The 69,287-nt window shown below is 46.1% G+C and overlaps 1 long non-coding RNA gene across 1 annotated transcript; it reads left to right on the plus strand.

Moving 5' to 3' along the window:
* Nucleotides 1-40,778: 40,778 nt before the first annotated feature.
* LOC130295577 (uncharacterized) lies at nt 40,779-60,742 on the plus strand. Its single transcript, XR_008848918.1, has 3 exons — nt 40,779-41,536; nt 54,482-54,630; nt 59,625-60,742. It is a non-coding gene; the product is annotated as an uncharacterized LOC130295577 (long non-coding RNA).
* Nucleotides 60,743-69,287: the final 8,545 nt, after the last annotated feature.

Genomic DNA, 69,287 nt, shown 5'->3' on the forward strand with positions numbered 1-69,287 from the left:
CCCTCCGTGCTTAGGAGGTGTTCTCTCTTTTTTTCACTGCCAGTTACTGGCTCCCCTTGAACAGCCTTCTGCGGCTGTGGGGAATAAATCTATAGTTAGCTCTGCTCACCTTCGGGCAGGCTCTCTCCTTGGCTATCCCTCTGATGCCGACCTGGCTCTGAGGTTCCGCCCACCGGCCCGGCTCTCTATGTGCGGCTAAGCCCCGCATCTCGGGCCGGCGGAAGTGACGTCAGCGGCGTCTTACATCACTTCCCCTCCTTTTTTCTTTTCAAAAAAAAAAAAAAGGGGGGCATGAGAGGAAAGAACAACTTTTCCTATGTAGAGATTGTTTCCCCAGGCGGGGGGTTTTCTCTCTTCCAGTCACTTTTTAGATAATTACATTTTCTTATTAGAATAAACTATTTTCAGGTTGCTCCGCCCTTGTGGGCGGAGCTTCCTTTAGGCGCCAATTTTGAAGGGTATTTAATCCCTTCCAGAGTGCAGCTCAGTCTCTTTGAGTCCAGATGCTTTGGCTTGTCCACGTATCTGTCTTTGAGATTGTGACCTTAGGCCTGTACTGTCCCTGCGGAAAGTACTGTGACTTATTTTTCACTCGCGCTTTTGCTGCTTTTTGGTAGTCTTCTTTGCTTTAGATTTTATGAGTCTTTTTTTCTCTGAGCTTGCTTAATAGTAATATCAATATCTTCCTCAGATTATGTCTACGGAAGGCTCCGCTGACCGTGAAGGTCCTGGAAAAAGGACCTCCAAGCGGAAACACCTCGCTTGCCATGATTGTAGTGTTCCGCTAGAAGATTCTTATGAATTTTCTAGATGTCCACCTTGTAGGGCCAAGACTCTACCCTCCCATCTGGCGGAACCTACTGTGCAAGATATGTATGTGTGGGTTTCCACGAATATGTCTGCTATGCATGCATCCATTGAGGAATTAAAGAAAGCTGTTGCTCAGAAACGTCCCAGACCAGCCTCTCCTCCTAGAATGGATGTATCTATGGGACCGGATAAAGAAGATCCTACATCATCCTCTTCCGATGAGGAAGAGACCATCCCTTATTTTTTTTCCGCTGGAAAAAACCCAGCGACTTTTGAGATCCATCAGGTCGGGGGACCAGGATGTTGATCCCGGGGAAGCTTCCTCCTCCGCCTCTAAGGGGCCTAGGGCCTTTAAAGCGGACGAGACCCTATTGTCTGTACTTAAGACAGAATGGAAAAAGCCTGAAAAAGGCCCGGTCTTGTCCAAACGTTTCAAGACCATGTTTCCCATTAGGGAAGATCAGCTGGCCTCATGGGGCTCTGTTCCCAAAGTGGACATTGCTGTTGCTAAAATGTCCAAGAGAACCTTGGTTCCTTCAGAGGATGGGTCTTCCCTCCAGGATCCAATGGACAGAAAAGCTGATTGCGCTTTTAGGCGCTCGTACTCGACAGCAGCTGCCTCAGCTTCAGTCTCTATTGCCAGTTCAGAAGTGGCAAACTTCCTGAAGACTCGCCTCTCCTCCATTCAGGCGGATTTAGACCAGGGGGTCCCTAGAGACGAAATTTTGGCCTCCTTCAAAACGGCCAATCTGGCCATGGATTTTCTTTGCGATGCTGCTATACAGCAGCTAAAACTGGCTTCTAAAACTATGGCCTTGTCTTCCGCCGGACGTCGTCCTCTCTGGTTAAAGCCGTGGAAGGCTGACAACTCCTCCAAGCATACTCTTTGTAGTATGCCCTATGAACCCGGCATTTTGTTTGGTAAAGAGTTGGACCGCATAATGGAGGGCCTGTCTGACAAAAAGGGAAAGTCCCTTCCTCAGCAGTCCTTTCGCGGTCGGGGCAGGCGTTTTGGGGACAGATCAACTGCCCAACCTAGACCCCAGAAGGAGTGGGGTAATCAACGCCGGGGCGGTAAGCGCTCCCGTGGTCCCAAGGAGAGAAGACTCTGACTATGGGCTTCTAGGAAGCTCTGGGTTCCCTGCCGGGTTGACCTCTCCAGTTTCCCATCCTGCCCCCCATATTCCTGTAGGCGGCCGCCTACATCATTTTTTAGATGCTTGGACTCTACTTATTCAGGATCCTTGGGTCCTGAGAATAATTTCAGTTGGTTATTCAATAGATCTTGTATCAATTCCTCCTTCCCGGTATGTGCAAACAAGAGTTCTTCCCCCAGTCAAGCAGTTGGTTCTAGAGTCTTACATTCTGGAGTATATCCAGAAAGGTGCCCTGGAGGAAGTTCCTACACCGGATTTGGGGGCAGGGATCTATTCCCCAGTCTTCCTTGTTCCCAAGCTAACGGGAGACTGGCGGATGATTATAGATCTAAGATTTTTCAATCAGTTTGTAAAGCACAAACGCTTTCGCATGGAAACCATTCAGTCTGTGGTCAACCTTATCTTGCCAGGAGATTACCTGGCCACCCTGGACTTAAAGGATGCTTACCTCCATATCCCTATTCATCCTGCATCCAGGAAGTATTTAAGGATCGCTGTTCAGGTAGGGGGAGTTCTAAAACACCTCCAGTTTGTAGCCCTCCCGTTTGGGATCTCTTCTGCCCCTCACACATTTACCAAGGTGGTGGTGGCTGTGGTAGCTGCTCTAAGGCTCCAGGGGCTCAGCATTGTTCCCTACCTAGACGATTGGCTCCTCAGAGCTCCATCTCAAACGATCCTGTCCCAACATCTCCAGCTAGCCGTATCCTTCCTTCATCAGTTGGGTTGGATAGTCAATTGGGCCAAGTCCAATTTCCTCCCGACAACATCAGTGAGGTTCCTTGGTTTCATAGTCGATACAATCTCAATGACACTCTACCTCACTCCCGAGAGAAAACTCCGGGTTCAAGAATCGGCTCAACATCTTTTAATATCCCGGAAAGTGTCTATTCGCACTCTCATGCGGATGTTGGGACTTATGTCCGCTACCGCAGACGCGGTACCTTGGGCTCTTTGGCACCTTCGCCCTCTCCAAGCAGAGGTTCTTGCCATTTGGAATCACCGGCCATCTGGTCTGAACAGGTGTCTCTCCCTGTCTTGCGCAACCCGTTCTTCTCTGAGGTGGTGGTCTCACCTAGAGGACGGCCGGTCCCTGATCCAACCCTCTTGGATCATACTTACTACCGACGCATCCCTTGTAGGTTGGGGAGCGCATCTTCAGGATCTGACAGTGCAAGGTGCATGGTCTCCTCAGGACAAACTATTAAGCTCCAATCTCCTGGAGATTCGTGCAATCAGGCTAGCATTGCTGCACTTTGCTTCTGTCCTCCAAGGGAAAGCTGTCAAGATCCAATCCGACAGCATGACGGCTGTGATGTACATCAACAAGCAGGGAGGCACTCGGTCACAAAACCTCCTCAGAGAGGTGGGTCTGATCTTGGATTGGGCAGAAAGGAACCTCACCCACCTGTCCGCGGTTCATATTCGAGGTTCCCTCAATATGATAGCCGACCGCCTGAGCAGAGGACTCCTAACCGCAGAATGGTCTCTCCACCCAGTCATATTCAGAGAGATAACGCTCAGGTGGGGTGTGCCAGAGATAGACCTCATGGCAACGAGGTTCAACTCCAAGTTGGAGAGGTTCTGTTCCCTTTACAGGGAAGACAACCCGGTGGCAATAGATGCTTTCTCAATCCCGTGGAGGTTCAGGCTGGCCTACATCTACCCTCCAATTTCCTTGATCCCAAGGGTATTGATGAAGATCAGGCAAGACCAAGCATCCGTCATAGCCATAATCCCATTTTGGCCCAAGAGAGCTTGGTTCACCCAACTCTTTCAGATGAGTCGGGGACAATTTTGGAGGCTTCCCCCAGAGCAAGCATTAGTGTCGGGGGACACGCACAGCTGCTCGAATCTTCAGATGTTCAACCTGACAGCCTGGAGGTTGATCAGTCCCTTCCACATTTAGAAGGGCTTTCCAGTGCGGTCTTGAAAACACTCTCACACTCCAGAGCGGAGTCAACCAATAAGACATACAAAAGAATCTGGACAATTTTCCAATCTTGGTGCTCCAAGAAGCAAGTTGGAAGAGATATAGCTGCTCCTACCATTCTCAGCTTTCTCCAGGATGGACTAGACAAGAATTTGTCTCCTTCTACTCTCAAGGTCCAAGTTTCGGCCATTTCGGCTTACATTAATAAGCCTTTATTTCAAGACCCACTGATCAAAACATTCTTGAGAGGGGTCTCAAGGTTGAAACCTACAATTATACAACCAGTTCCCACTTGGGATTTATCAGTCGTACTCAAGGGACTGTCATCTCCTCCCTTTGAGCCTATGGAGGACGTGGACATAAAGTTTGTTACCATTAAAACAACATTTTTACTGGCTATAACATCTGCCAAGAGAATTGGTGAATTACAAGCACTCTCTGCGTTTGAACCCTATACAAGATTCTTGCCAGATAGGGTACTATTGAGATTTATTCCATCTTTTATCCCTAAAGTACCATCCTTCCAGAACATAAATCAAATAATTTCTCTTCCAGTCCTAGCTCCACGTCCATCCACTGACGAAGAAAGAGGCCTGCATTGCCTCGATATTTCTAGTTGTCTCCGGATCTACTTAGAAAGATCTAAGCTGTTTAGGAAGGATGAAAATCTACTAATCCTTTTTGCAGGGGCCCGGAAGGGTCACAAAGCCTCTAAACCTTCCATCAGTAGATGGGTAAAAAATGCCATTTGTGAAGCAATGGTATCTCAGAACATGGAGCCTCCTGAGTTCGTAAGAGCTCATTCTACCAGGTCTGTATCTACTTCCTTTGCGGAAAGGAATTTAGTTCCCTTAAAACACATATGCAAGGCTGCATCCTGGAGTTCACTCTCCACCTTTATCACCCACTACAGGCTTGATAGTAGAGTTGCCGATTACTCTTCCTTTGGACGGTCAGTATTATCTGCCGCCAGGCATGGGAGCCCTCCCTCATAGGGTATTCTGCTTGCCATATCCCCATCTGTGCTACTGGTTAGGACGTAAGGGAATCGTTAATTTCTAACGATAATTTGTTTTCCCTTAGTCCTAACAGTAGCACAACTTTCCCTCCCTAGTATTATTATTATTATTATTATTATTAGTTCTTCTTGTTACAACACAAGGGGACAGAGGGTGACCCCTCCTTTATACAGGGTATTGTGGGTGTGGTTTGCTAATTAGTTTATTAATCAATAAAAATTCCATCTGTCCTACCAGTTCGCGGGGGGTAGAATACCCCATCTGTGCTACTGTTAGGACTAAGGGAAAACAAATTATCGTTAGAAATTAACGAATCTTTGCCTTTCTTATAATCAGGCAACAAAGAAGACAAGACATTTCAAGGATCAGAGGGAGGATGGCCAGGAGCAGCCGAATACAACCAACAAACCAAGAAGATTGGTTCCTAGCATGCCTTCAAAATGCCTAGGACAGGATAAAGAAAACATTCAGCAAAGAGAAGTTGAAAGGGGTAATCCAGGATGAGAAAATCAGAGCTGATTTCTTCTGAAAACTGCACCACCTCTGTCCTAATGTTGTGTGTGATATCGCTGCTCAATTCTTCAAAAGTGAATGGAGAAAACTTGTAATATTACATACAACATGAGGACAGGTATGGTGCTGTTTTTGGAAACAAATAGCTCTGTTTTCTATTCCCTTTTAACAAACTCCTAGGATGCAGCAACATTCATCTGATGGACGGCACAGGTAGGACACTACATGTTTTTCTATACATTTCTCACTATTAACACCAGATTCATGTAACTAACACAATCATTTCAATGGCCTCAGTGCTGAACTTCTAGACACATGGGATATTTATCAAAACCTATGTACAGGAAGAGTATCATCTTTCATCCTTTAGAGATTTTTGGTGAGATTTATCAAAATCTGTGCAAAGGAAAAGTTGACCAGTTGCCAATAGCAACCAATCAGATTAATTTTCATTGTCAGATTCAAATTAATTTTGCAGAGGCCTTGTTAAAAATAAGATAAGCAAGCTGATTGGTTGCTATGGGCAACTGGGCAACATTTCCTCTGCACAGGTTTTGATAAATTGTGAGCTCCTGGAGGGGACTTTTTTTGTGCGAACTTGGCGAGTAGTACTGGTTGCCTAGTTTTGGTCACCCCAATGTGAAATCAGTCAAATGCATTCTACACCTCCCCCTTTTTTCTTTATACACTTTCCCTACAATATCTTTCACCCCCCTGCTATTTGGGGAAATTGGAGAAGGGAGTGCTTACACACATTGTGTTTAATTTTTTGCGTTTTTGCGCAAAGTTTTGCGCAAGCTGTTTTTTTTTGCGTCTTTTTTTGCGCACATTTCCTCCAGATGTGTAAGTTTTGGTGTACCTTGGAGTGACATATTTAGTACACACAAATTTATTAACTGCGTACATTTCATTTACCGACAGAAATCTTGCGGGATGACCATATTTTTAAAGCCATCTTGGACTGCACTTAGCAAGATGCTCTAAATCATGCATTTAATTTTCCATTTGGATTGCGGAGATTACTATGCTTTTGTCGCCAGTCAGATTATCTCTGTGATACTTAAAATCTTTTTCATGTACCTTTTAAAAAAAATGAAATGATTATAGACCACTTATGATCACCCCTTCACCCGCAGTCTAACCTGATTCAACTGGAAAATACATCAGGTTATAGTGCAGGTGAAATACTTCCGGCACTGTTCAGACTTCAAACTGTGTAAAATTCAAACTCCCCAGCTGCTCTTGATGAGTGCAGGAGATTGCACCTGTGTAGTGTAACCATGGTGACCACAGCTAAGAATATACCACTGTATGTGCAGGGAGAGACAAGAAGATATCGCTGTTAGGTCTATGTATATGTGTTAGTATGTGTATGTAGCAGAGGCAGGTGTGTGAGTGTGTGTATGTAGCAGAGCTAGGGGGTTAGAGTTAATTTCCCCCGCCCTGGCCACCGATCGGAAGTCGGTACAGAGCGGGGGAACACGAGCGGAGAGGGGGGAGCATGGCCCGGCTTACCCGGACCTTCGGAGGCGGCATCCCGTAGCAGTGGCGCAAGCAGGAAGAACGGCGGCCGGAAAGTGCGGCGGAGAAGGCTGCAGTGAAGATTGCTATAAGTGATCTTCACTGTGGCCTTCTATAAGCTGCAAAACTACAACTCCCAGCAAGCCCACACAGCCAAAGGTTGTCTGGGCATGCTGGGAGTTGTAGTTTTGCAGCATCTGGAGGGTCACAGTTTGGAGACCACTGTGTAGTGGTCTCTAAACTGTGGTCCTCCAGATGTTTCAAAACTACAAATTTCAGCATTCACTGACTGTCTGGGCATGCTGGGAGTTGTAGTTTTGCAACATCTGAAGTGACACAGTTTGGAGACCACTATATGGTGGTCTCCAAACTGTAGCCCTCCAGATGTTGCAAAAATACAACTCCCAGCATGCCCAGACAGTCAGGGATGCTGGGCGTGTAGTTCTGCAATATCTGGCCCTTCAGATGTTGCAGAACTACAACTCCCAACATGCCTGGACAGTCTGGGCATGCTTGGAGTTGTAGTTTTGCAACATCTGGAGGGCTACAGTTTGGAGGCCACTACTTAGCGGTCTCCAAACTGTTCTTCCCCAGTTGTTGCAGAACTACAACTCCTAGCATGCCCAGACTGTCCAGGCATGCTGGGAGTTGTAGTTCTGCAACATCTGAAGGGCCAGATATTGCAGAACTACATGCCCAGCATCCCTGACTGTCTGGCCACGCTGGGAATTGTAGTTTTGCAACAGCTGTAGGCACACTGGTTGGGAAACACTGAGCAAGAGTCTGTTTCCTAACTCAGTGATTCCAACCCGTGTGCATCCAGCTGTTGCAAAACTACAACTCCCAGAGTGCACTGACAGACCGTAAATGCTGGGAGTTGTAGTCTTGCAACAGCTGGAGGCACATGGGTTGGAATCACTGAGCTAGAGTCTGTTTTCTAACTCAGTGATTCCCCACCAGTGTGCCTACAGCTGTTGTAAAACTACAACTCCCAGCATGTACGGTCTGTCAGTGCATTCTGGGAGTTGTCATTTTGCCACCGCTGAAGGTTTGGGGCGCCCCCCCCCCCATGTGAATGTACAGGATACATTCACACAGGCGGATCTACAGTGGGTTTCCTTCAAGGAAACTTATTGTGAACCCCTGCCTGTGTGAATGTACCCTAAAAACACTACACTAACAAATAATAAAAAATAAAACGCTACATATACACTCCCTTGCACGTCGCCCCCCCCCCCCCCCATAAAAATGAAAAACGTCTCATACGGCAGTGTTTCCTAAACGGCGCCACCAGCTGTTGCAAAACCACAACTCCCAGTGTTGCCGGACAGCCATAGACTGTCCTGACAGGCTGTGAGTCTTGCAACAGCTGGAGGCACCCTGTTTGGGAAACACTGCTGTAGGGTTTTGGTGGAGACAAGCCCCGTCCTTGTAACCGGGTCCGCCCCTATTGAAAATTCCTTATTCAGGCCTCAAATGCGCACTTCAGAGCCCTGTCGTATTTCAAGGCAACAGTTTAGGGCCACATATGGGGTATCTCCATACTCGGGAGAAATTGTGTTTCAAATTTTGGGGGGATTTTTCTCCCATTACCCTTTGTAGAAATGGTACATTTGGGGAAAAAAACTGCACTTTAGTGAATTTTTTTTTTTTCATTTACACATCCGAATTTAACAAAAAAGTCGTCAAACACCTGTGGGGTGTTAAGGCTCACCGGACCCCTTGTTACGTGCCTTGAGGTGTGTAGTTTACTAAATAGTATGCCATGTGTTTTTTTTTTTTGCTGTTCTGGCACCATAGGGGCTTCCTAAATGTGACATGCCCCCAAAAACAATTTCAGCAAAATTCACTCTCCAAAATCCCATTGTCGCTCCTTCCATTCTGAGCCCTCTACTGCGCCCGCCGAACACTTGACATACACATATGAGACATTTCCATACTTGAGAGAAATTGGGTTACACATTTTGGGGGGCTTTTTCTCCTATTCTCCCTTGTAAAATTTCAAAAACTGGGTCTACAAGAGCATGCGAGTGTAAAAAATGAAGATTTTGAATTTTCTCCTTCACTTTGCTGCTATTCCGGTGAAACACCTAAAGGGTTAACAAACTTACTGAATGTCATTTTGAATACTTTGAGTGGTGCAGTTTTTATAATGGGGTAATTTATGGGGTATTTCTAATATGAGGGCCCTTCAAATCCACTTCAAAACTGAACTGGCCCCTGAAAAATTGCTTCTGAACTTTTAAGCCCTCTGATTTTTTCCAAAAGTAAAAACATGTCAACTTTATGATGCAAACATAAAGTAGACATATTGTATTTGTAAATCAATATATAATTTATTTGGAATGTCTGTTTTCCTTACAAGCAGAGAGCTTCAAAGTTAGAAAAATGCAACATTTTCAATTTTTTCATCAAATTTTTGAATTTTTCACCAAGAAATGATGCAAGAATCGACAAAAAATTACCACTAACATAAAGTAGAATATGTCCCGAAAAACAATCTCAGAATCAGAAAGAAAAGTAAAGGCATCCCAGAGTTATTAATGCTTAAAGTAACAGTGGTCAGAATTGCAAAAAATGCTCCCGTCCTTAGGGTTATAATGGGCTCCGTCCCCAAGGAGTTTAAGGGGTACTCCGGTGAAAAACTTTTTTCTGCTGAATACTACAGTGGAAATTCTGCTGACAACTGCTGAATACTACAGTGGAAATTCTGCTGACATCATGAGCACAGTGGTCTCTGCTGACATCTCTTTCCATTTTAGGAACTGTCCAGGGTAAAAGGAAATCCCCATAGCAAACATATGCTGTTCTGGACAGTTCATAAAATGGACAGAGATGTCAGCAGAGAGCACTGTGCTCGTGATGTCAGCAGACAGTTCTGTGTTTCAAAAAGAAAATAATTTTTGCTGTAGTATTCAGCAGCTAATAAGTACAGGAAGGATTAATATTTTTTAATAGAAGTCATTTACAAATCTGTTTAACATTCTGGCACCAGTTGATTTAAAAAAAAAAAGTTTTTAACCGGAGTACCCCTTTAAAGATGGACAGGCAGGGTGAAGGGGAGTAGCTAGGCCTGTATTTTGAATTTCAAAACTCAAATGGGTTTTTGGGTTCAAAATGTGTATTTTTCCCTTATGCTGCTATCCTTTTATAATCCATAATTTTGGGGCCAGGTTGTCCGATAATTTGGCAAAGTGAAAACAGTATGAGTGTATGATGGTTACCCCTGCTATCGGCGCTGCTGCCCCTTCTCTCCCCCTGGCTATCAGTGCCGCTGCCCCATTGCCGGCGCCGATAGCCAGGGGGAGAGAAACGGCGCCGGCAATGGGGCAGCGGTGTCGACAGACAGGGGAAAAGAAGGGGCAGCGGCACCCATTGCCGGCGCCGCTGCCCCGTTGCCTCCCCCATCCCCGGTTGTATAATTACCTGTTGCTGGGGTCGGGTCAGCGCTGCTTCAGGCCTCCGGTGTGCATTCCCTGCGTCGTTGCTATGCTTTGCATGGCGCGGCGCAATAACGGAAGACGTCATTGCGTCTCGCAACGCATAGCAATGATGCAGGGGACGCACACCGGAGGCCTGAAGCAGCGGCAACGACCCCGGCAACAGGTAATTATACAACTAGGGATGGGGGAGGCAACGGGGCAGCGGCGCCGGCAATGGGTGCCGCTGCCCCTTATCCCCCCCTGGCTATCGGTGCTGGCAATGGGACAGCGGCACCAATAGCCAGGGGGAGAGAAGGGGCAGTGGCGCCGATAGCAGGGGGAGAGAAGCGGCGGTAGCAGGGCTCTAGACCCCAGGAAAGGCAGGGGGAGAGAATCAGGCAGCGACGGCCTCTCTCCCCCTGCCTTTCCTGGGGGCTCTGTGGGGTGAGAAGCAGTGTATCGGGGTATACACATGCACACACATGCACCCTCATTTTATGAAGGATATTTGGGTAAAAAACTTTTTTTACCCAAATATCCTTGGTAAAATGAGGGTGCGTGTTATAGGCCGTTGCGTGGTACACCCCGATAAATACGGTAATTTTCCCTTATGCTGCTACCCTTTTATAATCCATAATTTTTGGGCCAGGTAGTCTAATTACTTGGCGACATAATAACAGTATGAGTGCATGGTTTGGGAAAATAGATGCAGAAGGACAAATGGATGAAAGGATGCCCGCATCTGGCAACTTTACTGTTTGCTTTTTTTCAATGCAAAGGAGGAGCGTATAATTATTAAAAAAGAGTATTTTTGGAGATGGACAGGCAGGCTGTAGGGGAGGAGGTAGGCCTGTATTTTGAACTTAAAAACTCAAATGGGTTTTTGGGTTCAAAATGTGTATTTTTCCCTTATGCTGCTATCCTTTTAGAATCCATAATTTTGGGGCCAGGTAGTCCAATTACTTGGCGACATAATAACAGTATGAGTGCATGGTTTGGGAAAATAGATGCAGAAGGACAAATGGATGAAAGGATGGCCGCATCTGGCAACTTTACTGTTTGCTTTTTTTTAATGCAAAGGAGGAGCGTATAATTATTAAAAAGGGTATTTTTGGAGATGGACAGGCAGGATGTAGGGGAGGAGGTAGGCCTGTATTTTGAACTTAAAAACTCAAATGGGTTTTTGGGTTCAAAATGTGTATTTTTCCCTTATGCTGCTATCCTTTTATAATCCATAATTTTGGGGTCAGGTTGTCTGATAACTTGACAAAGTGAAAACAGTATGAGTGTATGATGGTTTGGGAACATAGGTGTAGAGGCACAAATCGATGAAAGGATAGCAGCATATGGCAACTTAACTGTTTGTTTTTCCAAAGCAAATGAAGAGTGCACAATTATTAAAAAAGGGTATTTTTGGAGATGGACAGGCAGGCTGATGGGGAGGAGGTAGGCCTATATTTTGAACTTAAAAACTCAAATGGGTTTTTGGGTTCAAAATGTGTATTTTTCACTAATGCTGCTATCCTTTTATAATCCATAATTTTTGGGCCAGGTAGTCTAATTACTTGGCGACATAATAACAGTATGAGTGCATGGTTTGGGAAAATAGATGCAGAAGGACAAATGGATGAAAGGATGGCCGCATCTGGCAACTTTACTGTTTGCTTTTTTTCAATGCAAAGGAGGAGCGTATAATTATTAAAAAGGGTATTTTTTGGAGATGGACAGGCAGGCTGTAGGGGAGGAGGTAGAAAGAAAGAAAGAAGGGGCAGCGGCACCCATTGCCGGCGCCGCTGCCCCGTTGCCTCCCCCATCCCCGGTTGTATAATTACCTGTTGCTGGGGTCGGGTCAGCGCTGCTTCAGGCCTCCGGTGTGCATCCCCTGCGTTGTTGCTATGTGCTGCATGGCGCGGTGCAATGACGAGTGACGTCACTCGTCATTGCGTCTCGCAACGCATAGCAATGATGCAGGGGACGCACACCGGAGGCCTGAAGCAGCACGGACCCGACCCCGGCAACAGGTAATTATACAACTAGGGATGTGGGAGGCAACAGGGCAGCGGCGACGGCAATGGGTGCCGCTGCCCCTTATCTCCCCCTGGCTATCGGTGCCGCTGCCCCATTGCCGGCGCCGCTTCTCTCCCCCTGGCTATCGGCGCTGGCAATGGGACAGTGGCACTGATAGCCAGGGGGAGAGAAGGGGCAGCGGCGCCGATAGCAGGGGGAGAGAAGCAGCGGTAGCAGGGCTCTAGACCCCAGGAAAGGCAGGGGGAGAGAAGCAGGCAGCGACGGCCTCTCTCCCCCTGCCTTTCCTGGGGGCTCTGTGGTGTGAGAAGCAGTGTATAGGGGTATACACATGCACACACACGCACCCTCATTTTATGAAGGATATTTGGGTAAAAACTTTTTTTACCCAAATATCCTTGGTAAAATGAGGGTGCGTGTTATAGGCCGGTGCGTTGTACACGCCGATAAATACGGTAATGTTCCCTTATGCTGCTACCCTTTTATAATCCATAATTTTTGGGCCAGGTAGTCTAATTACTTGGCGACATAATAACAGTAACAGGAAAATAGATGCAGAAGGACAAATGGATGAAAGGATGGCCGCATCTGGGAACTTTACTGTTTGCTTTTTTTCAATGCAAAGGAGGAGCGTATAATTATTAAAAAGGGTATTTTTGGAGATGGACAGGCAGGCTGTAGGGGAGGAGGTAGGCCTGTATTTTGAACTTAAAAACTCAAATGGGTTTTTGGGTTCAAAATGTGTATTTTTCCCTTATGCTGCTATCCTTTTATAATCCATAATTTTGGGGCCAGGTTGTCCGATAACTTGGCAAAGTGAAAACAGTATGAGTGTATGATGGTTTGAGAACATAGGTGTAGAAGCACAAATCGAGGAAAGGATAGCAGCATATGGCAACTTAACTGTTTGTTTTTCCAAAGCAAATGAAGAGTGCATAATTATTAAAAAAAGGGTATTTTTGGAGATGGACAGGCAGGCTGATGGGGAGGAGGTAGGCCTGTATTTTGAACTTAAAAACTCAAATGGGTTTTTGGGTTCAAAATATGTATTTTTCCCTTATGCTGCTATCCTTTTATAATCCATAATTTTTGGGCCAGGTAGTCTAATTACTTGGCGACATAATAACAGTATGAGTGCATGGTTTGGGAAAATAGATGCAGAAGGACAAATGGATGAAAGGATGGCCGCATCTGGCAACTTTACTGTTTGCTTTTTTTCAATGCAAAGGAGGAGCGTATAATTATTAAAAAGGGTATTTTTGGAGATGGACAGGCAGGCTGTAGGGGAGGAGGTAGGCCTGTATTTTGAACTTAAAAACTCAAATGGGTTTTTGGGTTCAAAATGTGTATTTTTCACTAATGCTGCTATCCTTTTATAATCCATAATTTTTGGGCAAGGTAGTCTAATTACTTGGCGACATAATAACAGTATGAGTGCATGGTTTGGGAAAATAGATGCAGAAGGACAAATGGATGAAAGGATGGCCGCATCTGGCAACTTTACTGTTTGCTTTTTTTCAATGCAAAGGAGGAGTGTTTAATTATTAAAAGGCTATTTTTGGAGATGGACAGGCAGGCTGTAGGGGAGGAGGTAGGCCTGTATTTTGAACTTAAAAACTCAAATGGGTTTTTGGGTTCAAAATGTGTATTTTTCACTAATGCTGCTATCCTTTTATAATCCATCATTTTTGGGCCAGGTAGTCTAATTACTTGGCGACATAATAACAGTATGAGTGCGTGGTTTGGGAAAATAGATGCAGAAGGACAAATGGATGAAAGGATGGCCGCATCTGGCAACTTTACTGTTTGCTTTTTTTCAATGCAAAGGAGGAGCGTATAATTATTAAAAGGCTATTTTTGGAGATGGACAGGCAGGCTGTTGGGGAGGAGGTAGAAAGAAAGAAAGAAGGGGCAGCGGCACCCATTGCCGGCGCCGCTTCCCTGTTGCCTTCCCATCCCCGGTTGTATAATTACCTGTTGCTGGGGTCGGGTCAGCGCTGCTTCAGGCCTCCGGGGTGCATTCCCTGCGTCGTTGCTATGCGCTGCATGGCGCGGCGCAATGACGAGTGACATCACTCGTCATTGCGTCTCGCAACGCATAGCAATGATGTAGGGGACGCACACCGGAGGCCTGAAGCAGCGCGGACCCGACCCCGGCAACAGGTAATTATACAACTAGGGATGGGGGAGGCAACGGGGCAGCGGCGACGGCAATGGGTGCCGCTGCCCCTTAAGCCCCCCTGGCTATCGGTGCCGTTGCCCCATTACCGGCGCCGCTTCTCTCCCCCTGGCTATCGGCGCTGGCAATGGGACAGCGGCACCGATAGCCAGGGGGAGAGAAGGGGCAGCGGCGCCGATAGCAGGGGGATAGAAGCGGCGGTAGCAGGGCTCTAGACCCCAGAAAAGGCAGGGGGAGAGAAGCAGGCAGCGACGGCCTCTCTCCCCCTGCCTTTCCTGGGGGCTCTGTGGGTTGAGAAGCAGTGTATCGGGGTACACACATGCACACACACGCACCCTCATTTTATGAAGGATATTTGGGTAAAAACTTTTTTTACCCAAATATCCTTGGTAAAATGAGGGTGCGTGTTACAGGCCGGTGCGATGTACACCCCGATAAATACGGTAATGTTCCCTTATGCTGCTACCCTTTTATAATCCATAATTTTTGGGCCAGGTAGTCTAATTACTTGGCGACATAATAACAGTAACAGGAAAATAGATGCAGAAGGACAAATGGATGAAAGGATGGCCGCATCTGGGAACTTTACTGTTTGCTTTTTTTCAATGCAAAGGAGGAGCGTATAATTATTAAAAAGGGTATTTTTGGAGATGGACAGGCAGGCTGTAGGGGAGGAGGTAGGCCTGTATTTTGAACTTAAAAACTCAAATGGGTTTTTGGGTTCAAAATGTGTATTTTTCACTAATGCTGCTATCCTTTTATAATCCATAATTTTTGGGCATGGTAGTCTAATTACTTGGCGACATAATAACAAAATGAGTGCATGGTTTGGGAAAATAGATGCAGAAGGACAAATGGATGAAAGGATGGCCGCATCTTGCAACTTTACTGTTTGCTTTTTTTCAATGCAAAGGAGGAGCGTATAATTATTAAAAAGAGTATTTTTGGAGATGGACAGGCAGGCTGTAGGGGAGGAGGTAGGCCTGTATTTTGAACTTAAAAACTCAAATGGGTTTTTGGGTTCAAAATGTGTATTTTTCCCTTATGCTGCTATCCTTTTATAATCCATAATTTTGGGGTCAGGTTGTCCGATAACTTGGCAAAGTGAAAACAGTATGAGTGTATGATGGTTTGAGAACATAGGTGTAGAAGCACAAATCGAGGAAAGGATAGCAGCATATGGCAACTTAACTGTTTGTTTTTCCAAAGCAAATGAAGAGTGCATAATTATTAAAAAAAGGGTATTTTTGGAGATGGACAGGCAGGCTGATGGGGAGGAGGTAGGCCTGTATTTTGAACTTAAAAACTCAAATGGGTTTTTGGGTTCAAAATATGTATTTTTCCCTTATGCTGCTATCCTTTTATAATCGATAATTTTTGGGCAGGTAGTCTAATTACTTGGCGACATAATAACAGTATGAGTGCATGGTTTGGGAAAATAGATGCAGAAGGACAAATGGATGAAAGGATGGCCGCATCTGGCAACTTAACTGTTTGCTTTTTTTCAATGCAAAGGAGGAGCGTATAATTATTAAAAGGGTATTTTTGGAGATGGACAGGCAGGCTGTAGGGGAGGAGGTAGGCCTGTATTTTGAACTTAAAAACTCAAATGGGTTTTTGGGTTCAAAATGTGTATTCTTCCCTTATGCTGCTATCCTTTTTATAATCCATAATTTTGGGGCCAGGTTGTCCGATAACTCGGCAAAGTGAAAACAGTATGAGTGTATGATGGTTACCCCTGCTATCGGCGCTGCTGCCCCTTCTCTCCCCCTGGCTATCAGTGCCGCTGCCCCATTGCCGGCGCCGATAGCCAGGGGGAGAGAAACGGCGCCGGCAATGGGGCAGCGATGTCGACAGACAGGGGGAAAGAAGGGGCAGCAGCACCCATTGCCGGCGCCGCTGCCCCGTTGCCTCCCCCATCCCCGGTTGTATAATTACCTGTTGCTGGGGTCGGGTCAGCGCTGCTTCAGGCCTCCGGTGTGCATTCCCTGCATCGTTGCTATGCTTTGCATGGCGCGGCGCAATGATGAGAGACGTCACTCGTCATTGCGTCTCGCAACGCATAGCAATGATGCAGGGGACGCACAACAGAGGCCTGAAGCAGCTCGGACCCGACCTCGGCAACAGGTAATTATACAACTAGGGATGGGGGAGGCAACGGGGCAGCGGCACCGGCAATGAGTGCCGCTGCCCCCTGGCTATCGGTGCCGTTGCCCCATTACCGGCGCCGCTTCTCTCCCCCTGGCTATCGGCGCTGGCAATGGGACAGCGGCACCGATAGCCAGGGGGAGAGAAGGGGCAGCGGCGCCGATAGCAGGGGGATAGAAGCGGCGGTAGCAGGGCTCTAGACCCCAGGAAAGGCAGGGGGAGAGAAGCAGGCAGCGACGGCCTCTCTCCCCCTGCCTTTCCTGGGGGCTCTGTGGGTTGAGAAGCAGTGTATCGGGGTACACACATGCACACACACGCACCCTCATTTTATGAAGGATATTTGGGTAAAAACTTTTTTTACCCAAATATCCTTGGTAAAATGAGGGTGCGTGTTACAGGCAGGTGCGATGTACACCCCGATAAATACGGTAATGTTCCCTTATGCTGCTACCCTTTTATAATCCATAATTTTTGGGCCAGGTAGTCTAATTACTTGGCGACATAATAACAGTATGAGTGCATGGTTTGGGAAAATAGATGCAGAAGGACAAATGGATGAAAGGATGGCCGCATCTGGCAACTTTACTGTTTGCTTTTTTTCAATGCAAAGGAGGAGCGTATAATTATTAAAAAGGGTATTTTTGGAGATGGACAGGCAGGCTGTAGGGGAGGAGGTAGGCCTGTATTTTGAACTTAAAAACTCAAATGGGTTTTTGGGTTCAAAATGTGTATCTTTCACTAATCCTGCTATCCTTTTATTAACCATAATTTTTGGGCCAGGTAGTCTAATTACTTGGCGACATAATAACAGTATGAGTGCATGGTTTGGGAAAATAGATGCAGAAGGACAAATGGATGAAAGGATGGCCGCATCTGGCAACTTTACTGTTTGCTTTTTTTCAATGCAAAGGAGAGGCGTATCATTATTAAAAAGGGTATTTTTGGAGATGGACAGGCAGGCTGTAGGGGAGGAGGTAGGCCTGTATTTTGAACTTAAAAACTCAAATGGGTTTTTGGGTTCAAAATGTGTATTTTTCACTAATGCTGCTATCCTTTTATAATCCATAATTTTTGGGCATGGTAGTCTAATTACTTGGCGACATAATAACAGTAACAGGAAAATAGATGCAGAAGGACAAATGGATGAAAGGATGGCCGCATCTGGGAACTTTACTGTTTGCTTTTTTTCAATGCAAAGGAGGAGCGTATAATTATTAAAAAGGGTATTTTTGGAGATGGACAGGCAGGCTGTAGGGGAGGAGGTAGGCCTGTATTTTGAACTTAAAAACTCAAATGGGTTTTTGGGTTCAAAATGTGTATTTTTCACTAATGCTGCTATCCTTTTATAATCCATAATTTTTGGGCATGGTAGTCTAATTACTTGGCGACATAATAACAGTAACAGGAAAATAGATGCAGAAGGACAAATGGATGAAAGGATGGCCGCATCTTGCAACTTTACTGTTTGCTTTTTTTCAATGCAAAGGAGGAGCGTATAATTATTAAAAAGAGTATTTTTGGAGATGGACAGGCAGGCTGTAGGGGAGGAGGTAGGCCTGTATTTTGAACTTAAAAACTCAAATGGGTTTTTGGGTTCAAAATGTGTATTTTTCCCTTATGCTGCTATCCTTTTATAATCCATAATTTTGGGGCCAGGTTGTCCGATAACTTGGCAAAGTGAAAACAGTATGAGTGTATGATGGTTTGAGAACATAGGTGTAGAAGCACAAATCGAGGAAAGGATAGCAGCATATGGCAACTTAACTGTTTGTTTTTCCAAAGCAAATGAAGAGTGCATAATTATTAAAAAAAGGGTATTTTTGGAGATGGACAGGCAGGCTGATGGGGAGGAGGTAGGCCTGTATTTTGAACTTAAAAACTCAAATGGGTTTTTGGGTTCAAAATATGTATTTTTCCCTTATGCTGCTATCCTTTTATAATCGATAATTTTTGGGCAGGTAGTCTAATTACTTGGCGACATAATAACAGTATGAGTGCATGGTTTGGGAAAATAGATGCAGAAGGACAAATGGATGAAAGGATGGCCGCATCTGGCAACGTTACTGTTTGCTTTTTTTCAATGCAAAGGAGGAGCGTATAATTATTAAAAAGGGTATTTTTGGAGATGGACATCACTCGTCATTGCGTCTCGCAACGCATAGCAATGATGTAGGGGACGCACACCGGAGGCCTGAAGCAGCGCGGACCCGACCCCGGCAACAGGTAATTATACATCTAGGGATGGGGGAGGCAACGGGGCAGAGGCGACGGCAATGGGTGCCGCTGCCCCTTAAGCCCCCCTGGCTATCGGTGCCGTTGCCCCATTACCGGCGCCGCTTCTCTCCCCCTGGCTATCGGCGCTGGCAATGGGACAGCGGCACCGATAGCCAGGGGGAGAGAAGGGGCAGCGGCGCCGATAGCAGGGGGAGAGAAGCGGCGGTAGCAGGGCTCTAGACCCCAGGAAAGGCAGGGGGAGAGAAGCAGGCAGCGATGGCCTCTCTCCCCCTGCCTTTCCTGGGGGCTCTGTGGGTTGAGAAGCAGTGTATCGGGGTACACACATGCACACACACGCACCCTCATTTTATGAAGGATATTTGGGTAAAAACTTTTTTTACCCAAATATCCTTGGTAAAATGAGGGTGCGTGTTACAGGCCGGTGCGATGTACACCCCGATAAATACGGTAATGTTCCCTTATGCTGCTACCCTTTTATAATCCATAATTTTTGGGCCAGGTAGTCTAATTACTTGGCGACATAACAGTATGAGTGCATGGTTTGGGAAAATAGATGCAGAAGGACAAATGGATGAAAGGATGGCCGCATCTGGCAACTTTACTGTTTGCTTTTTTTCAATGCAAAGGAGGAGCGTATAATTATTAAAAAGGGTATTTTTGGAGATGGACAGGCAGGCTGTAGGGGAGGAGGTAGGCCTGTATTTTGAACTTAAAAACTCAAATGGGTTTTTGGGTTCAAAATGTGTATTTTTCCCTTATGCTGCTATCCTTTTATAATCCATAATTTTTGGGCCAGGTAGTCTAATTACTTGGCGACATAATAACAGTATGAGTGCATGGTTTGGGAAAATAGATGCAGAAGGACAAATGGATGAAAGGATGGCCGCATCTGGCAACTTTACTGTTTGCTTTTTTTCAATGCAAAGGAGAGGCGTATAATTATTAAAAAGGGTATTTTTGGAGATGGACAGGCAGGCTGTAGGGGAGGAGGTAGGCCTGTATTTTGAACTTAAAAACTCAAATGGGTTTTTGGGTTCAAAATGTGTTTTTTTCACTAATGCTGCTATCCTTTTATAATTCATAATGTTTGGGCCAGGTAGTCTAATTACTTGGCGACATAATAACAGTATGAGTGCATGGTTTGGGAAAATAGATGCAGAAGGACAAATGGATGAAAGGATGGCCGCATCTGGCAACTTTACTGTTTGCTTTTTTTCAATGCAAAGGAGGAGCGTATAATTATTAAAAAGGGTATTTTTGGAGATGGACAGGCAGGCTGTAGGGGAGGAGGTAGGCCTGTATTTTGAACTTAAAAACTCAAATGGGTTTTTGGGTTCAAAATGTGTATTTTTCACTAAAGCTGCTATCCTTTTATAATCCATAATTTTTGGGCAAGGTAGTCTAATTACTTGGCGACATAATAACAGTATGAGTGCATGGTTTGGGAAAATAGATGCAGAAGGACAAATGGATGAAAGGATGGCCGCATCTGGCAACGTTACTGTTTGCTTTTTTTCAATGCAAAGGAGGAGCGTATAATTATTAAAAAGGGTATTTTTGGAGATGGACAGGCAGGCTGTAGGGGAGGAGGTAGGCCTGTATTTTGAACTTAAAAACTCAAATGGGTTTTTGGGTTCAAAATGTGTATTTTTCACTAATGCTGCTCTCCTTTTATAAACCATAATTTTTGGGCCAGGTAGTCTAATTACTTGGCGACATAATAACAGTATGAGTGCATGGTTTGGGAAAATAGATGCAGAAGGACAAATGGATGAAAGGATGGCCGCATCTGGCAACTTTACTGTTTGCTTTTTTTCAATGCAAAGGAGGAGCGTATAATTATTAAAAAGGGTATTTTTGGAGATGGACAGGCAGGCTGTAGGGGAGGAGGTAGGCCTGTATTTTGAACTTAAAAACTCAAATGGGTTTTTGGGTTCAAAATGTGTATCTTTCACTAATCCTGCTATCCTTTTATTAACCATAATTTTTGGGCCAGGTAGTCTAATTACTTGGCGACATAATAACAGTATGAGTGCATGGTTTGGGAAAATAGATGCAGAAGGACAAATGGATGAAAGGATGGCCGCATCTGGCAACTTTACTGTTTGCTTTTTTTCAATGCAAAGGAGAGGCGTATCATTATTAAAAAGGGTATTTTTGGAGATGGACAGGCAGGCTGTAGGGGAGGAGGTAGGCCTGTATTTTGAACTTAAAAACTCAAATGGGTTTTTGGGTTCAAAATGTGTATTTTTCACTAATGCTGCTATCCTTTTATAATCCATAATTTTTGGGCATGGTAGTCTAATTACTTGGCGACATAATAACAGTAACAGGAAAATAGATGCAGAAGGACAAATGGATGAAAGGATGGCCGCATCTTGCAACTTTACTGTTTGCTTTTTTTCAATGCAAAGGAGGAGCGTATAATTATTAAAAAGAGTATTTTTGGAGATGGACAGGCAGGCTGTAGGGGAGGAGGTAGGCCTGTATTTTGAACTTAAAAACTCAAATGGGTTTTTGGGTTCAAAATGTGTATCTTTCACTAATCCTGCTATCCTTTTATTAACCATAATTTTTGGGCCAGGTAGTCTAATTACTTGGCGACATAATAACAGTATGAGTGCATGGTTTGGGAAAATAGATGCAGAAGGACAAATGGATGAAAGGATGGCCGCATCTGGCAACTTTACTGTTTGCTTTTTTTCAATGCAAAGGAGGAGCGTATAATTATTAAAAAGGGTATTTTTGGAGATGGACAGGCAGGCTGTAGGGGAGGAGGTAGGCCTGTATTTTGAACTTAAAAACTCAAATGGGTTTTTGGGTTCAAAATGTGTATCTTTCACTAATCCTGCTATCCTTTTATTAACCATAATTTTTGGGCCAGGTAGTCTAATTACTTGGCGACATAATAACAGTATGAGTGCATGGTTTGGGAAAATAGATGCAGAAGGACAAATGGATGAAAGGATGGCCGCATCTGGCAACTTTACTGTTTGCTTTTTTTCAATGCAAAGGAGAGGCGTATCATTATTAAAAAGGGTATTTTTGGAGATGGACAGGCAGGCTGTAGGGGAGGAGGTAGGCCTGTATTTTGAACTTAAAAACTCAAATGGGTTTTTGGGTTCAAAATGTGTATTTTTCACTAATGCTGCTATCCTTTTATAATCCATAATTTTTGGGCATGGTAGTCTAATTACTTGGCGACATAATAACAGTAACAGGAAAATAGATGCAGAAGGACAAATGGATGAAAGGATGGCCGCATCTGGGAACTTTACTGTTTGCTTTTTTTCAATGCAAAGGAGGAGCGTATAATTATTAAAAAGGGTATTTTTGGAGATGGACAGGCAGGCTGTAGGGGAGGAGGTAGGCCTGTATTTTGAACTTAAAAACTCAAATGGGTTTTTGGGTTCAAAATGTGTATTTTTCACTAATGCTGCTATCCTTTTATAATCCATAATTTTTGGGCATGGTAGTCTAATTACTTGGCGACATAATAACAGTAACAGGAAAATAGATGCAGAAGGACAAATGGATGAAAGGATGGCCGCATCTTGCAACTTTACTGTTTGCTTTTTTTCAATGCAAAGGAGGAGCGTATAATTATTAAAAAGAGTATTTTTGGAGATGGACAGGCAGGCTGTAGGGGAGGAGGTAGGCCTGTATTTTGAACTTAAAAACTCAAATGGGTTTTTGGGTTCAAAATGTGTATTTTTCCCTTATGCTGCTATCCTTTTATAATCCATAATTTTGGGGCCAGGTTGTCCGATAACTTGGCAAAGTGAAAACAGTATGAGTGTATGATGGTTTGAGAACATAGGTGTAGAAGCACAAATCGAGGAAAGGATAGCAGCATATGGCAACTTAACTGTTTGTTTTTCCAAAGCAAATGAAGAGTGCATAATTATTAAAAAAAGGGTATTTTTGGAGATGGACAGGCAGGCTGATGGGGAGGAGGTAGGCCTGTATTTTGAACTTAAAAACTCAAATGGGTTTTTGGGTTCAAAATATGTATTTTTCCCTTATGCTGCTATCCTTTTATAATCGATAATTTTTGGGCAGGTAGTCTAATTACTTGGCGACATAATAACAGTATGAGTGCATGGTTTGGGAAAATAGATGCAGAAGGACAAATGGATGAAAGGATGGCCGCATCTGGCAACGTTACTGTTTGCTTTTTTTCAATGCAAAGGAGGAGCGTATAATTATTAAAAAGGGTATTTTTGGAGATGGACATCACTCGTCATTGCGTCTCGCAACGCATAGCAATGATGTAGGGGACGCACACCGGAGGCCTGAAGCAGCGCGGACCCGACCCCGGCAACAGGTAATTATACATCTAGGGATGGGGGAGGCAACGGGGCAGAGGCGACGGCAATGGGTGCCGCTGCCCCTTAAGCCCCCCTGGCTATCGGTGCCGTTGCCCCATTACCGGCGCCGCTTCTCTCCCCCTGGCTATCGGCGCTGGCAATGGGACAGCGGCACCGATAGCCAGGGGGAGAGAAGGGGCAGCGGCGCCGATAGCAGGGGGAGAGAAGCGGCGGTAGCAGGGCTCTAGACCCCAGGAAAGGCAGGGGGAGAGAAGCAGGCAGCGATGGCCTCTCTCCCCCTGCCTTTCCTGGGGGCTCTGTGGGTTGAGAAGCAGTGTATCGGGGTACACACATGCACACACACGCACCCTCATTTTATGAAGGATATTTGGGTAAAAACTTTTTTTACCCAAATATCCTTGGTAAAATGAGGGTGCGTGTTACAGGCCGGTGCGATGTACACCCCGATAAATACGGTAATGTTCCCTTATGCTGCTACCCTTTTATAATCCATAATTTTTGGGCCAGGTAGTCTAATTACTTGGCGACATAACAGTATGAGTGCATGGTTTGGGAAAATAGATGCAGAAGGACAAATGGATGAAAGGATGGCCGCATCTGGCAACTTTACTGTTTGCTTTTTTTCCAATGCAAAGGAGGAGCGTATAATTATTAAAAAGGGTATTTTTGGAGATGGACAGGCAGGCTGTAGGGGAGGAGGTAGGCCTGTATTTTGAACTTAAAAACTCAAATGGGTTTTTGGGTTCAAAATGTGTATTTTTCCCTTATGCTGCTATCCTTTTATAATCCATAATTTTTGGGCCAGGTAGTCTAATTACTTGGCGACATAATAACAGTATGAGTGCATGGTTTGGGAAAATAGATGCAGAAGGACAAATGGATGAAAGGATGGCCGCATCTGGCAACTTTACTGTTTGCTTTTTTTCAATGCAAAGGAGAGGCGTATAATTATTAAAAAGGGTATTTTTGGAGATGGACAGGCAGGCTGTAGGGGAGGAGGTAGGCCTGTATTTTGAACTTAAAAACTCAAATGGGTTTTTGGGTTCAAAATGTGTTTTTTTCACTAATGCTGCTATCCTTTTATAATTCATAATGTTTGGGCCAGGTAGTCTAATTACTTGGCGACATAATAACAGTATGAGTGCATGGTTTGGGAAAATAGATGCAGAAGGACAAATGGATGAAAGGATGGCCGCATCTGGCAACTTTACTGTTTGCTTTTTTTCAATGCAAAGGAGGAGCGTATAATTATTAAAAAGGGTATTTTTGGAGATGGACAGGCAGGCTGTAGGGGAGGAGGTAGGCCTGTATTTTGAACTTAAAAACTCAAATGGGTTTTTGGGTTCAAAATGTGTATTTTTCACTAAAGCTGCTATCCTTTTATAATCCATAATTTTTGGGCAAGGTAGTCTAATTACTTGGCGACATAATAACAGTATGAGTGCATGGTTTGGGAAAATAGATGCAGAAGGACAAATGGATGAAAGGATGGCCGCATCTGGCAACGTTACTGTTTGCTTTTTTTCAATGCAAAGGAGGAGCGTATAATTATTAAAAAGGGTATTTTTGGAGATGGACAGGCAGGCTGTAGGGGAGGAGGTAGGCCTGTATTTTGAACTTAAAAACTCAAATGGGTTTTTGGGTTCAAAATGTGTATTTTTCACTAATGCTGCTCTCCTTTTATAAACCATAATTTTTGGGCCAGGTAGTCTAATTACTTGGCGACATAATAACAGTATGAGTGCATGGTTTGGGAAAATAGATGCAGAAGGACAAATGGATGAAAGGATGGCCGCATCTGGCAACTTTACTGTTTGCTTTTTTTCAATGCAAAGGAGGAGCGTATAATTATTAAAAAGGGTATTTTTGGAGATGGACAGGCAGGCTGTAGGGGAGGAGGTAGGCCTGTATTTTGAACTTAAAAACTCAAATGGGTTTTTGGGTTCAAAATGTGTATTTTTCCCTTATGCTGCTATCCTTTTATAATCCATCATTTTTGGGCCAGGTAGTCTAATTACTTGGCGACATAATAACAGTATGAGTGCGTGGTTTGGGAAAATAGATGCAGAAGGACAAATGGATGAAAGGATGGCCGCATCTGGCAACTTTACTGTTTGCTTTTTTTCAATGCAAAGGAGGAGCGTATAATTATTAAAAAGGGTATTTTTGGAGATGGACAGGCAGGCTGTAGGGGAGGAGGTAGGCCTGTATTTTGAACTTAAAAACTCAAATGGGTTTTTGGGTTCAAAATGTGTATTTTTCACTAATGCTGCTATCCTTTTATAATCCATAATTTTTGGGCCAGGTAGTCTAATTACTTGGCGACATAATAACAGTATGAGTGCATGGTTTGGGAAAATAGATGCAGAAGGACAAATGGATGAAAGGATGGCCGCATCTGGCAACTTTACTGTTTGCTTTTTTTCAATGCAAAGGAGGAGCGTATAATTATTAAAAGGCTATTTTTGGAGATGGACAGGCAGGCTGTAGGGGAGGAGGTAGAAAGAAAGAAAGAAGGGGCAGCGGCACCCATTGCCGGCGCCGCTTCCCTGTTGCCTCCCCCATCCCCGGTTGTATAATTACCTGTTGCTGGGGTCGGGTCAGCGCTGCTTCAGGCCTCCGGGGTGCATTCCCTGCGTCGTTGCTATGCGCTGCATGGCGCGGCGCAATGACGAGTGACATCACTCGTCATTGCGTCTCGCAACGCATAGCAATGATGTAGGGGACACACACCGGAGGCCTGAAGCAGCGCGGACCCGACCCCGGCAACAGGTAATTATACAACTAGGGATGGGGGAGGCAACGGGGCAGCGGCGACGGCAATGGGTGCCGCTGCCCCTTAAGCCCCCCTGGCTATCGGTGCCGTTGCCCCATTACCGGCGCCGCTTCTCTCCCCCTGGCTATCGGCGCTGGCAATGGGACAGCGGCACCGATAGCCAGGGGGAGAGAAGGGGCAGCGGCGCCGATAACAGGGGGAGAGAAGCGGCGGTAGCAGGGCTCTAGACCCCAGGAAAGGCAGGGGGAGAGAAGCAGGCAGCGATGGCCTCTCTCCCCCTGCCTTTCCTGGGGGCTCTGTGGGTTGAGAAGCAGTGTATCGGGGTACACACATGCACACACACGCACCCTCATTTTATGAAGGATATTTGGGTAAAAACTTTTTTTACCCAAATATCCTTGGTAAAATGAGGGTGCGTGTTATAGGCCGGTGCGTTGTACACCCCGATAAATACGGTAATGTTCCCTTATGCTGCTACCCTTTTATAATCCATAATTTTTGGGCCAGGTAGTCTAATTACTTGGCGACATAATAACAAAATGAGTGCATGGTTTGGGAAAATAGATGCAGAAGCACAATTCGATGAAAGGATGGCCGCATATGGCAAGTTTACTGTTTGATTTTTTTCAATGCAGTGGAGGAGCTTATAATTATTGAAAATGGTATTTTTGGAAATGGACAGGCAGGCTGTAGGGGAGGAGGTAGGCCTGTGTTTTGAACTTAAAAACTCAAATGGGTTTTTTGGGTTCAAAATGTGTATTTTTCCCTCATGCTGCTATCCTTTTATAATTCATAATTTTGGGGCCAGGTTGTACGATAACTTGGCAAAGTGAAAACAGTATGAGTGTATGATGGTTTGGGAACATAGGTTTAGAAGCACAAATCGATGAAAGGATAGCAGCATATGGCAACTTAACTGTTTGTTTTCCAAAGCAAACGAAGAGTGTACAATTATTAAAAAAGGTATTTTTGGAGATGGACAGGCAGGCTGAAGGGGAGGAGGTAGGCCTGTATTTTGAACTTAAAAACTCAAATGGGTTTTTGGGTTCAAAATGTGTATTTTTCACTAATGCTGCTATCCTTTTATAATCCATAATTTTTGGGCATGGTAGTCTAATTGCTTGGCAACATAATAACAAAATGAGTGCATGGTTTGGGAAAATAGATGTAGAAGGACAAATGGATGAAAGGATGGCTGCATCTGGCAACTTTACTGTTTGCTTTTTTTCAATGCAAAGGAGGAACGTATAATTATTAAAAAGGGTATTTTTGGAGATGGACAGGCAGGCTGTAGGGGAGGAGGTAGAAAGAAAGAAAGAAGGGGCAGCGGCACCCATTGCCGGCGCCGCTGCCCCGTTGCCTCCCCCATCCCCGGTTGTATAATTACCTGTTGCTGGGGTCGGGTCAGCGCTGCTTCAGGCCTCCGTTGTGCATCCCCTGCGTCGTTGCTATGCACTGCATGGCGCGGTGCAATGACGAGTGACGTCACTCGTCATTGCGTCTCGCAATGCATAGCAATGATGCAGGGGACGCACACCGGAGGCCTGAAGCAGCGCGGACCCGACCCCGCCAACAGGTAATTATACAACTAGGGATGGGGGAGGCAACGGGGCAGCGGCGCCGGCAATGGGTGCCGTTGCCCCTTATCTCCCCCTGGCTATCGGTGCCGTTGCCCCATTGCCGGTGCCGCTTCTCTCCCCCTGGCTATCGGCGCTGGCAATGGGACAGCGGCACCGATAGCCAGGGGGAGAGAAGGGGCAGCGGCGCCGATAGCAGGAGGAATGAAGCGGCGGTAGCAGGGCTCTAGACCCCAGGAAAGGCAGGGGGAGAGAAGCAGGCAGCGACGACCTCTCTCCCCCTGCCTTTCCTGGGGGCTCTGTGGGGTGAGAAGCAGTGTTTCTGGGTATACACATGCACACACGCGCACCCTCATTTTATGAAGGATATTTGGGTAAAAAACTTTTTTTACCCAAATATCCTTGGTAAAATGAGGGTGCGTGTTATAGGCCGGTGCGTTGTACACACTGATAAATACGGTAATGGTCCCTTATGCTGCTATCGTTTTATAATCCATAATTTTTGGGCCAGGTAGTCTAATTACTTGGAGACATAATATTAGTATGAGTGCATGGTTTGGGAAAATAGAAGCAGAAGGACAAATGGATGAAAGGATGGCCGCATCTGGGAACTTTACTGTTTGCTTTTTTTCAATGCAAAGGAGGAGCGTATAATTATTAAAAAGGGTATTTTTGGAGATGGACAGGTAGGCTGTAGGGGAGGAGGTAGGCCTGTATTTTGAACTTAAAAACTCAAATGGGTTTTTGGGTTCAAAATGTGTATTTTTCACTAATGCTGCTATCCTTTTATAACCCATAATTTTTGGGCCAGGTAGTCTAATTACTTGGCGACATAATATTAGTATGAGTGCATGGTTTGGGAAAATAGATGCAGAAGGACAAATGGATGAAAGGATGGCCGCATCTGGGAACTTTACTGTTTGCTTTTTTTCAATGCAAAGGAGGAGCGTATAATTATTAAAAAGGGTATTTTTGGAGATGGACAGGCAGGCTGTAGGGGAGGAGGTAGGCCTGTATTTTGAACTTAAAAACTCAAATGGGTTTTTGGGTTCAAAATGTGTATTTTTCCCTAATGCTGCCATCCTTTTATAATCCATAATTTTGGGGCCAGGTTGTCCGATAACTTGGCAGAGTGAAAACAGTATGAGTGTATGATGGTTACCCCTGCTATCGGCGCTGCTGCCCCTTCTCTCCCCCTGGCTATCAGTGCCGCTGCCCCATTGCCGGCGCCGATAGCCAGGGGGAGAGAAACGGCGCCGGCAATGGGGCAGCGCCGTCGACAGACAGGGGAAAGAAGGGGCAGCGGCACTCATTGCCCCGTTGCCTCCCCCATCCCCGGTTGTGTAATTACCTGTTGCTGGGGTCGGGTCAGCGCTGCTTCAGGCCTCCGGTGTGCATTCCCTGCGTCGTTGCTATGCTTTGCATGGCGCGGCGCAATGACGAGAGACGTCACTCGTCATTGCGTCTCGCAACGCATAGCAATGATGCAGGGGACGCACACCGGAGGCCTGAAGCAGCGCGGACCCGACCCCGGCAACAGGTAATTATACAACTAGGGATGGGGGAGGCAACGGGGCAGCGGCGCCGGCAATGGGTGCCGCTGCCCCTTATCCCCCCCTTGGCTATCGGTGCCGTTGCCCTATTGCCGGTTCCGCTTCTCTCCCCCTGGCTATCGGCGCTGGCAATGGGACAGCGGCACCGATAGCCAGGGGGAGAGAAGGGGCAGCGGCGCCGATAGTAGGGGGAGAGAAGCGGCGATAGCAGGGCTCTAGACCCCAGGAAAGGCAGGGGGAGAGAAGCAGACAGCGACGGCCTCTCTCCCCCTGTCTTTCCTGGGGGCTCTGTGGGGTGAGAAGCAGTGTATCGGGGTATACACATGCACACACACGCACCCTCATTTTATGAAGGATATTTGGGTAAAAAACTTTTTTTACCCAAATATCCTTGGTAAAATCAGGGTGCGTGTTATAGGCCGGTGCGTGGTACACCCCGATAAATACGGTAATTTTCCCTCATGCTGCTACCCTTTTATAATCCATAATTTTTGGGCCAGGTAGTCTAATAACTTGGCGACATAATGAGTGCATGGTTTAGGAAAATAGATGCAGAAGGACAAATGGATGAAAGGATGGCCGCATCTGGCAACTTTACTGTTTGCTTTTTTTCAATGCAAAGGAGGAGCGTATAATTATTAAAAAGGGTATTTTTGGAGATGGACAGGCAGGCTGTAGGGGAGGAGGTAGAAAGAAAGAAAGAAGGGGCAGCGGCACCCATTGCCGGCGCCGCTTCCCTGTTGCCTCCCCCATCCCCGGTTGTATAATTACCTGTTGCTGGGGTCAGGTCAGCGCTGCTTCAGGACTCCGGGGTGCATCCCCTGCGTCGTTGCTATGCGCTGCATGGCGCAATGACGAGTGACATCACTCGTCATTGCGTCTCGCAACGCATAGCAATGATGTAGGGGACGCACACCGGAGGCCTGAAGCAGCGCGGACCCGACCCCGGCAACAGGTAATTATACAACTAGGGATGGGGGAGGCAACGGGGCAGCGGCGACGGCAATGGGTGCCGCTGCCCCTTATCTCCCCCTGGCTATCGGTGCAGCTGCCCCATTGCCGACACCGCTTCTCTCCCCCTGGCTATCGGCGCTGGCAATGGGACAGCGGCACCGATAGCCAGGGGGAGAGAAGGGGCAGCGGCGCCGATAGCAGGGGGAGAGAAGAGGCGGTAGCAGGGCTCTAGACCCCAGGAAAGGCAGGGGGAGAGAAGCAGGCAGCGACGGCCTCTCTCCCCCTGCCTTTCCTGGGGGCTCTGTGGGGTGAGAAGCAGTGTATCGGGGTATACACATGCACACACACGCACCCTCATTTTATGAAGGATATTTGGGTAAAAAAATTATTTTACCCAAATATCCTTGATAAAATGAGGGTGTGTGTTATAGGCGGATGCGTGGTACACCCCGATAAATACGGTAATGTTCCCTTATGCTGCTACCCTTTTATAATCCATAATTTTTGGGCCAGGTAGTCTAATTACTTGGCGACATAATAACAGTATGAGTGCATGGTTTGGGAAAATAGATGCAGAAGGACAAATGGATGAAAGGATGGCCGCATCTGGCAACTTTACTGTTTGCTTTTTTTCAATGCAAAGGAGGAGCGTATAATTATTAAAAAGGGTATTTTTGGAGATTGACAGGCAGGCTGTAGGGGAGGAGGTAGGCCTGTATTTTGAACTTAAAAACTCAAATGGGTTTTTGGGTACAAAATGTGTATTTTTCACTAATGCTGCTATCCTTTTATAATCCATAATTTTTGGGCAAGGTAGTCTAATTACTTGGCGACATAATAACAGTATGAGTGCATGGTTTGGGAAAATAGATGCAGAAGGACAAATGGATGAAAGGATGGCCGCATCTGGCAACTTTACTGTTTGCTTTTTTTCAATGCAAAGGAGGAGCGTATAATTATTAAAAAGGGTATTTTTGGAGATGGACAGGCAGGCTGTAGGGGAGGAGGTAGGCCTGTATTTTGAACTTAAAAACTCAAATGGGTTTTTGGGTTCAAAATGTGTATTTTTCCCTTATGCTGCTATCCTTTTATAATCCATAATTTTTGGGCCAGGTAGTCTAATTACTTGGCGACATAATAACAGTATAAGTGCGTGGTTTGGGAAAATAGATGCAGAAGGACAAATGGATGAAAGGATTGCCGCATCTGGCAACTTTACTGTTTGCTTTTTTTCAATGCAAAGGAGGAGCGTATAATTATTAAAAGGCTATTTTTGGAGATGGACAGGCAGGCTGTAGGGGAGGAGGTAGGCCTGTATTTTGAACTTAAAAACTCAAATGGGTTTTTGGGTTCAAAATGTGTATTTTTCCCTTATGCTGCTATCCTTTTATAATCCATAATTTTGGGGCCAGGTTGTCCGATAACTTGGCAAAGTGAAAACAGTATGAGTGTATGATGGTTTGGGAACATAGGTGTAGAAGCACAAATCGATGAAAGGATAGCAGCATATGGCAACTTAACTGTTTGTTTTTCCAAAGCAAATGAAGAGTGCATAATTATTAAAAAAGGGTATTTTTGGAGATGGACAGGCAGGCTGATGGGGAGGAGGTAGGCCTGTATTTTGAACTTAAAAACTCAAATGGGTTTTTGGGTTCAAATTATGTATTTTTCCCTTATGCTGCTATCCTTTTATAATCCATAATTTTTGGGCCAGGTAGTCTAATTACTTGGTGACATAATAACAGTATGAGTGCATGGTTTAGGAAAATAGATGCAGAAGGACAAATGGATGAAAGGATGGCCGCATCTGGCACCTTTACTGTTTGCTTTTTTTCAATGCAAAGGAGGAGCGTATAATTATTAAAAAGGGTATTTTTGGAGATGGACAGGCAGGCTGTAGGGGAGGAGGTAGAAAGAAAGAAAGAAGGGGCAGCGGCACCCATTGCCGGCGCCGATTCCCTGTTGCCTCCCCCATCCCCGGTTGTATAATTACCTGTTGCTGGGGTCGGGTCAGCGCTGCTTCAGGCCTCCGGAGTGCATCCCCTGCGTCAATGCTATGCGCTACATGGCGCGGCGCAATGACGAGTGACATCACTCGTCATTCGTCGCGCAACGCACAGCAATGATGTAGGGGACGCACACCGGAGGCCTGAAGCAGCGCGGACCCGACCCCGGCAACAGGTAATTATACAACTAGGGATGGGGGAGGCAACGGGGCAGCGGCGACGGCAATGGGTGCCGCTGCCCCTTATCTCCCCCTGGCTATCGGTGCAGCTGCCCCATTGCCGACACCGCTTCTCTCCCCCTGGCTATCGGCGCTGGCAATGGGACAGCGGACCGATAGCCAGGGGGAGAGAAGGGGCAGCGGCGCCGATAGCAGGGGGAGAGAAGCGGCGGTAGCAGGGCTCTAAACCCCAGGAAAGGCAGGGGGAGAGAAGCAGGCAGCGACGGCCTCTCTCCCCCTGCCTTTCCTGGGGGCTCTGTGGGGTGAGAAGCAGTGTATCGGGGTATACACATGCACACAAACGCACCCTCATTTTATGAAGGATATTTGGGTAAAAAAATTATTTTGGCCAAATATCCTTGGTAAAATGAGGGTGTGTGTTATAGGCGGATGCGTGGTACACCCCGATAAATACGGTAATGTTCCCTTATGCTGCTACCCTTTTATAATCCATAATTTTTGGGCCAGGTAGTCTAATTACTTGGCGACATAATAACAGTATGAGTGCATGGTTTGGGAAAATAGGTGCAGAAGGACAAATGGATGAAAGGATGGCCGCATCTGGGAACTTTACTGTTTGCTTTTTTTCAATGCAAAGGAGGAGCGTATAATTATTAAAAAGGGTATTTTTGGAGATGGACAGGCAGGCTGTAGGGGAGGAGGTAGGCCTGTATTTTGAACTTAAAAACTCAAATGGGTTTTTGGGTTCAAAATGTGTATTTTTCCCTTATGCTGCTATCCTTTTATAATCCATAATTTTTGGGCCAGGTAGTCTAATAACTTGGCGACATAATGAGTGCATGGTTTGGGAAAATAGATGCAGAAGGACAAATGGATGAAAGGATGGCCGCATCTGGGAACTTTACTGTTTGCTTTTTTTCAATGCAAAGGAGGAGCGTATAATTATTAAAAAGGGTATTTTTGGAGATGGACAGGCAGGCTGTAGGGGAGGAGGTAGGTCTGTATTTTGAACTTAAAAACTCAAATGGGTTTTTGGGTTCAAAATGTGTATTTTTCACTAATGCTGCTATCTTTTTATAATCCATAATTTTTGGGCCAGGTAGTCTAATTACTTGGCGACATAATAACAGTATGAGTGCATGGTTTGGGAAAATAGATGCAGAAGGACAAATGGATGAAAGGATGGCCGCATCTGGCACCTTTACTGTTTGCTTTTTTTCAATGAAAAGGAGGAGCGTATAATTATTAAAAAGGGTATTTTTGGAGATGGGTAGGGGAGGAGGTAGAAAGAAAGAAAGAAGGGGCAGCGGCACCCATTGCCGGCGCCGCTGCGCCGTTGCCTCCCCTATCCCCGGTTGTATAATTACCTGTTGCTGGGGTCGGGTCAGCGCTGCTTCAGGCCTTCGGTGTGCATCCCCTGCGTCGTTGCTATGCGCTTCATGGCGTGTTGCAATGACGAGTGACGTCACTCGTCATTGCGTCTCGCAACGCATAGCAATGATGCAGGGGACGCACACTGGAGGCCTGAAGCAGCGCGGACCCGACCCTGGCAACAGGTAATTATACAACTAGGGATGGGGAATGCAACGGGGCAGCGGCGACGGCAATGGGTGCCGCTGCCCCTTATCTCCCCCTGGCTATCGGTGCCGCTGCCCCATTGCACCGATAGCCAGGGGGAGAGAAGGGGCAGCGGCGCCGATAGCAGGGGGAGAGAAGCGGCGGTAGCAGGGCTCTAGACCCCAGGAAAGGCAGGGGGAGAGAAGCAGGCAAGAAGCAGGCAGCGACGGCCTCTCTCCCCCTGCCTTTCCTGGGGGCTCTGTGGGTTGAGAAGCAGTGTATCGGGGTATACACATGCACACACACGCACCCTCATTTTATGAAGGATATTTGGGTAAAAACTTTTTTTACCCAAATATCCTTGGTAAAATGAGGGTGCGTGTTATAGGCCGGTGCGTTGTACACCCCGATAAATACCGTAATGTTCCCTAATGCTGCTACCCTTTTATAATCCATAATTTTTGGGCCAGGTAGTCTAATTACTTGGCGACATAATAACAGTATGAGTGCATGGTTTGGGAAAATAGATGCAGAAGGACAAATGGATGAAAGGATGGCCGCATCTGGCAACTTTACTGTTTGCTTTTTTTCAATGCAAAGGAGGAGCGTATAATTATTAAAAAGGGTATTTTTGGAGATGGACAGGCAGGCTGTAGGGGAGGAGGTAGGCCTGTATTTTGAACTTAAAAACTCAAATGGGTTTTTGGGTTCAAAATGTGTATTTTTCCCTTATGCTGCTATCCTTTTATAATCCATAATTTTGGGGCCAGGTTGTCCGATAACTTGGCAAAGTGAAAACAGTATGAGTGTATGATGGTTACCCCTGCTATCGGCGCTGCTGCCCCTTCTCTCCCCCTGGCTATCAGTGCCGCTGCCCCATTGCCGGCGCCGATAGCCAGGGGGAGAGAAACGGTGCCGGCAATGGGGCAGCGGCGTCGACAGACAGGGGGAAAGAAGGGGCAGCGGCACCCATTGCCGGCGCCGCTGCCCCGTTGCCTCCCCCATCCCCGGTTGTATAATGACCTGTTGCTGGGGTCGGGTCAGCGCTGCTTCAGGCCTCCGGTGTGCATTCCCTGCGTCGTTGCTATGCTTTGCATGGCGCGGCGCAATGACGAGAGACGTCACTCGTCATTGCGTCTCGCAACGCATAGCAATGATGCAGGGGACGCACACCGGAGGCCTGAAGCAGCGCGGACCCGACCCCAGCAACAGGTAATTATACAACTAGGGATGGGGGAGGCAACGGGGCAGCGGCGCCGGCAATGGGTGCCGTTGCCCCTTTTCCCCCCCTGGCTATCGGTGCCGTTGCCCCATTGCCGGCGCCGCTTCTCTCCCCCTGGCTATCGGCGCTGGCAATGGGACAGCAGCACCGATAGCCAGGGGGAGAGAAGGGGCAGCGGCGCCGATAGCAGGGGGAGAGAAGAGACGGTAGCAGGGCTCTAGACCCCAGGAAAGGCAGGGGGAGAGAAGCAGGCAGCGACGGCCTCTCTCCCCCTGCCTTTCCTGGGGGCTCTGTGGGGTGAGAAGCAGTGTATCAGGGTATACACATGCACACACACGCACCCTCATTTTATGAAGGATATTTGGGTAAAAAACTTTTTTTACCCAAATATCCTTGGTAAAATGAGGGTGCGTGTTATACGCAGGTGCGTGGTACACCCCGATAAATACGGTAAGTTTCCCTTGTGCTGCTACCCTTTTATAATCCATAATTTTTGGGCCAGGTAGTCTAATAACTTGGCGACATGATAACAGTATGAGTGCATGGTTTCGGAAAATAGGTGCAGAAGGACAAATGGATGAAAGGATGGCTGCATATGGCAACTTTACTGTTTGCTTTTTTTCAATGCAAAGGAGGAGCGTAAAATTATTAAAAAGGGTATATTTGGAGATGGACAGGCAGGCTGAAGGGGAGGACGTAGGCCTGTATTTTGAATGGGTTTTTGGGTTAAAAATGTGTATTTTTCCCTTATGCTGCTATCCTTTTAAAATCCATAATTTGGGGGCTAGGTAGTCCGATAACTTGTTAAAGTGAGAACAGTATGAGTGTATGATGGTTTTGGAACACAGGTGTTGAAGCATAATTCGATGAAAGGATGGCCGCATATGGCAAGTTTACTGTTTGATTTTTTTCAATGCAGTGGAGGAGCTTATAATTATTGAAAATGGTATTTTTGGAAATGGACAGGCAGGCTGTAGGGGAGGAGGTAGGCCTGTGTTTTGAACTTAAAAACTCAAATGGGTTTTTTGGGTTCAAAATGTGTATTTTTCCCTCATGCTGCTATCCTTTTATAATCCATAATTTTGGGGCCAGGTTGTACGATAACTTGGCAAAGTGAAAACAGTATGAGTGTATGATGGTTTGGGAACATAGGTGTAGAAGCACAAATCGATGAAAGGATAGCAGCATATGGCAACTTAACTGTTTGTTTTCCAAAGCAAACGAAGAGTGTATAATTATTAAAAAAGGTATTTTTGGAGATGGACAGGCAGACTGAAGGGGAGGAGGTAGGCCTGTATTTTGAACTTAAAAACTCAAATGGGTTTTTGGGTTCAAAACGTGTATTTTTAACTAATGCTGCTATCCTTTTATAATCCATAATTTTTGGACCAGGTAGTCTAATTACTTGGCGACATAATAACAGTATGAGTGCATGGTTTGGGAAAATAGATGCAGAAGGACAAATGGATGAAAGGATGGCCGCATCTGGCAACTTTACTGTTTGCTTTTTTTCAATGCAAAGGAGGAGCGTATAATTATTAAAAAGGGTATTTTTGGAGATGGACAGGCAGGCTGTAGGGGAGGAGGTAGAAAGAAAGAAAGAAGGGGCAGCGGCACCCATTGCAGGCGCCGCTGCCCCGTTGCCTCCCCCATCCCCGGTTGTATAATTACCTGTTGCTGGGGTCGGGTCAGCGCTGCTTCAGGCCTCCGTTGTGCATCCCCTGCGTCGTTGCTATGCACTGCATGGCGCGGTGCAATGACGAGTGACGTCACTCGTCATTGCGTCTCGCAACGCATAGCAATGATGCAGGGGACGCACACCGGAGGCCTGAAGCAGCGCGGACCCGACCCCGCCAACAGGTAATTATACAACTAGGGATGGGGGAGGCAACGGGGCAGCGGCGCCGGCAATGGGTGCCGCTGCCCCTTATCTCCCCCTGGCTATCGGTACCGCTGCCCCATTGCCGGCGCCTTTTCTCTCCCCCTGGCTATCGGCGCTGGTTATGGGACAGCGGCACCGATAGCCAGGGGGGAGAGAAGGGGCAGCGGCGCCGATAGCAGGGGGAGAGAAGCGGCGGTAGCAGGGCTCTAGACCCCAGGAAAGGCAGGGGGAGAGAAGCAGGCAGCGACGGCCTCTCTCCCCCTGCCTTTCCTGGGGGCTCTGTGGGTTGAGAAGCAGTGTATCGGGGTATACACATGCACACACACCCTCATTTTATGAAGGATATTTGGGTAAAAACTTTTTTTACCCAAATATCCTTGGTAAAATGAGGGTGCGTGTTATAGGCCGGTGCGTTGTACATCCCCCGATAAATATGGTAATGTTCCCTTATGCTGCTACTCTTTTATAATACATAATTTTATGGCCAGGTAGTCTAATTACTTGGCGACATAATAACAGTATGAGTGCATGGTTTGGGAAAATAGATGCAGAAGGACAAATGGATGAAAGGATGGCCGCATCTGGGAACTTTACTGTTTGCTTTTTTTCAATGCAAAGGAGGAGCGTATAATTATTAAAAAGGGTATTTTTGGAGATGGACAGGCAGGCTGTAGGGGAGGAGGTAGGCCTGTATTTTGAACTTAAAAACTCAAATGGGTTTTTGGGTTCAAAATGTGTATTTTTCACTAATGCTGCTATCCTTTTATAATCCATAATTTTTGGACCAGGTAGTCTAATTACTTGGCGACATAATAACAGTATGAGTGCATGGTTTGGGAAAATAGATGCAGAAGGACAAATGGATGAAAGGATGGCCGCATCTAACAACTTTACTGTTTGCTTTTTTTCAATGCAAAGGAGGAGCGTATAATTATTAAAAAGGGTATTTTTGGAGATGGACAGGCAGGCTGTAGGGGAGGAGGTAGGCCTGTATTTTGAACTTAAAAACTCAAATGGGTTTTTGGGTTCAAAATTTGTATTTTTCCCTTATGCTGCTATCCTTTTATAATCCATAATTTTGGAGCCAGGTTGTCCGATAACTTGGCAAAGTGAAAACAGTATGATTGTATGATGGTTTGGGAACATAGGTGTAGAAGCACAAATCGATGAAAGGATAGCAGCATATGGCAACTTAACTGTTTGTTTTTCCCAAGCAAATGAAGTGTGCATAATTATTTTAAAAAAAGGGTATTTTTGAAGATGGACAGGCAGGCTGATGGGTAGGAGGTAGGCCTGTATTTTGAACTTAAAAACTCAAATGGGTTTTTGGATTCAAAATGTGTATTTTTCCCTTATGCTGCTATCCTTTTATAATCCATAATTTTGGGGCCAGGTTGTCCGATAACTTGGCAAAGTGAAAACAGTATGAGTGTATGATGGTTACCCCTGCTATCGGCGCTGCTGCCCCTTCTCTCCCCCTGGCTATCAGTGCCGCTGCCCCATTGCCGGCGCCGATAGCCAGGGGGAGAGAAACGGCGCCGGCAATGGGGCAGCGGCGTCGACAGACAGGGGGAAAGAAGGGGCAGCGGCACCCATTGCCCCGTTGCCTCCCCCATCCCCGGTTGTATAATTACCTGTTGCTGGGGTCGGGTCAGCGCTGCTTCAGGCCTCCGGTGTGCATCCCCTGCGTCGTTGCTATGCGCTGCATGGCGCGGCGCAATGACGAGTGACGTCACTCGTCATTGCATCTCGCAACGCATAGCAATGATGCAGGGGACGCACACCGGAGGCCTGAAGCAGCGCGGACCCGACCCCGGCAAAAGGTAATTATACAACTAGGAATGGAGGAGGCAACGGGGCAGCGGCGCCGGCAATGGGTGTCGCTGCCCCCTATCTCCCCCTGGCTATCGGTGCCGCTGCCCCATTGCCGGCGCCGCTTCTCTCCCCCTGGCTATCGGCGCTGGCAATGGGACAGCGGCACCGATAGCCAGGGGGAGAGAAGGGGCAGCGGCGCCGATAGCAGGGGGAGAGAAGCGGCGGTAGCAGGGCTCTAGACCCCAGGAAAGGCAGGGGGAGAGAAGCAGGCAGCGACGGCCTCTCTCCCCCTGCCTTTCCTGGGGGCTCTGTGGGGTGAGAAGCAGTGTATCAGGGTATACACATGCACACACGCACCCTCATTTTATGAAGGATATTTGGGTAAAAAACTTTTTTTACCCAAATATCCTTGGTAAAATGAGGGTGCGTGTTATAGGCCGGTTCGTTGTACACCCCGATAAATACGGTAATGTTCCCTTATGCTGCTACCCTTTTATAATCCATAATTTTTGGCCAGGTAGTCTAATTTCTTGGCGACATAATAACAGTATGAGTGCATGGTTTGGGAAAATAGATGCAGAAGGACAAATGGATGAAAGGATGGCCGCATCTGGCAACTTTACTGTTTGCTTTTTTTCAATGCAAGGGAGGAGCGTATAATTATTAAAAAGGGTATTTTTGGAGATGGACAGGCAGGCTGTAGGGGAGGAGGTAGGCCTGTATTTTGAACTTAAAAACTCAAATGGGTTTTTGGGTTCAAAATGTGTATTTTTCCCTCATGCTGCTATCCTTTTATAATCCATAATTTTTGGGCCAGGTTGTCCGATAACTTGGCAAAGTGAAAACAGTATGAGTGTATGATGGTTTGGGAACATAGATGTAGAAGCACAAATCGATGAAAGGATAGCAGCATATGGCAACTTAACTGTTTGTTTTTCCAAAGCAAATGAAGAGTGCATAATTATTAAAAAAGGGTATTTTTGGAGATGTACAGCCAGGCTGATGGGGAGGAGGTAGGCCTGTATTTTGAACTTAAAAACTCAAATGGGTTTTTGGGTTCAAAATGTGTATTTTTCCCTTATGCTGCTATCCTTTTATAATCCATAATTTTGGGGCCAGGTTGTCCGATAACTTGGCAAAGTGAAAACAGTATGAGTGTATGATGGTTAACCCTGCTATCGGCGCTGCTGCCCCTTCTCTCCCCCTGGCTATCAGTGCCGCTGCCCCATTGCCGGCGCCGATAGCCAGGGGGAGAGAAACGGCGCCGGCAATGGGGCAGCGGCGTCGACAGACAGGGGGAAAGAAGGGGCAGCGGCACACATTGACGGCGCCGCTGCCCCGTTGCCTCCCCCATCCCCGGTTGTATAATTACCTGTTGCTGGGGTCGGGTCAGTGCTGCTTCAGGCCTCCGGTGTGCATCCCCTGCGTCGTTGCTATGCGCTGCATGGCGTGGCGCAATGACGAGTGACGTCACTCGTCATTGCGTCTTGCAACGCATAGCAATGATGCAGGATACGCACACCGGAGGCCTGAAGCAGCGCGGACCCGACCCCGGCAACAGGTAATTATACAACTAGGGATGTGGGAGGCAACGGGGCAGCGGCGCCGGCAATGGGTGCCGTTGCCCCTTATATCCCCCTGGCTATCGGTGCCGCTGCCCCATTGCCGGTGCCGCTTCTCTCCCCCTGGCTATCGGCGCTGGCAATGGGATAGTGGCACCGATAGCCAGGGGGAGAGAAGGGGCAGCGGCGCCGATAGCAGGAGGAATGAAGCGGCGGTAGCAGGGCTCTAGACCCCAGGAAAGGCAGGGGGAGAGAAGCAGGCAGCGACGGCCTCTCTCCCCCTGCCTTTCCTGGGGGCTCTGTGGGGTGAGAAGCAGTGTATCGGGGTATACACATGCACACACGCGCACCCTCATTTTATGAAGGATATTTGGGTAAAAAACTTTATTTACCCAAATATCCTTGGTAAAATGAGGGTGCGTGTTATAGGCTGGTGCGTGGTACACCCCGATAAATACGGTAATGGTCCCTTATGCTGCTACCGTTTTATAATCCATAATTTTTGGGCCAGGTAGTCTAATTACTTGGCGACATAATAACAGTATGAGTGCATGGTTTGGGAAAATAGAAGCAGAAGGACAAATGGATGAAAGGATGGCCGCATCTGGGAACTTTACTGTTTGCTTTTTTTCAATGCAAAGGAGGAGCGTATAATTATTAAAAAGGGTATTTTTGGAGATGGACAGGCAGGCTGTAGGGGAGGAGGTAGACCTGTATTTTGAACTTAAAAACTCAAATGGGTTTTTGGGTTCAAAATCTGTATTTTTCCCTTATGCTGCTATCCTTTTATAATCCATAATTTTGGGGCCAGGTTGTCCGATAACTTAGCAAAGTGAAAACAGTATGAGTGCATGGTTTGGGAACAAAGGTGTAGAAGCACAAATCGATGAAAGGATAGTTGCATATGGCAACTTAACTGTTTGTTTTTCCAAAGCAAAGAAGAGTGTATAATTATTAAAAAAGGTATCAGTATCTTTACAGTTCTTGGGTTTCCCGCGTGACTAGCGGCAGAATGTCTAAGAAAAGCGGTCTGAGTGTCGATGAAAAAAGAACGAAGATGATGGAAATATTTTTTGAAACTAAAGATGTATTCCAACTAAAGGATCTGGAGAAAATTGCCCCAAAGCAGAAGGGAGATGGACAGGCAGGCTGAAGGGGAGGAGGTAGGCCTGTATTTTAAACTTAATAACTCAAATGGGTTTTCGGGTTCAAAATGTGTATTTTTCCCTTATGCTGCTATCCTTTTATAATCCATAATTTGGGGCCAGGTTGTCCATTAACTTGGCAAAGTGAAAACAGTATGAGTGTATGATGGTTTCGGAACATAGGTGTAGTAGCACAGATCGATGAAAGGATAGCAGCATATGGCAACTTAACTGTTTATTAGTTTAACCAAAGCAAAAGAAGAGCGTATAATTGTTAAAAAAGGTATATTTGGAGATGGACAGGCAGGCTGTAGGGGAGGAGGTAGGCCTGTATTTTGAACGTAATAACTCAAATGGGTTTTTCGGTTCAAAATGTGTACCGTATTTATCGGCGTATAACACACATTTTTTAGGCTGAAATTTTTAGCCTAAAGTCTATCTGCGTGTTATACGCCGATAAGCCGCTGCAGTTCAGTGATTTAAAGCGGGCGCTTTAAATGATGGAATTGCAGCGGCTTTTGCAGGTGCAGAGACCCTGCTATCGGCGCCGCTGCCCCTTCTCTCCCCCTGGCTATCGGTGCCGCTGTCCCATTGCCGGCGCCGATAGCCAGGGGGAGAGAAGTGGTGCCGGCAATGAGGCAGCGGCGCCGACAGACAGGGGGAGAAAAGGGGCAGCGGCACCCATTGCCGGCGCCGCTGCATCGTTGCCTCCCCCATCCCCGGTTGTATAATTACCTGTTGCTGGGGTCGGGTCAGGGCTGCTTCAGGCCTCCGGTGTGCATAACCTGCGTCGTTGCTGCGCGTTGCATGGCGCGGCGCAATGACGAGTGACGTCACTTGTCATTGCGTCTCGCAGCGCATAGCAATGACGCAGGGGACACACACCGGAGGCCTGAAGCAGCGTGGACCTGACCCTGGAAACAGGTAATTACACAACCAAGGATGGGGAAGGCAACAGGGCAGCGGCGCCGGCAATGGGTGCCGCTGCCCCTTTTTTCCCCCTGGCTATCGGTGCCGCTGCCCCATTGCCGGCGCCGCTTCTCTCCCCTGGCTATCGGCGCAGGCAATGGGGCAGCGGCACCGATAGCCAGGGGGAGAGAAGGGGCAGCGGCGCCGATAGCAGGGGGAGAGAAGCGGCAGTAGCAGGGCTCTAGACCCCAGGAAAGGCAGGGGGAGAGAAGCGGGCAGCGACGGCCTCTCTCCCCCTGCCTTTCCTGGGGGCTTCTGTGGGGTCAGAAACAGTGTATCGGGGTATACACAAGCACCCTCATTTTATGATGGATATTTGGGTAAAAAACTTTATTTTACCCAAATATCCTTGGTATAATGAGGGTGTGTGTTATAGGCCGGTGTGTGGTATACCCCGATAAATACGGTAATTTCCCCTTATGCTGCTACCCTTTTATAATCCATAATTTTTGGGCCAGGTAGTCTAATAACTTGGCGACATGATAACAGTATGAGTGCATAGTTTGGGAAAATAGGTGCAGAAGGACAAATGGATGAAAGGATGGCCGCATCTGGCCACTTTACTGTTTGCTTTTTTAAATGCAAAGGAGGAGCGTATAATTATTAAAAAGGGTATTTTTGGAGATGGACAGGCAGGCTGAAGGGGAGGAGGTAGGCCTGTATTTTGAACTTAAAAACTCAAATGGTTTTTGGGTTCAAAATGTGTATTTTACCCTTATGCTGCTATCCTTTGATAGTCTATAATTTTGGGGCCAGGTTGTCTGATAACTTGGCAAAATGAGAACAGTATGAGTGCATGGTTTGGGAAAATAGGTGCAGAAGGACCAATAGATGAAAGGATGGCTGCATGTGGCAACTTTACTGTTTGCTTTTTTTTCAATGCAAAGGAGGAGTGTATTATTATTATTAAAAAGGGTATATTTGGAGATGGACAGGCAGCTTGAAGGGGAGGACGTAGGCCTGTATTTTGAATGGGTTTTTCGGTTCAAAATGTGTATTTTTCCCTTATGCTGCTATCCTTCTATAATCTATAATTTTGGGCCAGGTTGTCCGATAACTTGGCAAAGTGAGAAGAGCATTAGTGTATCCCAACCTCATATCCTGTCCTCATATCCATCCTCTTATCACAACCTAATATCCTGTCCTCATATCCCGACCTCACATCCCATCCTCACATCTTGTCTTCATATCCCTACCTCATATCCCGACCTTATATCCCATCCTCTTATCCTGTCCTCATATCCCGACCTCATATCCTGTCTTCATATCCCATTCTCATATCCCGACCTCGTATGCCATCCTCATATGCTGTCCTCCTATCCAGACCTAATATCCCGTCCTCCTATCCCGACCTCATATCCTGTCCTCATATCCCATCCTCATATCCCGTCCTTATCTCCCATGCTCCTATCCCGTCCTCATATTTCATTCTCATATTTTGTCCTCATATCTCAACCTCATATCCCATCCTTATATCCTGTCCTCATATTCCCACCTCCTATCTTGACCTCATATCCCATTCTCATATCCCGTCCTCACATCCCATCCTCATATCCCGACCTCATATCCTGTCCTCATATCCCATCCTCATATCACAACCTCATATCCCGTCCTTATGTCCCATCCTCATATCCTGTCCTCATATGCTATCCTCATATCCCATCCTCATATGCTGACCTCATATCCCGTCCTTATGTCCCAACCTCATATCCCGTCCTCATATCCCGACTTCATATCCTGTCCTCATATCCCGACCTTATATGCTATCCTCATATCCCATCCTCAAATCCTGTCCTCATATCTCGACCTCCTATCCCGACCTCATATTCCATTCTCATATTCTGTCCTCATATCCCAACCTCATATCCCATCCTTATATCCTGTCCTCATATTCCCACCTCCTATCTGACCTCATATCCCGTCCTTATGTAAAAAAAACCTCATACCCTGTCCTCATATCCCGACTTCATATCCTGTCCTCATATCCCGACCTTATATGCTATCCTCATATCCCATCCTCAAATCCTGTCCTCATATCTCGACCTCCTATCCCGACCTCATATTCCATTCTCATATTCTGTCCTCATATCCCAACCTTATATCCCATCCTCATATCCTGTCCCCATTTCCCGTCTTTGTATCCCGACCTCATATACCATCCTTATATCCCATCCTCATACCCTGTCTTCATATGCCGACCTCATATCCCTTCCTTATGTCCCATCCTCATATCCTGTCCTCAGATGGGACTGATTTGTAATGAAGATATTGTAAGCTGAAAATAGAAGGGGACGTGGCTTTGTGGGACTGGGCGTGATTTGCAAGCCAGACCGATGCACAATAAGGGTAGATAATATAAGGAGTGGGGCTTAAAATGTGGGCTTGTCTATGTGAGATGGGGTATGGCTTGCAAGCCGGATTGACACATTCACCAGGAGATGCAGAACGGAGCTTGTGGAGTAAGGTACTGGAAGTTCCATATACTTGCATGGGACTTGAAACAAAAACCCATCTTTTATATAAGGGTGTATGTAAGGGTTAACTTAACTATCATATCTTTTTATTTGACATACAAGTAATATGTGTACCAGGTATTATTTAAATATCTTCAGCTGTACGGAAGTTATGTGGGAATACATTTGCCAATGATTTGCATGGGACTTTAATGCAGCCCATTTTCACCTCTAGGACGAAGCCCTTTTTTGCAAATCTGACCACTGTCACTTTAAACATTAATAACTCTGGAATGATTTTACTTATCATTCTGATTCTGAGATTGTTTTTTCGTGACATATTCTACTTTAGCATAGTGGTAAATTTTTGTGGTAACTTGCAACCTTTCTTGGTGAAAAATCCCCAAATTTGATGAAAAAAATTTAAATTTAGCATTTTTCTAACTTTGAAGCTCTCTGCTTGTAAGGAAAATCCGTGAGGGGTGTAGTTTCCAAAATGGGGTCACATGTGGGTGTGTTTTGTCAGAACCGCTGTAACAATCAGCCACCCCTGTGCAAATCGCCTCAAATGTACATGGCGCACTCTCCCTCACATGGGCAGAGGTTCACAGCAAGTTTGCCGCTGGAAGTTTGAGCTGCAGCGCAAAATTTGCGCCATCTCAAACTTGCAGCACTCACTGTAAACCTCCGCCCATGTGAGTGTACCCTGTACATTCACATTGGGGGGGGGGGGGGGGGGGGTCAAACATCCAGCTGTTGCAAACTCCCCCTTTGGCTGTCCGTGCCTGCTGGGAGTTGTAGTTTTGCAACAGCTGGAGGAACGCTGGTTTGGAAACACTAAGTTAAGTAATAAACTTTCAAGTGTTTTGCAACTAAACTTAGTGTTTCCAAACCAGTGTGCCTCCAGCTGTTGCAAAACTACAACTCCCAGCATGCATGGTCTGTTAGTGCATGCTGGAAGTTATAGTTTTGCAACAATTGCAACAGCTGGAGGCACTGAGGTAGGAAACGGACAATGTTTCCCAACTAGTGTGCCTCCAGTTGTTGCAAAACTACAACTCCCAGCATGCCCAGACTGCCCAGGCATGCTGGAAGTTGTAGTTCGGCAATATCTGAAGGATCAGATGTTGCCGAACTACAACTTCCAGCATGCTTGGGCAGTCTGGGCATGCTGGGAGTTGTAGTTTTGCAACATCTGGAGGTCCACAGTTTGGAGACCACTGTATAATGGTCTCCAATCTGTGCTCTTCCAGATGTTAGAGAACTACAACTCCCAGCATGCCTGGACAGACTGAGCATGCTGAGATTTGTAGTTTTGCAACATCTGGAAGAGCACAGATTGGAGACCATTATACAGTGGTCTCCAAACTGTGGACCTCCAGATGTTGCAAAACTACAACTCCCAGCATGCCCAGAAAGCTAAAGGCTGTCTGGGCATACTGGGAGTTGCAGTTTTGAAACTCTCAGAGGCAGCAGTGAGATCGCTTTACGGCGATCTCACTGCTGCCAATGAAGATGCCGCCCTGCTGCCGGAAACTCACCTCCAGGACGCAGCGCAGCCAGGACCGCATGGAGGACGCCGGGACCGCCGGGACCGCTCGGGACACCGCTCGGACGGGTAAGTGACGCCGGGGGACGGGTCAGGGACACTTAGCAGAGCGGTGTGTGTCCCGATCCCCGTGATCGGGACTCACACACCGCGCTGCTAAGTATTTTCATAGCGAAACGCTTCTATCAGCTAGTCAGATTTGACCAGCTGATAGCAGCGATCGCTGGGGGGGGGGGTGGGGGATGAAACCCCCCGTGGTCGCACGGTAAGATGGCTGGCTATCAGTGATAGCCACCATCTTTCCAGGCGCTGCGGGGTGCCGCGAGTAGCGGCAGTAATGTTCATGACGTACCTGTATGTCATGGGTCGGGAACACCTTGCCACCCATGACGTACAGGTATGTCATAGGTCGGGAAGGGGTTAAAGTCCCATACAAGTCTATGGAAAATATATGTTACTGCATAACTTTCCAAAATGGCTTGAGATATTTCGATAATACTTGGTCACGTGTTACTTTTATGACCACTTAAACTATAGGATAGTTAATTTATCCCTTAACTACCCCCATTTGTCAGGGTCGGGGTTTTTGTTTAAAGTCCCATGCAAATCATTGGGAAATGTATGTTCCGACATAACTTCCGTACAGCTGGAGATATTTCAATAATACCTGGTACACATATTACTTATATGTCAAATGAAAAGATATGATAGTTAAATTAACCCTTACATACACCCTTTTTTTTTTAAATAAAAGATGGGTTTTTGTTTTAAGACCCATTCAAGTATATGGGACTTCCAGTACCTTACTCCACAAGCTCCGTTCTGCATCTCCTGGTGAATGTGTCAATCTGGCTTGCAAGCCATACCCCATCTCACATAGACAAGCCCACATTTTAAGCCCCACTCCTTATATTATCTACCCTTTTATGTGCATCGGTCTGGATTGCAAATCATGCCCAGTCCCACAAAGCCACGTCCCCTTCTATTTCCAGCTTACAATATCTTCATCACAAATCAGTCCCATCTGAGGATAGGATATGAGGATGGGATATAAGGTCAGGATATGAGGATGGGATATGAGGTCAAGATAGGAGGTGGGAATATGAGGACAGGATATAAGGATGGGATATGAGGTTGAGATATGAGGACAGAATATGAGAATGAAATATGAGGACGGGATAGGAGGATGGGACATAAGGACGGGATATGAGGTTGTGATATGAGGATGGGATATGAGGACTGGATTGGAGGACGGTATATTAGGTCTGGATAGGAGGACAGCATATGAGGATGGCCTATGAGGTCGGGATATGAGAATGGGATATGAGGACAGGATATGAGGTCGGGATATGAGGACAGGATAAGAGGAGGGGATATAAGGTCGGGATATGAGGTAGGGATATGAGGACAAGATGTGAGGACGGGATGTGAGGTCGGGATATGAGGACAGGATATTAGGTCGTGATAAGAGGATGGATATGAGGACAGAATATGAGGTTGGGATACACTAATACTGTTCTCACTTTGCCAAGTTATCGGACAACCTGGCCCCAAAATGATGGATTATAAAAGGATAGCAGCATAAGGGAAAAATACACATTTTGAACCCAAAAACTAGGAATCGACCGATATCGTTTTTTTAGGGCCGATACCGATAATCGGTGGAGGTTAGGGCCGATACCAGAATATCGGTATAAGTTATTGGCTATTTATCCCCCCTCGACACCGCTGCAGGTCATTGATTTAAAGCGGGCGCTTTAAATCAATGCACTGCAGTGGCTTTTGCGGTGCCATAGGCCGCCGCCACCCGCTTCTCTCCCCCTACCTGTCAGGGTGGTCCGGGCCATCCATCCTTCCTGTAGTGTCCGGTGTGAGGTGATTTTTTGCGCCCCCGTAGATCCATGCGTCCGCTCCTCCCCCAGCTGTCCAAACATTTCCGAAGCTAGAACTGGGGGAAGGCAGAGCAAGGGGAGGGAGGAGGTTTACGCCCCCTCCCTCATCTCCCCTCACTGAGCTTGGCTGGACGCAGATCTCTACGGCACGCCCCCTCCCTGAGTACATAGATCTCCACGGCAGGTCCCCTCCCTCATCTCCCCTCCCTGAGGACGTAAATCTCCACGGCAGGTCCCCTCCCTCATCTCCCCGAGCTGAGGACGTAGAGCAGTGCTCCCAATGTGCTCTATGTGTAAAGGGGGACATGCTGCATGGGCTAAAGGGGGACATACTGCACGGGCTAAAGGGGGATATACTGCATGGGCTAAAGGGGACATACTGTATGGGCTAAAGGGGACATACTGTATGGGCTAAAGGGGGACATACTGCATGGGCTAAAGGGGACATACTGCATGGGCTAAAGGGGACATACTGCATGGGCTAAAGGGGACATACTGTATGGGCTAAAGGGGGACATACTGTTCAGGCTAAATGTTCCCCTTTAGCCCGTGCAGTATGTCCCCTTTTAGCCCATACAGTATGTCCCCCTTTAGCCCATACTGTATGTCCCCCTTTAGCCCGTACAGTATGTCCCCCTTTAGCCCATACAGTATGTCCCCCTTTAGCCCATACAGTATGTCCCCCTTTAGCCCGTACAGTATGTCCCCCTTTAGCCCATACAGTATGTCCCCCTTTAGCCCGTACAGTATGTCCCCCTTTAGCCCGTGCAGTATGTCCCCCTTTAGCCCATACAGTATGTCCCCCTTTACACATAGAGCTCATTGGGAGCACTGCTCTATGTCCTCAGCTCGGGGAGATGAGAGAGGGGACCTGCCGTGGAGATTTACGTCCTCAGGGAGGGAAGATGAGGGAGGGGACCTGCCGTGGAGATCTATGTCCTCAGGGAGGGGGCGTGCCGTAGAGATCTGCGCCCAGCCGAGCTCAGGGAGTTGAGGGAGGGGGAGTGAACCTCCTCCCTCCCCTTGCTCTGCCCTCCCCCAGTTCTAGCTTCGGAAATGTTCGGAGAGCTGGGGGAGGAGTGGACGCATCGATCTACGGGGGCGCAAAAAACCACCTCACACCGGCGGCATTCCGGGTGGAGGGTGAACCGGTCCGGGCTGTCCTTCTCCGGCGGTCATCTTCTCCACTTCGGGCAGGCTCCGGCCTAGTACGCTGCATAGACGCCGCTGCGCAGTGACGCCCGTGCGCAGCGACGCACCTGACTTCACGGCGTAGCGGCGTCTATGCAGCTACTAGGCCGGAGCCTGCCCGGAGTGGAGAAGATGACCGCCGGAGAAGAAGGACAGCCCGGACCAGTTCACCCTTCACCCGGAACGCCCCCGGACACTACAGGAACGATGGTTGGCCCGGACCACCACCATTACAGGTAAGTTGAATTTTTTTAATTGACTCGGAGGGTGGGGGAGGGGCCCGACCAGTATAGCGGTATGGGCTAAAATCCATACCGGTATACCGCCCAGCATCACGGTGGGGGTGAGACGTGGTGCGGTGGGTCGGGGGGTGGTCGCGGTGCGGTGGGTCGGGGGGGCATTTGCTGTGCGGCGGGTCGGGGGGGGGTGGTGGTCGCGGTGCGGTTGGGGCGGCGCGGGGGTGGGGCATTATCGGCTTATCGGCAAAATCGTGATTATCGGCCGATAATATCGGCCATACCGATAATCGGTCGATCCCTACCAAAAACCCATTCAAAATACAGGCCTACGTCCTCCCATCAACCTGCCTGTCCATCTCCAAATATACCCTTTTTAATAATAATAATACGCTCCTCCTTTGCATTGAAAAAAAGCAAACAGTAAAGTTGCCACATGCAGCCATCCTTTCATCCATTTGTCCTTCTCCACCTATTTTCCCAAAACATGCACTCATACTGTTCTCATTTTGTCAAGTTATCGGACAACCTGGCCCCAAAATTATGGACTATCAAAGGATAGCAGCATAAGGGAAAAATACACATTTTGAACCCAAAAACCCATTTGAGTTTTTAAGTTCAAAATACAGGCCTACCTCCTCCCCTACAGCCTGCCTGTCCATCTCCAAAAATAGCCTTTTAACAATTATATTCTCCTCTTTAGCTTTGAAAAAAAGCAAACAGTAAAGTTGCCATATGCTGCTATCCTTTCATCCATTTGTCCTCTTACACCTATTTTCCCAAACCATCATACACTCATACTGTTATCTTGTCGCCAAGTTATCGTACTACCTGGCCCAAAAATGATGGATTATAAGAGGGTAGCAGCATAAGGGAAAATTACACATTTTCAAACCGAAAAACCCATGAGGGTTTTCAGGTTCATAATGCAGGTCAGTAAAGTTGCCATATGCTGCCATCCTTTCATTTATTTGTCGGCACTGGTTTAACCAGTTGAAGACGTAGGGTGTACAGGTACGCTCCCATTCCTGGAAATGTCCACTAACCCCACAATGAGTAAAGCGGTGAATGCGTTCCATTCATTACAGGAAAAATTGTGTCTATATTCCCGCAAGATTGTCAACGCGACCTGGCTGATTACCATGGCAACAGAAAGCCAGTGGATAGCTTCCTATCTTCTCAGTATGGAAGCCTGTAAGGTCCAGTCCTAGCCTGAATTGTACAGGTGAACTGTCATAGCAGTTATACTATACTGCAGTTAAGTTGTACTGCAGTATAGTTTAACCCCTTAAGGACTGAGCCCTTTTTCACCTTAAGGACTCGGCCATTTTTTGCAAATCTGACCACTGTCACTTTAAACATTAATAACTATGGAATGCTTTTAGTTATCATTCTGATTCCGAGATTGTTTTTTCGTGACATATTCTACTTTAACGTAGTGGTAAAAATTTTTGGTAACTTGCATCCTTTCTTGGTGAAAAATCCCAAAATTTCATGAAAAATTAGAAAATTTTGCATTTTTCTAACTTTGAAGCTCTCTGCTTGTAAGGAAAATGGATATTCCAAATAATTTTTTTTTTATTCACATATACAATATGTCTACTTTATATTTGCATCATAAAATTGATGAGTTTTTACTTTTGGAAGACACCAGAGGGCTTCAAAGTTCAGCAGCAATTTTAAAATTTTTCACAAAATTTTGAAACTCGCTTTTTTTCAGGGACCAGTTCAGGTTTGAAGTGGATTTGAAGGGTCTTCATATTAGAAATACCCCATAAATGACCCCATTATAAAAACTGCACCCCCCAAAGTATTCAAAATGACATTCAGTCAGCGTTTTAACCCTTTACGGGTTTCACAGGAATAGCAGCAAAGTGAAGGAGAAAATTCACAATCTTCATTTTTTACACTCGCATGTTCTTGTAGACCCAATTTTTGAATTTTTGCAAGGGGTAAAAAGGAGAAAATTTTTACTTGTATTTGAAACCCAATTTCTCTCGAGTAAGCACATACCTCATATGTCTATGTAAAGTGTTCGGTGGGCGCAGTAGAGGGCTCAGAAGGGAAGGAGCGTCAAATGGTTTTTGGGGGGCATGTCACATTTAGGAAGCCCCTATGGTGCCAGAACAGCAAAAACCCCCACATGGCATACCATTTTGGAAACTAGACCCCTCGGGGAACGTAACAAGGGGTAATGTGAACCTTAATACCCCACAGGTGATTCACGACTTTTGCATATGTAAAAAAAAAAAAAATTTTTTTACCTAAAATGCTTGGTTTCCCTAAAGTTTTACATTTTTAAAAAGGGTAATAGCAGAAAATACCCCCCAAAATTTGAAGCCCAATTTCTCCCGATTCAGAAAACACCCCATATGGGGGTGAAAAGTGCTCTGCTGGCGCACTACAGGTCTCAGAAGAGAAGGAGTCACATTTGACTTTTTGAAGGCAAATTTTGCTCTGGGGGCATGCCGCATTTAGGAAGCCCCTATGGTGCCAGGACCGCAAAAAAAGCCCACATGGCATACCATTTTGGAAACTAGAGCCCTCGGGGAATGTAACAAGGGGTTAAGTGAACCTTAATACCCCACAGGCGTTTCACAACTATTGCATATGTAAAAAAAATAAAAAAAAATTTACCTAAAATGCTTCTTTTCCCAAAAACTTTACATTTTTAAAAAGGGTAAAAGCAGAAAATACCCCCCAAAATTTGAAGCCCAATTTCTCCCGAGTACGGCGATACCCCATATGTGACCCTTAACTGTTGCCTTGAAATACGACAGGGCTCCAAAGTGAGAGCGCCATGCGCATTTGAGGCCTAAATTAGGGATTGCATAGGGGTGGACATAGGGGTATTCTACGCCAGTGATTCCCAAACAGGGTGCCTCCAGCTGTTGCAAAACTCCCAGCATGCCTGGACAGTCAACGGCTGTCCGGCAATACTGGGAGTTGTTGTTTTGCAACAGCTGGAGGCTCCGTTTTGGAAACCGTGGCGTACCAGACGTTTTTCATTTTTATTGGGGAGGGGAGGGGGGCTGTGTAGGGGTATGTGTATATGTAATGTTTTTTTACTTTTTATTTTATTTTTTGTGGTAGTGTAGTGTAGTGTTTTTAGGGTACAGTCGCACGGGCGGGGGTTCACAGTAGTTTCTCGCTGGCAGTTTGAGCTGTTGCAGAAAATTTGCTGCAGCTCAAACTTGCAGCCCGATACTTACTGTAAGCCTCCGCCCATGTGAGTGTACCCTGTACATTCACATTGGGGGGGACATCCAGCTGTTGCAAAACTACAACTCCCAGCATGCGCTGACAGACTGTACATGCTGAGAGTTTTAGTTTTGCAACAGCTGTAGGCACACTGGTTATGTATCACGGAATTTGTGACCTTACTCAGTGTTTCAAAACCAGTGTGCCTCCAGCTGTTGCAAAACTACAACTCCCAGCATGTACGGTGCATGGTGTAAGGTGACTGCTGGGAGTTGTAGTTTGCAACAGCAGGAGGCACACCGGTCGTGAAACACTGAGTTAGGTAAAAAAAAAAACTCTAAGTTTCACAACCAGTGTGCCTTCAGCTGTTGAAAACTACAACTCTCAGCAGTCACCGACAGTCAACGGGCATGCTGGGAGTTGTAGTTATGCAACCAGCAGATGCACCACTACAACTCCCAGCATGCACTTTAGCTGTTTGTGCAAGCTGGGAGTTGTAGTTTATACAACAGCTGAAGGTACACTTTTCCATAGAAAAAATGTGCCTCCAGCTGTTGCAAAACCATAAGTCCCAGCATGCCCATAAGGGAATGCTGGGAGTTGTGGTGGTCTGCCTCCTGCTGTTGCATAACTACAGCTCCCAGCATGCCCTTTTTGCATGCTGGGAGCTGTTGCTAAGCAACAGCAGGAGGCTGTAACTCACCTCCTGCTGCTGCTTCATCACAGGATTGTCCCTCGCCGCCGCCGTCGCTCCTGGGGCCCCGATCCCAACAGGGGCGCCGGGGATCGGGGTCCCCAGCACCTGGGGTGCACGTCCCGCACCCGCTCACGTCCTCCGGAAGAGGGGCGGAGCGGGTGCGAGAGTGACACCCGCAGCAGGCGCCCTGATTGGTCGGCCGGTAATCCGGCCGACGAATCAGGGCGATCGTGAGGTGGCACCAGTGCCACCTCACCCCTGCACTCTCTGGCTGTTCGGGGCCGTCAGAGACGGCCCCGAACAGCCAGTAATTCCGGGTCACCGGGTCACTGGAGACCCGATTGACCCGGAATCGCCGCAGATCGCTGGACTGAATTGTCCAGCGATCTGCGGCGATCGCCAACATGGGGGGGCATAATGACCCCCCTGGGCAATATGCCGGGATGCCTGCTGAACGATTTCAGCAGGCATCCGGCTCCGGTCCCCAACCGGCTAGCGGTGGGGACCGAAATTCCCACGGGCGTATGGATACGCCCTGCGTCCTTAAGGACTCGGGATGCAGGGCGTATCCATACGCCCTGCGTCCTTAAGAGGTTAACAGGTAAAAAGTGTGAAAATAAAATGTTTTTCAATAAAAAGTGTAAAAAACTATATAAATGTCCCTTTTCTAATAAAGCCCTGTATTATAAAATAATAATTAAATAAAGTTATTTATCCCGCACAGTTAACACTATTAAAAAAAAGAAAAACCCTACATAAAAAGACTCTCTCCTAGGACTGTATCCACCTTTTCCAGCCCACCGGAGCACCTGAAAGCTATGCTAATTTATGCAGGCTAAAGTCAGCACCTGAAAGCTGAACTAATTCATGCAGGCTAAAGTCAGCAACTGCCGAGCTGAGGAGTTTGTGACGAATGAAATCACTGTAAGTTCGCTCATCTCTACACATGATTTAATAAGGTAAAAAAAACGTTCACCTACACCACTCTTGATGAATACCCCCCAGTAAATAGACCCAGAAGGGCATGACTCTGTTCATTATGTAAGAAAAGAATTACAAAACGGGCAGCGCTCATCCAAACAGTCAATAATGCCATTTATGTAGTAGAACTCACCTGGTGTATATGGAGGGACACAGTTGACACGACACCTGTTGAGCCAAGACAATGTATGTAGGCACTCCCTTCTCCAATTTCCCCAAATAGCAGGGGAGTGAAAGATATGGTAGGAAAAGAGTATGAAAAGGGGGGAGGTGTAGAATGCATTTGACTGATTTCACATTGGGACTAACCGGCAGGCATCAGCGGAAGTAAGGAGGCGGCAAAGGAGCAGCGGTGGAGGCAGCCGTGAAGATCAGTGGTAAGTGATCTTCACTGCTGCCTTCTAGGAGTTGCCAAACTACAACTTCCAGCATGCCCAGAAAGCCAAAGGATGTCTGGGCATGCTGGAAGTTGTAGTTTTGCAACATCTGGAGGGCCACAGTTTGGAGACCACCATACAGTGGTGCCCAAGCTGTAGTCCTACAGATGTTGCAAAACTACCACTCCAAGCATGCCCAGACATGCTGGGAGTTATAGTTCTGTAACATCTGGCCCTTCAGATGTTGCAGAACTACAGCTTCCAGCATGCCTGGACAGTCTCACTACTTATATATACCGGCAGGGGGTATATATTTATTAATGCGCCGGCGGGGGGTATATATTTATTAATGCGCCGGCGGGGGGTATATATTTATTAAATGCGCCGGCGGGGGGTATATATTTATTAATGCGCCGGCGGGGGGTACATATGTATAAATGTGCCGGCAAGGGAATTTATGTATAAATGTGCCGGGGGGGTATATATGTATAAATGCGCCGGCGGGGGTCATATCTTTATTAATGTGCTGCAGGGGGCATATTATAAATGCACTGGGGGGCTAGATATATAGGCTATATGTCTGCCCCCCCCTGTAGCACTATATATATCTTGCCCCCACAGCGCTTTTAATATAGATATGGCCCCCTGCTACTCACAATGGTAATTTTTAAATCTCTCGCTGCGAGCCCTGAATGGCCCCTCGGTATCGGCCGCAGGGTTGCAGAGTGCTATCAATCCCTCAGCCCCTGTACTACAACCCCATCATGGAACAGACTCTGTTCCATGATGGGGTAGTAGTACAAACACTAATGTAGCCTCCCCAGCTGTCTGCAGACTCCCGCAGCCAGGGAATTACTACTCCGATCATGGAAATAAGTCTGTTCCATAATGGGAGTAGTAGTAGTCCCTCAGCACTGCAGGAGTCTGCTGATGTCACCTCAGAAATAACGGATATTATAAACCAGGTGCAAACGGATGACATAAAGGCTCATCCGTTTGCCATAGACTTCAATGTTAAAAATAACGGCCGTTAATTTATCCGTTTCTTGTGACAGAAGAAAAATTAGTGCATGTGCCGTTAATTCTTCCATCACAATTAACGTCCGCTAGTCATGACGGACTATAATGGGTCATAACGGATAATCAAAAAATCCCGTAGACTTTAATGGGATTTTGTAATGGACGTTTAACATCCTTTTTTAAAGCTTTTCTAACGGACGTTTATAACAGATGAATTTTTATAGTGTGAAAGCAGCCTTAGTGTTAGCCCCAAAAACAGCTAGCGCTGACCTCCAAATATTACCCTGGTACCCATCGCCCCAGGGGTGCCGAGAAGCGACGGTACCAAAAGGGCCAGATCGTCAAACATGGCGCTCCTGGGCCTAGGCAATAACAGGCTGACATATCTTAGGCTGGGCAGGACCAATAATAATGGTCCTCGCCCACCCTGGTAATGTCAGGCTGTTGCTGCTTGGTTGGTATCTGGCTAATTTATTTATATTGGGGGGGGGGGAACTGAATTGCTAAACAATTTCATACATGTGAAGACAAGACCTACATAAAGGACTTGAAGGAGAAGGGGGCGGGGAAGGAACATAAAAGATACCAAAACTGAAGAGTGCATCAAAAATGCCAACAAATAATAATGAATTTTGGTCCACAATGAAATAAAATAAAGTACCCGCCGCGCCACCCCCCGACCCGCCGCACCGCACCCCCCACCGTGATGCTGGGCGGTATACCGGTATGGATTTTTGCCCATACCGCTATACTGGTCGGGCCCCTCCCCCACCCTCCGAGTCAATAAAAAAATTTAACTTAATGGAGGTGGTCCGGGCCATCCATCCTTCCTGTAGTGTCCGGGGGCATTCCGGGTGAAGAGTGAACCGGTCCGGGCTGTCCTTCTTCTCCGGCGGTTATCTTCTCCACTCCGGGCAGGCTCCGGCCTAGTACACTGCATAGACGCCGCTACGCCGTGACGTCAGGTGCGTCGCTGTGCACGGGCGTCACTGCGCAGCGGCGTCTATGCAGCGTACTAGGCCAGAGCCTGCCAGGAGTGGAGAAGATGACCGCCGGAGAAGGACAGCCCGGACCGGTTCACCCTCCACCCGGAACGCCCCCGGACACTACAGGAAGGAAGAATGGATGGCCCGGACCACCCTGACAGGTAGGGGGAGAGAAGCGGGTGGCGGCGGCGGCCTATGGCCCCGCAAAAGCCACTGCAGATCATTGATTTAATGCGCCCGCTTTAAATCAATGATCTGCAGCGGTGTCGCAGGGGGTAAATAGCCGATAACTTATACCGGAATATCGGTATAAGTTATCGGCTATGGGCCCTAACCTGCACCGATTATCGGTATCGGCCCTAAAAAAACGATATCGGTCGATCCCTAGTACCTAGCTTGAACCTCTTATATGGTATTAAAAAAACGATCATATACCAATGGTAAATGTATGGCAATTTAGTGTAGTACTATTTGCTGCATACTTTATTTCCCTCATTTGATGCCCTCTTTTTTCCCAATTTAGTGTAGTGTAGAGTACTGTTGTGTAAAAAGCAAAATAATATATTCTACAATCAGATATCAAAAACAAATGTTCACACAATGGAATTCCACACGGAGCATTGATATTAATGGGATTCTGCTGCATGGTTTACACAGCGGAATTTCCACTGCAGATGCTTCTGCTGCACAAATCCTGATTTTGCAGTCTGCAAAAAATGGGCGTGTCTATTCTTTCTGCAGAGTCTGCACAGAAATGCATTGCTATCTAGGAGATGCAGCATTTCCGAGCAGTCCTAGCGCTGGCTTGTTCTGCCAGCGTTCCGCTGTCGGGGAAATGTCTGCACAGAATTTTTCCATGTGGACATTGCCTGTGTGAAAGTAGCCTTATGGTATGATGAAATTAGGGAGGTATTATCTTACAGAGTAATTAAAAAGTATGTAATATGGTATTATATGGTAAAAGATGATAATATGCACGCTCATATGGAGCGTGCGTGCATATGCCATAATTAACAAAAACAGAGTATATTCATGGTAAATATATATAAATATATATATATATATATATGAAACTCAATGTGTGTGTGTGTATGTATGTATGTTCCAGCATCACCAAATGGCTAAAAATATTAAAATGAAACTTGGTATACATGTTACTTGTATGTCAACAACAAACATAGGATAGGTAATTTAGGTTTTTGTTTAAAGTCCCATACAAGTCTATGAGAATTCCGGTATATGTTACTGCATAACTTCCAGCTGGAGATATTTTGATGATACTTGGTCACATGTTACTTTGTTCACAAAAAATATAGGATAGTTAATTTAACCCTAACCTACCCTTATTGAGAGGGTCAGGGTTTTTGTTTAACCCCTTAAGGACACAGGGTTTTTCCATTTATGCACTTTCGTTTTTTCCTCATCACCTTCTAAAAACCAATTTTGCACATACAGACCCATATGAGGGCTTTTTTTTTGCGCCACCAAATGCAATTTATAATGACATCAATCACTTCACCACAACATTTTTGACGAAACCACAAAAAAAAAAATATTTGTGGGGCAATATTGAAAAACAAAAAAGCAATTTTTGATAATTTTGTGGGCTTCCGATTCTATGTAGTGCACTTTTCGTTAAAAATGACACCATTGGGGAGATTTATCAAAACCTGTGCAGAGGAAAAGTTGCTGAGTTGCCCATAGCAACCAATCAGATCCCTTCTTTCATTTTGCAGAGGGCTTGTTAAAAATGAAACAAGAAATCTGATACGGGTACGCAAAGTGCAATTTTGGACTTTTGAATTTTTTTACGTGTACGCCAAGCATATCAAACCCAAAGGTTAACATGGGCCAAAAAAAACAAGGTTTAAGTTTATGTGGGCCGCATCAAAAAAAAATAATTTAACTTTACTATATGTATCAAGACCCCAACCCCCCTGTACAATAACCCAACCCCCCCTGCACAAGACCCCATGCCCTCCCTGCACAACACCCCATGTCCCCTGTGCACAACAAGCCATGCCCCCCTGCACAAGACCTCATGCCCCCCTACACAAGATCCCATGCCCCCTTTGCACAAGATCCCATGCCCACCCTACACAAGACCCCATGCCTCCATGCACAACACCTCATGACCCCTTCACATGACCCCATGACCCCTTCACATGACCCCATGCCCCTTTTGTACAACACTCCATGCCCCTTTGCACAAGACCCCATGCCTCCCTGCACAAAAACCCATGCCCTCCTTTGCACAAGACCCCATGCTCACCCTACACAAGACCCCAGCCCCCCTGCAAAACACCCCAGGACCCCCTTCACAAGACCCCATGACCCCCCTTCACAAGACTCCATGCCCCTTTGCACAAGACCCCATGCCCTTCCTTCACAAGACCCCAGGCCCCTTTTGGACAACACCCCATGCCCCTTTTGCCCCCATGACCCCCCTGCACAAGACCCCATTCCCTGTTTAAAAAATAAATAAATCAAACAACAATATTAGCATTAATATTTACTTTTCTCACCTTGTCAATCTGGTGTCCTGTGTCTATAGCCGCAATGGTGCCGTCCGCAGCATGTGTCAGAACTCCTTTAAGGAGCAGCCTGATGACGTCACATCAGGACATGACGTTGACCTCTGCGCACCTCCATCCTCTCCTGGACCGCCTCCAACAGCTCCTTGACTGCCTCTGACAGCCTCCATCCTCTTCTGGACCGCTTGTCAGCTACTGGACTGCCTCCAACTTCTCTTGGACTGCCTCCACCATCCTTCAACCGCTCCTGGACAGCCTCTGACTTTTTTATTTTATCTCTGCCCGTTTCCAGGTAACCAGAGCAATGAATATCTTTGCCGGGCCAGAAAGATATTCATTGTGGGCCGCATGTTTGACACCCATGGTGTATGCTATTGATTGTGAAGTTTAATTAACATTATGTTTTATAGTTCGGACATTTACACACGCGGTAATACCACATATGTTTATTTTTATTATGTTTACGTATTTCTTATATGGAATTTTGGAAAAGGGGGTGATTCAAACTTTTAATATTGAAGTGTTTACTGGGTGTTTTTTAAAACTTTTTTTCTTTTTTTTTACACTTTTAGTCCCCTTAGGGGACTTTTAGGAGGAATCGGTAGATTCCTCATACAGATCAATGTGGTTTAGCCAGGCTATATCAATCACAGAAGAAGAAGAAGAAAACAGAATGCTCCAATGTGTAGAACGATTTGACGGTAAAAAAAGGGGGGGACCCTTTAATGAAAGGACTCACCAGATATAGTTGTGCTAGGATAGAGGCACAACAATCCGATGTGGACTGCAGCTATATCCCGCCCAGGCAACAGCGTGGGAATAAGAACGGCAGAGTTTTCACACCAGCCAGGTGTGAGGGGATGAGGGATAGATGATAGCGCTGTCCACAAGCTAAGTATGGGTAACTTTTATTCACATGTAACACGTTTCAAGGACGCTCCGTCCTTTTCCTCAGACATGCTAAATATACATAAAAACAACACATATATACTCATTTGGTTATAGGAACCGGAAATGACATCACAAATTAATTAGCATAAAATGACGTTTTTCCATGTGATCCAAGATAATATAAAAAAAAAACTTTTTTCTTTAAAAATTCTTTATATACATGGATAAATAAATAAATAAGACTCCGAACCTATCATTGAAATGTTTTATCTATTGTCTCATTTAATCCCCTTGGCCACAAGGAGTTAAGGGAATAAATCCAAAAGGATTCCCTATTCACTAATTTTTGAAAGCGGTCATCATATTCTAAAGGGATACTTTCCAAGATAGTTAGTTTCAAACAATTGTGGTTACTGTTGTGTAAAGCTGTGGTGTGTCTTGATACACTATGTAGTATAACATTGTTTTTGATATTATATCTATGTTTATTTATGCGGGCACGTACAGTTTGTACGGTGCGGCCCACATACTGAAGCCCACACTCACATGTAAGGAGATAAATAACAAAGGAATCGGAGCAGTTAAATTTTTCTTTCAAAGAAAAAACTTTGCCTGTAGAGAAAGATGTTACTGAATCACAGGGAGGAAATGCAATCCATTCGCAGCACAGACAGCGTTTTTTATCGCAGCGGAATGTACCAATCATGGTAGGTTTACAAAAATTTGGTTTGATAATTTTATTTTTTAGTTTGCTTGGGGCTAAATGATTTCTTAATGTTTTTGATCGTCTGAATGTTAGGGTAGGACGTTTTGGGATTAATAATTTTAAAATAGGATCCGTCATAATAATTGGCCAGTATTTATTTAATATGTTTCTTATTTTGTTTGTGGCATTGTTAAAAGTAGTAATAAAATTAAATTTGGGTGTATTGTTTTGTTTTTGTTTTAGCTCATATTTAATTAAATCAGTCTGTTTTAGTCCCTCTACTCTTTTATATGTGTTTGTTAATATTCTTTTAGGGTATTTTTTTTTCTTTAAAACACTTATATGTAATTTTTGATTGTTCTTTAAAATCCTCGGAGGAAGTACAATTTTTTCTTATCCTCTGGTACTGTCCGTAGGGGATATTTGTAAGCCAAATGTGGTCTATCGCCAGACGAGAGGCTGTGCGATGGGCACACGTTTCGCACCAAGCTATGCAAATTTATATATGGGTCTATTTGAGAGTGTGTCCATCGCACAGTCTCCCTGGTATTTTAATAGTAATATTATGTTTTTTAAGAGAATTATAGATGATCTGTTTATTTTGTGGAAGGGGTCACGGGAAGAAGCTTTTGAATTTGTTGAATTTTTAAACAAAAATGATTGGGGTCTTAACCCCTTAAGGACACATGACGTTCTCATACGTCTCCATTTCCAAGTCCTTAAGGACACATGACGTATGAGAACGTCATGTGTTTTACCGGCCCCCCGCAACCATCTGGAGCGGAGACGGTCCCCGATGCCTGCTGAAATCGTTCAGCAGGCATCGGGGCATATCGCCCCAAACTGTACGTGCCCGCATAAATAAACATAGATATAATATCAAAAACAATGTTATACTACATAGTGTATCAAGACACACCACAGCTTTACACAACAGTAACCACAATTGTTTGAAACTAACTATCTTGGAAAGTATCCCTTTAGAATATGATGACCGCTTTCAAAAATTAGTGAATAGGGAATCCTTTTGGATTTATTCCCTTAACTCCTTGTGGCCAAGGGGATTAAATGAGACAATAGATAAAACATTTCAATGGTAGGTTCGGAGTCTTATTTATTTATTTATCCATGTATATAAAGAATTTTTTAAGAATTTTTTTTTTATATTATCTTGGATCACATGGAAAAACGTCATTTTATGCAAATTAATTTGTGATGTCATTTCCGGTTCCTATAACCAAATGAGTATATATGTGTTGTTTCTATGTATATTTAGCATGTCTGAGGAAAAGGACGGAGCGTCCTTGAAACGCGTTACATGTGAATAAAAGTTACCCATCCAGCTTGTGGACAGCGCTGTCATCTATCCCTCAGCCCCTCACACCTGGCTGGTGTGAAAACTCTGCCATATCAATCACAGAGCCGGGACAGCCTCAGAAGGGGAGGCAAGCCCTACGGGTACGCCCACAGTGTATTGCACTCCGGGGGGGGGGGGGGGAGCAATCCACTCCACTGGACCACCAGGGATGGTTTAAATATCCCTTTAGACGCTGCTGTCAACTTTGACAGAGGCGATCTAAAGGGTTAATAGCCGCCTGCGGCTATGTCGGTTAATAACGGCAGCCCCCAGCTACAGGAATCAGCTGGTGGCCGGCCGTTATGATGCAGCCTGAGTCATACATCGCTTGCGGTCTCATGACAAGCCGGCTCGTCCTTAGACAGCAACCGGTTAAAGTCCAGTAAAAATAATACTTGGTCACATGTTACTTATATGTCAAATAAAAATATATAATAGTTAAATTAACCCCTACCCCGATATGTGAAGGATGGGGATTTTGTTTCAATTCCCATGCATGTATATAGGACTTCTGGTACCTTACTCCACAATCTCCGCTCTGCATCTCCTGAAAAATGCGTCAGTCCGGCTGGCAGGCCACATTCCATGCCCCATCTTGCACTAGACACGCCCACCATTTAAGCCACACCCCTTTTATTTTCAGCTTACAATATCTTAACCACAACGCAGCCCCCCCTGAGGACAAGATATGAGGATTAGAAATGAGGATTAGATATAAGGACAGGATATGGGTCGGCATATGAGGTCGGGATATGGGGATGGGATATGAGGTCGGGATATGGGGACAGGATATGAGGTCGAGATATGAGGGCGGGATACGAGGTCGGAAAATGGAGACGAGATATCGGGACGGGATCTGAGGACGGGATATGAGGTCAGGATATGAGGACAGGATATGAGGTTGGGATATGGGGACGAGATATGGGGACAGGATATAGGGATGGGATATAAGGACAGAATATGGAGGTCAGGATATGGGGACAAGATATGGTGACAGGATATGAGGTTGGAATAGGAGGAAGGGATTTGGGGTCGGCATATGAGGAGGGGATATGGGGTCAGGATTTAAGGATGGGATATGAGGACAAAAGCTTCCTCCTATGTTACTTTTCCTCCCCCACAAGGATAAGGTAGGAAAAACTGGGCAGCACCGGGTACTCAGCTAGTTAATACCAGGAATGGCATGTATGACATTATTTCACTATAGGCTGCTTTTTTTCCCGGCACATCGCCGAGGGGTGGCCTGAGACCCACCCATAACAGCAATCGCTGTTTTTCAGGGCCAAGCTGGTGACCCAATGGATCGGAAAATAAGGGTGACCGGTGCTGTCTGAGACAGCACCTATTACCCTGAAGGGATTGGAGTGAGGTGGCAGGGGTGCCACCCCTCCTATCCTTGGCATTGGTTAGTCAGGAGGGAGCGGGGGCAAAATTTAGTCCCTCCACTGGTAGTCCAGGAAGAGCAGGGGAGGGTGAAGATCAGCGGCAGGCAGCTCAACCCTGGCAGGCAAAGATCAGCGGCACTGCCATCCTGACAGGAGGCGTCGTTGTTGCGGAAGAGGTCCTCAAAGATCTGGGAGCCACAGTTTGGAGACAACTGTGCGTAGTCTCTAAACTGTGGCCCTCCAGATTTTTCAAAACTACAACTCCCAGCATGTCCAGACAGCCATTTACTCTCTGGATATGCTGGGATTTGTAGTTTTGCAAGATCTGAAGGGCCAGAGTTTGGAGATCACTGTGCAGTGGTCTCTAAACTGTGGCTGTCCAGATCTTGCAAAACTACAAATCCAAGCATGCCCAGACAGCCGTTTGTTGTCTTCGCATGCTGAGATTTATAGTTTTGCAAGATCTGGAGGGCTACAGTTTGCAGATCACCGTACGGTGGTCTATAAACTGTAGCCCTCCAGATCTTGCATAACTACAACTCCAAGCATGCACAAACAGCAAACGGCTGTCTGAGCATGCTGGAAGTTGTAGATGCGTGCCTCCAGCCTATTGCATATCTAAAAATCCCAAAATTAGGTCTCAAATGCACATGGCACTCTCTCAAATCTAAGCCTTGTCATATTTCAAGGCAACAGTTTAGGGCCACATATGAGGTATTTCCAGACTCGGGAGAAATTGCCTTAAAAATGTTGGTAGCTTTTTCTTCTATTACCCCTTATGAAAAGGAAAAGTTTTTACACTAACATGCTGGTGTTGCCCCATACTTTTTATTTACACAAGAAGTAAAAGGGGAAAAAAAGACCCCAAAATTTGAAACACAATTTCTCCTAAGTACGGAAATACCCAATATGTGGACGTAAAGCGATCTGCGGGCACACAACAAGGCTCAGGAGTGAGAGCGCACCATATACATTTGAGGCCTAAATTGATGATTTGCACAGGGGTGGCTGATCATTACAGCGCTTCTGACATAAATGCAAAAAACAAAACACCCACATGTGGCCTATCTGTCGGGGACATTTTATGCCGCACATAAAGCTCTCTCAACTGTGCCAACAGCCGGAAAGCTGGGCTGCCCTAGCTCTTTTAATACGGACACCATGCTTCACTAATATATGCCTAACCATGCATTTATGAGCTTCCCTTGAGTAGGGACATTTTCTGTTACATTTTTCTTAAAAGAATTGTCCAGGGTGGATTTAATATCTTCCACCACCACTACATCATTCAGAAGGGATGGATTCATTCTCCATTGCCACTGCAGCGCATATGAAGAGGGAATCAGAATAGTGATGGTTACCAATGCATGATCTGAGAAACTTATCGTATCAATAGTAGCGCATTGCATTATCTTGAGGTCATGATGCTTCAGAAAAAAATAATCTAACCTAGAGTACATATGTATCATATCATGTGCATAGGCCTCTGCACTGGAGTCTGAGTGAATTTGGGGAGGGTACCCTGATTCTGGGGGGAGATTTTAATGTAGCTCTTGAGCCTCACGAGTCAGACTTTCAACGTTGAGGCGTATTGGTACACTTCTCCATGAACATCGATTTATGGACGCGTGGCGCATTTGACATCCTGGAGAGCGTAATTATTCTTTATATTCTACGATACATGATATGTACTCTAGGTTAGATATTTTTTTTCTGAAGCATCACGACCTCCAGATATTACAATGCGTTACTATTAATACCATAAGTTTCTCGGATCATGCATTGGTAAGAATCAGAGGGGAATTAGCTCAGAAGAGGCAGGAGGTCCGCTCTCTGATGCTGGATAAGGCCAAAGCTACGCTTACAAAATGCAGACGGCAATTTTATGAGTACGGAAATAAATGTGGGAGGACCCTGCCGGGGGCACTACTAAAACAACAAGCAAGATCTTATATACCTTCTATAGGCACTCGCTCACACTCTGTGGTGCATCTCTCTATGGAAATCCCTAATTTTCGGGATATAGTACAAGACTATATTGCTTCTTCGGGTATGCTTCCTCTTTGTGAAGAGGATGTAATCAACTTGGAGAATCCGATATCTGCAGAAGAATTACAAAGGGCAGTTGAATTTTCTCAGTTAAATATTCCCCTGGGATACTATCAGACTTTTCTTGATATTCTCTCACCACACTTTCTACGGGCTTTTAATGCACTGGCTAAGGGAACCAACTTACCAGCTGATTCTATGCGTGCTCACGTGGTGGTGTTACCAAAAGAGGGAAAGGATACGCCCACATGTGCTGGGTTTTGCCCTATATTCCTGCTTAATGTGGACCTAAATCTTTTTGCTAAAGGTACTGGCGACGCTTATGGGAGTAGTTCACTCAGACCAAGCATGGGATAATACCATGAAAGCAATTAATCCGGATCCACATTGCAAAATCGGCAGCTATACCTGCCATGTTACTTTCAACAGACGCCGAAAAGGCATTTGATCATGTTCATTTTTTTAAATTTTTTTTTTGGGAAGAGACACTCAGATTTATACAGTCGTGTTTTTAAATTGGATAATGGCTCTATACTCCTCACCAACAGCATGTGTAAGGATGAACCACATACTCTCAGGGGACTTCTCAATACATAACGGCACTGGACAGGGGTGTCCCCTGTCCCCACTGATTTTTATTCTCACCATGGGACCACTAGTGTAAAATCAGGTGGTCGCCTGATATTGCAAGGATACAGATAAGGCATCCTATCCCCTTAAGGACTCAGCCCATTTTGGCCTTAAGGACTCAGATAATTTAATTTTTAAGTTTTCATTTTTTCCTCCTCGCCTTCTAAAAATCATAACTCTTTTATATTTTCATCCACAGACTAGTATGAGGGCTTGTTTTTTGCGCGACCAGTTGTACTTTGTAATGACATCACTCATTATATCATAAAATGTATGGCGCAACCAAAAAACACTATTTTTGTGGGGAAATTAAAACGAAAAACGCAATTTTGCTAATTTTGGAAGGTTTTGTTTTCACGCCGTACAATTTATGGTAAAAATGACGTGTTCTTTATTCTGAGGGTCAATACGATTAAAATGATACCCATTATTATATACTTTTATATTATTGTTGCGCTTAAAATAAATCACAAACTTTTTAACCAAATTAGTACGTTTATAATCCCTTTATTTTGATGACCTCTAACTTTTTTATTTTTCCGTATAAGTGGCGGTATGGGGGCTCATTTTTTGCGCCATGATCTGTACTTTTTTTGATACCACATTTGCATATAAAAAACTTTTAATACATTTTTTATTATTTTTTTTTAAATAAAATGTATTAAAAAAGTAGGAATTTGGGACTTTTTTTTTTTTTTTTTCGTTCACGTCGTTCACCGTACGGGATCATTAACATTTTATTTTAATAGTTCGGACATTTACGCACGCGGCGATACCAAATATGTCTATAAAAAATGTTTTTTACGCTTTTTGGGGGTAAAATAGGAAAAAACGGACGTTTTACTTTTTTATTGGGGGAGGGGATTTTTCACTTTTTTTTTACTTTTACTTTTACATTTTTTTACATTTTTTTACACTTGAATAGTCCCCATAGGGGACTATTCATAGCAATACCATGATTGCTAATACTGATCTGTTCTATGTATAGGACATAGAACAGATCAGTATTATCGGTCATCTCCTGCTCTGGTCTGCTCGATCACAGACCAGAGCAGGAGACGCCGGGAGCCGGACGGAGGAAGGAGAGGGGACCTCCGTCCGGCGTTCTGAATGATCGGATCCCCGCAGCAGCGCTGCGGGCGATCCGATCGTTCATTTAAATCGCGAACTGCCGCAGATGCCGGGATCTGTATTGATCCCGGCACCTGAGGGGTTAATGGCGGACGCCCGCGAGATCGCGGGCGTCAGCCATTGCCGGCGGGTCCCTGACTGCGATCAGCAGCCGGGATCAGCCGCGCATGACACGGGCATCGCTCCGATGCCCGCGGTTATGCACAGGACGTAAATGTACGTCCTGGTGCGTTAAGTACCACCTCACCAGGACGTACATTTACGTCCTGCGTCCTTAAGGGGCTATGCTGATGACCTTTTGTTTTTAATCACCAAACCACGGATTTCCCATCCTGTCCTTATGAAAGAACTGGAATGTTTTTCAAAGCTCCCGAATTTTAAGATAAACTATTCTAAATCAGAGCCATTAAATGTATCCCTTAGAAGATGATGATCTTACCAAAATTTCTTCACGCTTTCCAATGACTCCCAATTCTGCTCTTGAATCTCTTCAAAATAAGTTTGTATGGGGAGGGAAAGTGGTGAGATTGAAAAGGGCTGCTCTCTGTAGCCCAAAGGCGGCTGGAGGGATTGGCTTTCTGGACATGCGGTCCTATTTTTAAGCTGTATTGTTAACACGAGGGGTTGACTGGTGTTGCCATGCTCACAGCAAGCCATGGGTGGAGCTAGAACAATCATTTACTAAAATCCTGCTTTGCTGTTTGCCTTGTGTCCTACCAACAAAGTACGGCCATTGCGTTTGACCCCCATTTTGGGTCCCACATTGGGGGCATGCGCAGATAGAAAAAGCAGGGTTTGTTTGTTTACTACAAATTCCCTTATCACGCCAGTGTTGGGCAGTCCTTCATTCTCCCCGAGCTTGAATGACCCGGTCTTTCAAGCCTGGATAACAGCGGGTAAATTTTGGGTTGGACATCTTTTGCACGAACAGGATTGGTTGACCAGCTCCGCTTCGATGGAGGTGGTGGACCCATGCCCGCTGGGATAATGGAGGACTGCCTAATTGCGCCATTGTTTGTTGACTTTTCCCTTGCCTTCTGCATTTGTTTCCCTATTAACAGTGATGGAGGTGCTTTGCTCAGGGGATGGCTCCGTGAGACACTCGGTGTCCAGAATTTATGAGGTGTTGATGTTTCCCCCGGACCGGGGACCCCTGAGTTTTATTTCTAAGTGCGAGGTGGACCTACAGATCTCTCTGACCCCCGTGCAGAGGTCTCAGTTTTACACCAGTCCACGATTAGTTCCCACTCCTAGGAAGCTAGATATAAAATCTTATCTAGGTGGTACAGAGTGCCAACTCAACCTCATGCCATGTGGTCACATGTAGAGTCTGCTTTCTGGCGTTGTGGGGACGCAGAGGGCTTTTTTGGTCATGTCCTCTGTTGACCCAATTTTGGGAGGGGGTAACACGAATCATAAAGGCTGCAACAGGCATGAAAATAGATCTGTCTCCAGCTCTTTTTCTTCTCCATCACTGTGAGGTACCCATTAAGATATATAAGAAGCCTCTTTTGAGGTTTCTAGTTATGTCCGC

Source organism: Hyla sarda, chromosome 11 (assembly GCF_029499605.1).
Source record: "Hyla sarda isolate aHylSar1 chromosome 11, aHylSar1.hap1, whole genome shotgun sequence".
NCBI lineage: Eukaryota > Metazoa > Chordata > Amphibia > Anura > Hylidae > Hyla > Hyla sarda.